Genomic DNA, 71,848 nt, shown 5'->3' with positions numbered 1-71,848 from the left:
AGTTACTGTCACTGTCAAAAAGCTGATATAAACACAGTCCACTATGAGCCCTGTGCGGGCGCCATCCTTCTCTCCCTTTAGATTCAGCACCATTTTAGCTTAGTTTTTTTGATAGTTCCAGAAGCCATGGGAGAAAGTTCTAGAAGTTAATGGAAATTCACCTCCCCCTTTCTTCCTGCGCTGTCACATTACAAATTTACAGTAAAACCTGCAAAGAGAGAAGAAAGGCACAGAGACTGAAGGGCTGAGCCGGCCCACCTCTCGGGTCAGGAGAAGGACAGGCGGTCACTTAGCCCCCACATCCCAGCTGGTGCACGGACGCCGTGTTCATTCAGAACCAAGAACTGTACCCAAACACCCAGTCATAACCTCCCCCCCTCACAGGTGTGTTGACGGTGTCCCCGCTAGTGGCCCTATTTCTGCACTTTCGTCTCTGTGGTGCCTGCTCCACCCTCAGCTCAAGAGGTCTTTGGACAATGCTGTTCCCCTGCTACATACATTCCAGCCACTGCCATGCTCCTCAAAAAATGTCTGAACCTGTTCCCCTGGTCCACCATACACAGGATTCAGCCCCGCTGGCCATGTGTCCTCCCGACAGCTCCCATTCCCCACCAGACACGGCCTGCTCTCTGCTCCTCCAGCCACCAAGCTCTCTGTCCCTGCTCCAGGCTCTGTTAGCCAGTCAATGAGCCTGGAAAATTCCTGCTCCGGGTGTGGGCTGGGCTGCTGCCTTCTTGTCCTTCCAGGAGCAGCTTAAAAGTGGCCGTTCAGAACAACCCCGAGCAACTTCCTCCCCTTCTCATTGCCTGTTTCATTTCTATCACAGCACTGGCCACTACCAGACAAGTTTTTGTTTATTTGTTCATTGTGTGTATCCTCAAAGCAGAATGTAAGCTCCTGTTTTTCCTATTCAACCCCATCCCCAGTACCTGGAACAGCATGTAGCACATGGCAGGCTGCCAATAAAGAAGGAACGAATTAATTAATCTATTGCAGAAACTTTCAAAGCTTTGTGGTATCACTAGGCATCTCCTCCTCGTGAAGACAGCATATGTGCAGCTAATAATAATCTCAGCAAACACTGACCGAGGCTGACTGCATGCCTACACGCCTCACATGCACGACTCTCTGAATGCTCACAGTAACTGTGGGAATTCTGTCATCTTATTGTCCCATTTTACAGATGTGGGCATGAAACCCAGATGGGAAAGGTAACCGGCTCGTGACCACACAAGGTGAGGGATGAAGTCAGGGTCTGCGCCCTAGCAGTCCAACTCCAAACTCTAAGTGAGCCCTGCTGCCAACCCTAAGCAGAGCCCAAATCCTGGCATATAAAGGGGAGGAGGTCCACACTGCTTTCCAGAAGGTATCACCTGTGAGGCCTTCGGTGGTTTATGTTGGTTTCTTTGATACCATTTGTTCAGTTGTGGTTGTATGTTCAGTGTCAGGAGGAAAGAAGACCAACTGTGACTTCACATGAATTAAGAGATAGGTGACAACAGAAGACCCAGGAAGGCAGTGAAGCCCTCCGTGGATTCTGTCTCCTGTGTGCACCTCCTGTCCTGGCGTCACTCGCTCAGCAGGCACTTAGTGAGCCCTGATGCCCTGCCCAGAGCCATTCTCAGCACGTCCATCAAGGGGGGTGGCAAGACAAGGTAGGGGACACGGAGTGGGAAGGACAGAAGGAGGAGGCGCTTTGCAGGAGGAGGTGGTAAGGCCTAGCTGAGAAGTTCCACGTCCCTGACCTGGAGGAGGGTGTTCCCAGCAGTGGGGACAGCAAGTGTAGAGACCCCAGTGCAGGAATGTGCCTGGATTGTCCGGAGGATGAGGTGGGAGTGGGCCTGAGGCAGGGGAGCGGAGGGAAGGGACATGGTCAGAGCAGAAAAGAGAGGTCCTGCAGGCACTGTGAGGTACCTGGGTTTACTGTGAGGTGACAAGAAGCCATGTTTTGACTTACACATGTAGAGCATGACTCTGGCTGGGAGGAGATTACACAGCCACGAGCCCGAATGTAGACCAGCAATGGTGGTGGTTCTGGCCCCTAGTGGGCATGTGGCAATGGCTGGATTTTGATTGTCTTGGTTCTGGGGTTCAGGGTGCCACTGACTTCTGGGGCCAGGGATGCTGCTGAGTGTCCCACAAGTGCACAGATAGGCCCCCAACAAAATATCAGTAGTGCTGAGGTTGAGAAACCTAGAGTTAGGATTTATCCAATCGTCCAGGCAAGAGATTCACTCACTAAACAGCTAACAAGCTCTAGGACCTGAGGATACAGCAACAGGCAGAAGAGGCAAAGGGCTCTTCCCTAGTGTGGCAATGATGGTGGACACTTGGCGCGGGTTTGGTGGCAGGGGTGGTGAGAATGTCAGGTTTTAAAATATATTCTGGAGGTAAAACTGACAGGATTTGCTGAGGATAGGGTGTGCAGTGTGAGAGAAGAGTGGTCACAGTCAACCCCAGGGCTTCATCTGCAGCCACTGGAAAAGCTACCATTCCCTGAGACGGGCCCACTGAGGGAGAAGGTGAGTGTGGAGGTGGAGAAGCGGGAGTTCTGTCTTGGGTGTGTGAAGGGGAAATGAAGACCATTGGATAGTACAGTCTGGAGGTCAAGAAAGAGGTCTCTCTTCACAGGAGGCCAAATTTTGGAAATTACCGCTGTGAAGATCACTAGGAGATCTGTAGAGGTGCAGGAGATCTATGCAATGAGCCTGAGTTCTCCATCTTTAGGAGGCTGGTAAGTGCCTTAGTCCTACAGATGTGGACCAGTAGTGGTCCATGGCCTGTGAGGAACTGCGCAGCACAGCAGGAGGTGAGTGTTGGGCGAGTGAGGGAAGCTTCATCTGTGTTTACAGCCACTCCCCATCCCTTGCATCACTGCCTGAGCTTCACCTCCTGTCAGACCAATGGGGGCATTAGATGCTCATAGCAGTGTGAACCCTAATATAAACCATGCATGCAAAGGATCTAGGTTGTGCGTTCCGTATGGGAATCTAATGCCTGAAGAGCTGAGGGAGAGCTGAGGGATAGCCGAGGGGTGTTGCTGACCCTGGGGAGTGGCTAGATATAGATAAGCGAGAGGTTCGACTGCACAGAGACGATAATAAATCAATGGCTTGCAGACGTATATGAAAGCCATCCTCCTCCCCAGTCCATGGAAAAATTGTCTTCCATGAAACTGGTCCCTGAAGCCAAAAATGTTGGGGACCACTGCCTTTGTCCATTTGGGGTTGCTGTAATAGAAAACCCAAGGCTGGGTAACTTTTAAAGAAAAGAGACTGGCTTATTTATCTTGTAGCTCTGCAAGCTGGGAAGTTCAGGAATCATGCCTCAAACATGTGCTGCTCATTACATGGCATGAGGTTAAAGGGGAATTAGACGTCCACAAAGAGGCAGGGCCTAGGGGCATCCCCACTTCATAAAGACTCTCTGTCTCTGAAACTAGTCTAGTTTGATTAGTGAGAGCTAATCCAGTCTTGCAAGAGTGAGAACTCATTCACTACCTCAGAAAGGTACTAGAGTTTGTGAGGGATCCGCCCTCATGACCCAGACACCTCCCAAAACAGCCACACTAGGGGTTACATTTCAACATGAGTGTTGGCAGGGACAAAACATATCCAAACCGTAGCATTCTGCTGCTAAGCCCCCAAAACTAACGTCCTTCTCACATGGCAAAACACAATCATCTCTTCCCCAAAGTCCCCAAAGCCTTAGCTTGTCCCAGCAGCAACTCAAACGTCCAAAGTCCAAAAGTATCATCTGAGACTCAAGGCAAGCTCCTTCCAGCAAGTAGCCTGAACATCAAAAACAAGTTATTTACTTCTAAAGTAAAGGAGGGAAGAAAATGGCCAAAAGAAAGGAATGACAAGTCCCACACAACCCAGCAGGACAGACAGTAAATCTTTTTTATTTAATAATAAGCCTTAAATGAATGTGTATTTTATTGAGAAAATAAAGTAGCTTTTGCCATTCTTCAGTTTTTTTTTAAAAGTGACGCGTCCTATTGGAAGCTAGATCACAGACTTGGTACTGTTTTATAATCCGACTCAAGCCTACCTTGCTGGTTTGCTGTACTGCCCCTATTCTCTGCCTCCATATCATACCTGAGGTCCACTTACAGTGATGGCCCAAGGAGTCCCTGAAGCTTCCTGACCTTCACTAAAGCATCCTCTTCTTGTGACATTTTCCTCTCTCTTTTGTCCTCCTGGTAAACAAATGCTCAAAATGCCTTTCCTTTGGGAAGCCCTCTCTGACTGTCCAGAATTCCCTGCCTCCTGGGCTCACTGGTTCGAGGGGTGGGCTCCACAAGCCTCAGGCAGCCCCATCCCCAGGGCTTTGTGGGCAGAGCCCACATGGAGTCGGGTATCAGCAGCTTTCCCAGGTGGTGATGCAGCTGTGGGTACCTCTACAGTTCTGGGGTCTTGAGGGCAGGTCTCCCATCGCTGCACCAGGCATTGCCCTGGTGGGGACTTTCTCTGACAGCTCTGCCCCTGTGGCAGGCTTCTGAAATCTATATGGTAACTGCCACACCGCCTGCCCTCTTGCATTCTATAGCCCTGCCATGCGGAAGGCACCAGGGCTCACAGCTTATACTTTCCAGAGGAGCGCCATAAGTCAGACCTGAAGCTGCTTGAGCTGTGGCAGTGGCCAGGATGCAGGGAGCAGCTTCCCTGGGGGTGCAAGGCAATGCCATCCCAGCCCTGTCACTCTAACCCTGTGGTGCCCAACCCCAACCTTCATCTGTGTTTACAGCCGATCCCCATTGTTCACATCACTGCCTGAGCTCTGCTTCCTGCCAGGTCAGTGGCGGCATTAAATTCGCACAGGAGTGTGACCCTCGCTGTAAACTGCACATGTGAAGGGTCTAGGTTGTGCCCTCCTTACGAGAACCTAATGCCTAGTGATCTGAGGTGGAGAAGGAATGCACTTGAACTATCTCAAAACCATTCCCCCAGTGCTGTGGAAAAATTGTCTTCCATGAAATCAGTCCCTGCTGCCAAAAAGGTAACGACTACTGTTCTTAACCATCCTGTCCAGGTGCTCCTGCTTAATGGGGACAATGAAGGAGTGTATGGCACGCCTCTTGGGTGAGGAACACAACTACAAGAGGGATTCCACCTAACAAATGCAAATACTGTGACGTGATTGTACCCTCATATTAACCTAAAATTTAAAAAATAAATAAACCATCTTGTCCTCCTAGACCTCTGAGCCTGCGATGGGAGGGCAGACATGAAGATCTTTGAAAAGCCTTTGGGCCATTGTTCTCTGGGCACCTGGCTCCTTTTGGCTGTGGGAATCCGTCCAGCAAACAGTCTCACTGCATGCTTGGGCTCTCTCATTCTCTACCCAATGGCCAGGCTGCAAATTCTCCATATTTTTCTGCTCTGTTTCCCTTTATCTACCAATTCGCTGGAAGCAGTTAGAAGTGAGCACGCAGCAGCCTGAGCGCTTTGCTGCTTAGAAATGTCTTCTGCCAGATAGGCTATCCATCACTGTTAAGCTCGGCCTTCCACAGAGCCCCAGGGTGTGTGGGGCTTTCCCGCTGTGTGACAAGGATGCCTTTCACTCCCGTTCCCAGTAAGTTCCTCGTTTCCATCTGAGACCTTATCAGAATGGTCTTTGCTGTCAGCATTCTGGCCATGACCTCGTAACCAATCTCTAAGAACTCCCAAACTTTCCTTCATCATTTTGTCTTCTTCTGAGCCCTCACAGGAATCGCCCTAATGCTTTGCTCCTAGTCAACTCCCCAAACTCTTCCAGCCTCTGCCCATGACCCTATTCTAAAGCTGCTTCCACATTTTTGGGTATCTGTACAGCACAACCCACTCCTCAGTACCAGTTTTCTGTTTGAGTCCATTTCATGTTGCTATAACAGAGGTTGGGGGATTTGTTTTAAAAAGAGGTGTACTTGGCTGAAGCTTCTACAGGTTGGAAAGTACAAGAAGCATGGCTCTGGTCCCCGGTCAGCTTCTGACCAAAGGGGGAGGCAAAATCCAGGGGTGTCCTTGCTTTGTAACAATCCACTCTCACGGGAACAAATCCAGGCTAGGCAGACTGAGAACTTGCTCACTACGTAGCCATTCAGGAGTGATCTGCCTCCAGGACTCAGACACCTCCCGCCAGGTCCTACCTCCCTGCACCACCACACTAGGGACCAAATTTCAGCATGAGTCTTGGTGGGGACATACCTATTCCTCTCATAGTTGAAGGGAGCTGGCAAAGGAGGAGGGCATAGAAAGAAAGCTAGAAGCCAAAGGAAGAAAGTGTTTGGAGGAGAAAAGTGATCAAACCATGCCAGGTAAATTCTCCCATGCCAGGAAGAAAACCTAAACGCCACCCCTCCCCCATTTTCAAACATTATAAATTATTCCAGTGAGGTTTTCACACAATTTGATCCACTCATTGATATCACCAGGGATAATTCGAATTCTCTAGGGGTAATTCAGTCTCTCCAGGAACAATTATTAAGTGTTTACTCTGCTGAATGATAAATTAAAACAGATGCTGAGTGAGATGCAAAACTGATGAATACGACCTGGCTTATTGTACCCTCAATGAATCCCCAACAATAAAAAAAAAAAAAAAGATAAAAAAAAAACTGATGAATACGTAGTTCCTGTCTTCATGTAGCTTTCTAACTACTAGGAAAAAAATAACAGCATGCGGAAAACCTTCTGCAACATAAGAAGGAATTAACTTGGACACTCATCCTCTACCCTGCTGTTGGTGAAAATATACAACAGAAATGTAAGACAAACTCTTTTCTCATGGAACTTACAGGTTAGCTAGGGAGCCTAGAATAAATTCAAAAGAAATATTTAGAGTAGAAATAAAGACAAATAGTCATAGCAGAATATAAATGCACCAGGTTGAGAGAAGAAGCTATTCATGTTAAAAGTGCCTCTTGCTGAACAGTATCAATTCTTTGGCCTGGAGCACTTCCATTGCTGTGGTTCACACATGTGGGACCTGGAGGTCCCCAAGGAAGAGATTCACCATGGATCTCCAAGGAAGTTAGAGATCAGGCAAGAGAATGCAAAAGAATCAGTACGTGAGCATGGCGACTCCAAGGAAGGTTCCCCCAGAGCACACTGGCACCCCGCTGACCCTAAGAGGAGGCTTTTCCTAGATACCCAACTTCGAGATCAAGCATCTACCAGGATTGGTGGTAGAAATGGCTGAGGACCACCACGGAGCTGGTTCATCTGGGTATCGCTTCCCAGTCATTAGCTCCCAACTGTTATTTCCCCAGAAGGAACCAGATGAGAGGAGTTTTGCACTGAAATGTAAAGGCTTTGGAAAAATCTATATCCACACCAATTTCTTCCTTGATTCTGATATAGGCACCCAAAATGCTTCTCAGTTCTACACACCCAACATTGTAGTGAGAAGCTCATGAATTTTTACAGGAGTTAGCCAGATCTTCAAATAACATTGAGCAAAGCCTTGGTACTCACAGGAACTCTTTGTATGTCTGTAAGGGGCGGATGATTCTCAAAGGGCAAACAGGCATTTGCTTGTTTTAGCCTAATTTTAAAGTACAGACTGAGCAGTAAAGAGGTGGATATCTCAGCATGTGTAGGTGAAATTTGTTTCAATTTATTGCAAAATTTAGATGCACTTTTCCATAGAAATTTCAAGGAATTTTAAAGTTAAATGTGTATAACTTGAGTAGAGAAGAGAAACCATATAATTTATTTTTGTACTAATTCTTGAAATACCATTCCATTCAAATTCAAGATGCCTCAGAAGATAGAAAGATAGAAGAACAAGTATTTCAAAAAAATTTCCACTTCTTCATTTCACCTAATCTTCTTTTTCAAGTCAGCTTGCTTTAGCACCAGTAAGATATCTCAATTACCTTTTCTGTCAACACCATGCCAAAGCCAAAGAAAACATGATCGTTTTTGCTTTGGTGCAAACCGTGTGGGAGTAGTTTATTTTTTCCAAAAGTAAAGGACCATAGCGTTTGAAATTACCTACATATCTTAGAGGCTTATAAGAGCATTTATGTTTATTTTTCATAGTTTGGAGCCATCCTGTTCTCTTTGGGCCCAATTCTAAATTAGAAAATTCAGAGAAATAAATGAAAAATACACAGGATCAATTGACTTCTTATGAATGTGATTTTTCTTACCTGACATGTTTTCCATAAATTAGGACCATGTTGCTGTGTTTTCTAGATTTAAATACCCAGTTCAGTAAGTCTGTCTTCGGAAGAGGAAATAAAACATCCTGCTTTGGCCCCCATTTGGAGGGTGACTTATGACAGGCAGCTATCAGGAAAGGCGACTGGATTCTCAGCAAGCTGGTTAGACAGTGGAGCTGAAAGCCCTCAAGAATCTGATGACTGTCATAGGAACACTATCATAGCCCTCACATCCCGCTCCGGTGGAAACCACATGAACAGCCTGGATGTCCACCCATACTTGATTGTGAGAGTAATTTCAAGGTTTTTGAGCTTCCTCATCCCTGAGGTCCAGAACCCATTAATTGTCAGCAGCTAGCAATGTGACTTGGAATGAACTGCTCTCTCTGAGGCCGTTTCCACCTCTGTAAAATGGGTGTGTGATCATGGTACCTGGCTCATTAGGTTTGTTTTAAAGATTAAATAAACAAATTTATCTAACGCTCAATACCTGGCCTATAGTGAAGGCTGGTCATTCTGAGCTATTTTTTGTTTTCTGCTTAGGCTATGAGTTTAAAATTCCCTTGTCAAAAAACATATTATGTGTATTTTATAGCTTGTCTGTATCAATTAAAAGGAACAATATGTACTATAGATTTTATGGAGTAATAGTTAAGAGTATGGATTTACTTTACAGTGTCCACAATTTACTTCAAAATAGTTCGACGTTGAGAATTGAATCACCAGTTTGTAGCCACTGCAGTAAGTTCTAATGAAAACTTCACCCTCTAGGACTGGTCAGAACAGAACAACTTGAGTCCTTTTTTTTATTTTCTTCTTTGGCGATAAGAGTCTCACTCTGTGGCCCTCATACAGTGCCATTGGCATCACAGCTAACAGCAACTTCAAACTCTTGGCCTCAAGTAATCAATCCTTTTGCCTCAGCCTCCCAAGTAGCTTGAACCACAGGTGTGCACTAGTTTTCTACTTTTTTAGTAAAGACTAGGTCTCACTCTTGCTCAAATTGGTCTCGAACTCCCGAGGAGTAGGAGACTAGGATTATAGGCGTGAGCTACTGTGCCTGGCCAAAACTTTAGTTGTTCAGATCTCACTCATCACCCCAGGCTTCGAAAATTAGCACAGAGAATGTCAGAAATGGGTTTTGATTGGTAATACGAGAGATTTGCTAGTAAGTATGATGAATGCCCAAAATTAGGTTCTCTGTGGTAAAATTAAGCTATTCAAGTTTGGACTACTGAGTAAAATATTGTTAAAGTCTCCCCCTGGTCCCCAGCAACCTGTGTGCATAAACAGGCTGCAGGAATCGACTAAGGGCCATGGCCCTGCTCATAGGAACAGCAGGATGGCACCATCCACAGCCAACCCTGTGACCAGCCACTGATTAGGAAGAGTTCTGGTTGTCTATGCTGAGTCTAAGTTATCAGCGTTCTACCTGGAATATTATCATTTTTCTTTCAAGGGGTGGAATTCATCAAGCCCACAGATGCATCAACTCTCCAGGAAGTGCTTTCTAAGGGAATGTTTGTTTTTAAAAAGGTCTGTATTTGTGGCAGAATTTTGTTTGAGAATTTCATTCTTTTTTTTTTTTTTTTAAATCATAGCTGTGTACAATAATGCAGTCATGAGGTACCATGTGCTGGTTCCATATACAGTCTGAAATATTTTCACCGAACTGGTTAACACAGCCTTCATGGCATTTTCTTAATTATTGTGTTCAAACCCTTATACTCTACACTTAGTAAACAAGTCTAAGGACACAGCTAACTCTTGTTCGAGGACCTGCCTCCTACCTCTCAGTGCCATCATATACCCAAAGGAATGCAAGAGCCATGCATGGACCGATTTGCTAAGTCAGTTCACACAGCATTGAGATAAGATAAACTTGAATTAGGATCCCAGACATGCTACTTCCTAGCTCCTTGATTTTGGGCAAATGTCCTCAGCTGTAAAACAAAAGAATTTAATATTATTCGCTTAATGGGATTATTAGAGAATTAAATGAGATAAGGCATATGTGATGGTTAATTTTATGTGTCAACTTGATTGGGCTAAGGAATGCCCAGATAGTTGGTAAAGCATTACTTGTATTTCTTAGTATGTTTTTGAGCATGTATCCAGAATACATGAGAATTCAAATCAGTAGACTGAGTAAAGAAGCTCTGTTCTCCCCAGTGTAGGTGAACATCATCTAATGCATTGAGGACCTGGAGAGAACAAAATGTGAAGGAAAGGATAATTCACTCATTCTCCCTCTGAGCCAGGATATCCATCTTCTCCTACCTTTGGACATGGAGCTCCTGGTTTTCAAGGCTTTGTATCCATCTAGCCCTTTGCAGCCATGCTACCACCCTCACACCCTATGTCTCGGGCTTTCAGACCCACACTGAATCACACCACCAGCTTTCCTGGTTCTCCAGCTTACAGACAGGAGATCTTAAGACTTCTTAGCCTCTGTAATTATATAAGCCAGTGCCCATAATCAATCAATTCTATCCTTTCTGTTCCTCTGGAGAACCTGGACTAATACAACATACAAAGCACATGGTGCACTTCCTGGCATCCAGTAAGAGAGTGACAAGTGCATGGTCACAGTTATTACCAAGTGCTTAGGGATTCTTATTTCTTCTTCTTATAAGTGATTTTCCAATGTCTTCTAATTTTAATTTTCCATGATGATTTATACATAACTATACACCAAAAGTGTTCATTTTTGACCTTCTTTGCACTGGCATTTCTTCTGCCTCTCCGATTGCTTCATGTCCTCCATCCCCAGCAATGCTCTGCGAGGGAGGGACCTTGCATCTTGTGGTCCCTGTGATGCCCAGCACCTAGCCCTGTGCCACAGTTGGATTTATTTGTACTGTGATTCTCCTCAGCACCCAGGCTCAAAATCTGTCACTCTCCTTTGCTCTCCCCCACCCTCCTGTCCAACCACTTCCTGTTTGCTGCTCCCTCATAATGTTACATCTTCCTGGCCCCTCAGCCACCTGCTTCATCTGCACTTGGACCATCCAGATTGCCACCTACCACTTGTCTCCAGCTGGTTTTTTCTGTCTCCAGTCTGGCTGGTTTGGGTCTTTAAACTATCCTCTACAAAGCTGCCAAATTACTTCTATTAAAACCCTGTTTTGCACAAGTTGCTTTTCTCTCTCGCATGCTATGCAGACACACACACAATACTTCCAACAACACTCCAGTGAAAGCATCCAACAACCTAGCCTTCCCTTCAGGAAATCCTTCACTCCAGTCAAAATGCTTCACTCCTTACCCTACTGTCCCCGGGCACTTGCCTTGTACACAACCCAGCATCTCTTGGACCTTTCCAGTGACGTCTACCTCCATGACAGGGGAGGGCGCGTGTAGCACGCCACAGGAGAAACTGCTTTCAAGGGTCATGTTTTATATCAAGAACCCACATGTACTTGGCGTTTATACTCATGGTTGTTCTTTTAAACGTTTAAAATTACAGTCACCCTGTAAAATTAAACGAGTCCAATCCCCGGGGTTAGGCAGGCTTAAGCCCATGGCTTTGTGGACCCTCTAGGTCACCGCAGAGCACAATACCCCCGACTCCACTGGTCCTGCCCTCACCCCCATCACACCCTCCACCATCTTCCTCCTGGCCTCAGTGAAGCCCTCCTCCCTAGCCCTGACCATTTGGGGCAGCAATCACAGCCCATTGTAGGTCTTACAGCCTATTCTGCTGGTCCTACCCACTGTAGCTTGAATTATTAGCCATCTTTTCATAAACAATTCTGTTCCCCCAAATAAAAGATACTCTCGTTGAGACAAGGACCCTCTGTCACACAAGTGTTTATCCCTCTGGGTGTAGCACAGTGCTTTGGACGCAAACAGCTGTCAACAGTGAATTCTGCATTTTTCATATGGTTTAAAGTGGCTCTTTTAACATTTTCATTTCGTATTGATTTTTTTTCATTTTCTACTCTTTGTTTCCTGCCTCTTTTCAATGGCATTCCCTTTCCCTTCCTCTGATCTGCATGAACTCAAACACGGAGCTGTCTCTCAAAGATAGGAGCTTTTCTGATACCATGCATTAAAATGCTTCAGACAGAACAATAAAGAGTAGAAAAGAATACTAAGCACGTGGGTGGGAGAAGAGTAATAAATAACGGCTCTTTGGCTCCTTTCCTTCCTTCCTTTCTTTTTTTTTTTTCTTTTGCATTTCCTCAAGGCCAGGCCTTACACCCAGCACTCTATTTGCTTTGTTTCCTGACTGGGAATTCTCACTGATTTAACATGGAACATTCTAGAAAAGTACACAAGCAACTCTCAACATCCTGGTAACTCCCTTTCTTTCTCTGCCTAATGGCTCCCATTTAATTTCCCAATACTAGTCCCACCACAGTAGAAGACTGAAGGCAGGGATCTCAGGGAAGGAGAAACTTTGAAACAATGAGGTGAGGTTCAGGCAATAGCGTGGTCTCCACTAACCCAGGTGCTTAAAACAGGGAGATGGAAAGGATGAATCACAATTGTTGCTGTATCTCTTTTTCGCTCAGCAGGCACCCTCAGCAGTCACCCACAGCCCCATTCTCCTGACCCCTTTTCCAGCCTTCTTCTGGAACTGGAAATTACAAGACTCATCAGCGTCGTGGCACCAATCACAGCCGCCAGCACTTTTTAAATACATCACTGACCAATGCTCTGGTAAGTTTAAACATAATTGGGGAGTGTTTTAGTCCATTCAGGCCGCTGTAACAGAATACCATAGATTGTGTGGCTTGAAAACAACCTGCATTTATTTCTCACAGTTGTAGAGGCTGGAAGTGCAAGATTAGGGCACTGGTACGTTAAGTGTCTGGCATGGGCCTGCATCCTGGGGCCTGGATGGCACTGCCTCACTGTGTCCTCACTTGGTGGAAGGAGTGAGTGAGTTTCCCTGGGGCCTGTTTCTTAGGGACACTAATCTCCTTCATGGTGACTCAGTCTTCATGACTTAATTACCTCTCAAAAGTCCCTAGCTCCTAATACCATCACCTTGGGGACTGGGACTTCCACATATTAATATTGGAAGGGCACAAACATTGGGCCATAGCAAAGAGGGAGATTATGTGATTGGTAGGACACGGCCTTCTGGCTCCAGGTAAGAGTAGACATTTCCAGACATTTGCTGTGGCCACATTCTGGTTGCCATAGCACTGATGTTAAAGACTCAGACGTACAGCAATAAACTAAATCAAGTACCAAATGTTCATTCTTTTGCCCTCTTTTTATTTTATTTTTTCTGTGAGACAGAGTCTCACTCTGTCACCCTGGGTAGAGTGTTGTGATATCATAGCTCACAACACCTCAAACTCCTGGGCTCAAGCAGTCCTCCTGCCTCAGCCTCCCAAGTAGCTGGGACTATAGGTGCTTGCCACAGCCCTAGCTAATTTTTTCTATTTTTAGTGAAGATGGAGTCTTGCTCTTGGTCAAGCTGGTCTCAAACTCCTGAGCTCAAGGGATCCACCCGCCTTTACCTCCCAGGATGCTAGAATTACATGCACGACCACCATGACCAGCCTCTTTTGCCCTCTTGTTGATTGGCTGAGTGACTGTTTATTAGTTTAAATTTGGATAAGACTTATATTTCATTATATTATGCAGTGGGTTGCAGTCTATTAAAGCAAATCCATTTTTGCAGCAGCTTTTCCAATTTATTAAGGTCAATTTCCATTAAAATTTGTTTCCAAAAATTATCAAAAGAGAGAAAGAGTTATTGCTTTTCTTTAGATAGACCAACTACCTGATTTTCTTAAAGCCTGCCCTAATTTCTTTTAGGCCAAGTAAGAGTGTGCCAATTTGCAGAGCTGGAGTCAATTTTAACACATATGCTTTGTACAGACAATATCTGCTACCTATCAGCACAGCATCTAAATGCTTAGCAAGGATAACAAGCAGAAAGGAGGCTAAGCTTCTCCTGGGAATGTCATCTATTAGTGTGTCAAGCCAAATTTTTAATTTGGAGAGCAATTCTGCAGAAATGAACAGAAACTCCTCTCTAAACATTTTAATAAAAATAACCCCTCAAGCCAATATGCAGTTGAGTGCATTGCTTTCTAGTAATTTCATTTGTACAATAGCTCCACAAGCTGTTTCTCTCTCCATATTCAGATAACCCTGGACTCTTGGGGGACTGTAAAATGATATTTTAATAATGTGCCTCATCTGTGATCAGAAATACTTGATGAAACGTTCTCGTGATCATATGGCAGCAAGCTTCAGAGAACTGTTTTCCAGATTTAGGCAGGATCAATTTATTGCTTGTGGGAACTTTCACTGGCACATTTTGCAATATTATCTGTCAGAAATCATACCTAAAGATGAGTGCTTAGAAAGAGGTCCAGCCTTTATTTTGGCTTTGAAGCCTTGCCAGCTAGCTCCCTTGGAACTTAGAGATCAGTGCTGCCCAACAGGAACATAATGCAAGCTGCATATGTCATTTAAATTTTTCTGGCAGCCACGTTAAAAGTTCAAAGACACACATGAAATTAATTCAAATAATGCATGTTATTTAACACACTGTATCCACAGTGATTATCATTTTATGTGTAATCAATATTAAAAACATTATTAATGAGTTTTTCATTCCCTCTTTTTTTTTGTATTAAGTCTTCAAAATCAGTAAACATTTTACATTTATAGCACATCTCAGTTCAAAGGAGCCACATTTCACAGGCTTCGGAGTCACTGTATTAGGTGGTACAGCCCTAAAGCAAAAGTCTCCTGAAAGGGTGGTTTGCAACTTTCTGCATTTAGAAAAACCTGAGAGTCTTAATAATAAGAATGAATTCTCAGGCCCTATTCCTGATGTACCTGTAGGGATAGTGCTAAAGAATTTGCATTCTTTGAAAACAAGTTCCATTGCTGATGTTTTGCTTACCAAAATTCAAGAACATTTTTTCAGGCTTCCTGTCTCCAATTTGCTTATAGCTCGATAGCCAGCACCATCGCAACCACCATAAGCCCCACCTTGTGGTCCTACAGACAAGGAGACACAATCATATTGCCCGCTCCCTTCTTTCACACATTCCTCAGCACCTGACGGTGTGCTGAGCCAAAAATATAGGCAAAGCCTCTGGCCCAGGGGAGCTTACTCTCTAATAGAGGAGGCAGACAATGAATAAGCAAAAGAGTGAACAAGTGACCTAATTTTTCCCATGGTGACAACTACAGAGAAGAAAAGTCAAACAAGGGTAGGAGATAGATGGCAAGGGGGTGTGGGTGTGGAGTGGTAGACAGAGTGGGGGGCTCCGGAAGGAGGTGCAGACACTGAGGAAAAGGAGTTCTGAGGAGAGCAGTGCAGGGAAGCTCTGTGGTGGGAACAGCAGGGAGGGCAGAGCCTGCCAGCAAGGGGGAGGGAGAGGACGGCCAGATCTGATGGCTCTGGGTCTGCATAGCCATGCCAAGGTGTGTGGGAGTTCCTGGGAGGTTGGGGGTGGGGGTGGGGGTCTAAGCAAGGGCAGGTGGCCTAACATCCGATGGAGGTGGCTATGGAAAATGTTCAGGAGAGCACGAATGTTGGCCCAGGCAACAGTGAAAACTGTGGGGAAAGTGAGATGCGGGGGAGACAGTGGAGAGGAGAAAATGGCTGTAGATTGTAGGGATGAAGGAGCTTGGGGATGATCACATGTGGTGGGAGGGAGAGGGAGGAGCAGAGCCCCTAGGTGTTGGGCTTGAGCAGCCAGATGTCCGTGGGACATCTCCTGAGATGGTGCTCTGGTCTGAATGTTGGTGTCCTCCCAGAATTCATGCTGAAATCTCAGCCCCAATGTAACGGGATTAAGAGGTGAGGCCTTTGGGGTTAGTGCCTACTATAGTTTGGATGTCTGTTCCCTCCAAACTTCATGTTGAAATTGAATCCCCAGTGTGGGAGATGGGACCCACTTGGAGGTATTTTGTGTCATAGATAGATTACGGCCTGCCTTGGGGCTGAGTGTGTTCTCTGTTAGTTCCCTCCAGACGGAGGTGTCAGTGTGTAAAGAGCAGGGCCCCTCCCCGCTTGCTCTCTCTTGTTTTTGCACTTGCCACCTGATCTCTGCACACACTGCTCTCCTTCCCCTCCGACCATGAGTGGAAATAGCCTGAGGCCCTCAGCAGACACAGATGCCCAATCTTCAACTTCCCAGCCAACCAGAATAGTGAGTCAATTATACGTCTTTGAAATAAATTACCCAGCTTCAGATATTCCTTCATAGCATCACAGAAAGGATGGAGACACTGCCTCTTATAACAGAGGCCCAAGGGAGCTCATTCTCCCCTTCCACCACCCCAGGATACAACAAGAAGGCGCTGGCCATGAACCAGAAATCAGGCCCTCACCAGACACTGAATCTGCCAGAAGCCACCAGAAATGTGAGGTATAAATTTCTGTTGTTTTAAAAGCCACCAAGATTGTGGTGTTTTGTTAGAGAAGCCCTAGCTGGCAAAGAATGATGAGAAAGGCGTGAGGTGGGGTGTAATTATCTCTCTGCAACCATGGAGATTCTCATTATGAAATAATCCTATTCTAGTCAAAATGAAGGCAAGAAAGGAGTTCACTTATTTTATGTCTCTCTTCATCTGCTCTCTCACCATGCCCTCTTCCACAGGGATAGAGAAAAGGTTAAGATGGTTCCCTGCCTGCCAGGAGGTGAAGGAAACCCCAGCCTACTTTCTTCATGAAATTCCGTAGCAGGTGTTCATGTGTAGAAATTTGCTCGAACACACCTACATTCTACCCTGCTTCTGCCCCAAGAACTCCCAACATCACATCCATTTAGCTCCTTTTGGTTCTTTGGAGACAGGAGGACCAGTGAGGCAGGGATAATCCTGAAATGGCTCTCCATACCCCTGTAAGATGCCCTCCTCTGGGGTGTGAGCAGCACCTGGAACATGATGTTTCTCCTTTCATCAGCTTATGGTGTGAGGCAAAGGTGAAGGAATGTAACAGATGTAATTAAAGCCCTAATCAGTTGACTTTGAGCTCACTGTGGGTGGGCCTGGCCTCCTTGGGTGAGACTTACAAGGGAGTCTACAGGTCACACACACACACAAAAAGAACCAGTGATGCTCCTCTGCTGGCCTTAAAGACATAAATGGCTGTGTTGTGGAGAAGGCTGTATCAGCAAAAATGCTTCTAGGAGCTGCAGGCTGTGGGCTTTAGTCCTACAACTGCAAAGTACTGAATTCTGGCAACAACCGATGAGCCTGAAAGAGAATCCTGAGCTACAGCTGAGATTGCTGCTCTGGCTGATACCTGGTTACAAACTGGTGTGACCATGAGCGGAGGACCCTGCTAGGCTGCGAGCATCTCTGACTCATGAAAGCTGTCAGATAACAAATTGTATATTGTTTTGGGCCCCTGAGTTTGCAGGAATTTGTTATGCCATAGAAGAAAACTAGTACATTAAGATAATAATTATAGCTGACTTTTATTCAGTGCTCATGTGTTAGATATTTTCAATGGCCTTATCTCATTATTCCTCACAAGGACCCCATGAGCTTGGCATTATTATTATCCAAATTTAATACATGCAAAAACAGAGGGTCCGAGAGAAATCTCAGAACTGGGGGAGGCTGCAGCAGGGATTCAGCCCCATGTCTGGAACTCCAAAGACAGGGAGTTTGACCATTACACAGTGCTGCCTCCAATTGGCAGGGACCAAGGAGCTCCACACCTGAAACCCTCCTCTTTATAATTAAGACATCTGCTCTACCCTGCCTCCTTAGTGCCCTCAGCCACCCACTCTTTCCACCCCTGCATCCCACCAAACAATGGGCCATCTCATCTCTTCCTTTCTTTGCCCTGTGGAGTTAGGGTGCCCATGGTCAGTTTGGACAGCTGAGGAGCAAAAGTGTCCCAGGCTCCACTGAGCATTTTGTGGCCTAGCCCATTCCTGGGGTGACTGATTCATCCTGGTTTCCCCAGTTTCAAAACTGAAAGCCCTGGGTAGTGCCTATGGCTCAGTGAGTAGGGTGCTGGCCCCATATACTGAGGGTGGTGAGTTCAAACCCAACCCTGGCCAAACTGCAACAATAAAAAACAAAACAAAAAAAAAAACTGAAAGCCCATATCCCAGGAAACCTCTCAGGCCCAGGCAAATTGGAATGACTGATCACCCTACCACTTCCAAACCAAGCCCAGATGTATGAGCCCTGGAGGACCCCTCGATCCTGTACTTGCCATGCTTTCTTTATCACCATGAAGAAAAAGAAATACTCGGCTTGCTCTGCTCTCTAGAGAGAGTTCAGAGAGAGACAACTGTCCTGAAGTCAAGGAGCTCTGCTGGATGGGGTTTGGCAGCACAAGCCCAGAAGGGGCTTCAGCCTGGACCATCAGAAGGCCTGGGAAGCCTGGTCCATTCGGAGCCTTTCCCTTGACTTAAGCAATCCTTCTGCCTAAAGATCACATGAGGTACACTGACCCGGATCTCAGATGGTGCTCCATCAGCTCTGCTCCCAAGGGGGGCAACTCAGGGAGAGCTGGAGGAGGTTTTACATCCTTCCTAATGTTGTGATCATAAAGGGGACCCACCTCCTGCTGGTGGTCTCCCTTGAGAGCTCAGTCCTGATGATGGTGACTCCCCTGTGAGAGGAGTCTGGCTTCTCTGTTGGGTGTCCTGGATACGCTGGACTATACCCTGCCATCTTCCAAATTGTGCTCTTTGTGCCAAGTGGCACCCAGTCTGATGGTAGTTAAATCACTGCAAATCTGTCCACAATATCAGACAGGGTTCAAATCACTTAATTAAATGTAGCCAAGGGTGACTCATGAACTCATTCATTCATTGATTTAATCAGCATTTGGGAACAGCTACATAGGCCTGGTAGTATCTTAGGCTTTCACAGAGAATTGCAGCACATTTTAAACCGTGGGATATGGTAAGTGCTAGGCATGATGATAACATATAAAGATACCAACTAATCCACGTGGGTGTAGCTGGTGTGGGGGGTGGGGAGCAGTGCAGGTCAGTAACAGATCTCTAAGGAATTTGTCCATAAGAAAGACAGTATATTTTTATTATCATCATTTATGTTGAGGAAAACAAACTACAGTTGCCTGTGACTATCAGATACGCCCACAATAACCTCAAAACCCACAAAACACTCAGCCTAAAACATGTCTTTGCATTTTATTTTAGGAAAACATAAATCTGATCACAAAATATCTTCAGAGAGCAGGATAAGCCAGGAAACATACAGAACAGATCTGAATAACAAGTCTGGGGCCACGGCTGTGTTCAGGGGGCGGAGTTGACACGAAATTATCTTCTTCCCGGACAAGCAAGGTTAACTGAGCTGCACAGCCCAGATGGTCATGAGATTTACAGCTATCTAAAGGGGTGCAGAATCCTTTCAAGGGTTGAGTTATGATGACTTCTAGGTATTGATTAAATGAGAAACCAACCCGGTATTCAGCTGAGTGTTAGGGGATGAGGAGCAGAGGGGAGATGGTGGTGGTGATCGCCTTTATGTAGTTTTCAAAGTCGCTTCCAAAAAGAAGGATGAGGTAATAGTTGAATATCCCAGCCAGGGACATGAGGAACAGGAACAGTATGATGCGTTTCCCAAATATGTAGCCAGGGGTGCTGGAAAAGAAGGAAATAGAAAACTGTAGATCAGCACAAAGGACACCCATTTCACACACACAAAAGTGAAATTTTAGACACATGGGGTTTAAATTATGGCTTCTTCTACTCGACAATGCTCCATTTACCATTTACTTCATATGAAGGATGAAAGTGTCTTAGCTATTATTAGTCATCGAACATATTTCAAAACCAAGCTAAAAAGCCTGGACCTCGAAACCCATCACCATTCGGGCTCTGCTGTACCAGTTTCTCTGCACTCTTCGATTTCCTCACTCCAATTTCCCCGTGATGGCCTGAGAGTGGCAGGTTCTGCTGGTCACCAGGCATTCTGACTAAGGGTTAGGCCGCTCCCCCGGCTGCCCCTCCAAAGGAGTGCTCACAGGGCCTACGCTGGTGGCATCTAAAAGGTGCTTAAGCATCTGAGACTTTAACCTGCTGAGACTGCCGGGAATAGCTCATGTTTGTATCCATGAGACCTGAGTAGCCAGCTGTGGAAGACAGGCCTCTACACTTTTGAGCGGAGGGAAAGAGACTTTTAAAATAAATTTATATCCTTCTCTCAAAGGCTCTAAATCCTGAGCTGCTGAAGCAGACCACCAGCTGGGGGGAGGAGGCGATTCCCTGGTTAGATGGGGCCACATATTTGCACGCAGAGGCTGCCCTGGCTTTTACCTCTCCTTCGCAGAACACTCTTCCCACTATGCAGCTGGGCCTGTCTCAGTGGTACTGAAAGTCAAATGACTATTCAGCTGCTGAATGCTGAATCCTGTTTCTTTTTCTTCCCTCGCCCCCTTAGAGACAGAGTCTCACTCTTTTGCCCCAAGCTAGAGTGAATTTCATTCTTAATAACAAGGTCTAAGGACACAGCTAACTCTTGTTTAAGGACCTACCTCCTACCTCTCAGTGCCATCATATACCCAAAGGAATGCAAGAGCCATGCATGGACCGATTTGCTAAGTCAGTTCACACAGCGTTGATTAAGATAAACTTGAATTAGGATCCCAAACATGCTATTTCCTAGCTCCTTGACTTTGGGCGAATGTCCTCAGCTGTAAAACAAAGAATTTGATATCATTCACTTAACTGGGTTATTAGAGAATTAATTGAGATAAGACATATGTGATGCATCAGCCTAGCTCACCGCAACCTCAAACTCCTGGGTGCAAGTGATCCTCCTACCTCCCAAGTAGCTAGGACTATAGGACCACCACCCCTTGCTAAGTTTTCTGTTTTGAGTAGAAATGGGGTCTCACTCTTGCTCAGGCTGGTCTGAACTCCTGGGCTTAAGGGATCCTCCAGCCTTGGCCTCCCAGCGTGCTAAGATTATAGGCGTGACCACACCAATCCCTATTTCTTATTATAATCAGAGAGGGCAGCATTTGGCATCCACAGGTTTAATGGTAGAAATTTATCCATTCGAAAGGCACCCCAAATGTTCATAATGTAACTTGTAATTTTCCTACAGCAAAGTTTGAAGGTCATTCAGCTGTTAAGTATCAAGCTCCTTGCTACTCAAAGTGTGGTCTATGGACCAGCAGCAGCAGCAGCTTCTGCTGGGAGCTTGTCAAACATGGGAAATCTCAGGCCCTTCTTGGACCTAGTGAATCAGAATCTGAATTTTGACAAGCTCCCTGTGGGATGCAGTCAAGTCTGAAAAGCTCTGCTAGTTGACGCCAGCCCTGCCCCATGACCAGCTTTGTCCTTCTCTTCTCAGTTTCATGATCACAGTCATGTTCACGGAGTAAGGCATTCTATCTCTTTGTTGGGGGAAATAATGGGTTGCCAAAAAAATGTTATGAGCTGAGTTGTGTCCCCCCAAATTCATATGTTGAAGTCCTAATGCCCAGTACCTCCAAATGGGACTGTGTTTAGAGATGGGGTCTTTAAAGAGGTAAGTAAGGAAAATGAAGTCACAGGAGTGGACCCTAACTCAGTAAGACTGGTGTTTTATAAGAAGGGGTAAGATTAGCACACAAACACAGTCAGAAGAGCATGGGAAAAGGAGGCCATCTACAAATGAAGGAGAAATACCTGCCAACACCTTGATCTTGGACTTCTAGTTTCTAGATCTAAGAGAAAATAAATTTCGGTCATTGAAGCCACCTTGTGGCACCTTGTTATGGCAGTCCCAGCAGACTGATGCAGAGAGTCACCTGCTAGTGCCAGTAAAGGGAGTGAAGGAGTCCAAGTAAGGGATATTTTTTAGCCAGAAAATAGAAGCTTCAGACAAATTTTAATAAATTGTGAAAAGTCAAATATCGTGGTGGCTCAGATCTGTCACATGAATGAGGCTACCATATGCTCATTACGGAAACAAGAAAAAGTGATTTGCAAAGCTGTTTTACACTGAAGATAAAACTGTAGTGAACAATGAAATGGCCATGCCTTCTGATCAAAGAGTGGTGTTCTTGGATTTAGGTAGCATTTTTCAAAGGTCTCTAGGCATATCATCCCCACACAAGACAGGACTATGGTTCCCTAACTCTTCCCAGGCAATGCATGAGGCATGGAGCGTGGAAGGCAAGAACTCAGTCTTAGACTCCATCACCCGCAGGGCTGAGTGTGAATGGGGCCCCCAGCTGGTCACTTGTTAAACGGATACTTAAGTCTCTCAAACCTGGAGATGGGGCCACTGGAAGGTGGGCATAGTGTACAGGGAGGGGACCTGCCCTGAGCTCAGGCCGTCACAACCTGAAATGAGGCGGAAGGACAAGCTGAGGCACAGACAGTGCACCTGGATCATGAGTCCCTGAACCATACAGACATCTCTTTTATTGTTTCTTTCTTTTTTTTTTTTTGAGACAGAGTCTCACTATGTTGCCCTTGGTAGAGTGCCGTGGCGTCACAGCTGACACCAACCTCAAACTCTTGGGCTTAAGCGATTCTCTCGCCTCAGCCTCCCAGGTAGCTGGGACTACAGGCACTCACCATAATGCCGGCTATTTTTTGGTTGTAGTTGGCCTGGGCTGGATTCATACCTGCCAGCTCCCGTATACGTGGCTGGTGCCCTAGCCACTGAGCTACAGGCGCAGACCCTCTTTTATTGTTTCTAAAAGTGAATCCGTAATTCTCTCTAGATGGATGGGGAAGGTCAGAATTAACTTGTTAAGCATCTGTTGGGGTCAGGTGTTTTAAATCGATGACTTCATCTAATTCTCAGAGCCACTCTGTGAGGGCATATTATTAACCTATTTTCCAGCTGGAGAAACTGAGAGCAGAGAGGGTACATGACTGGCCTAAGGTCGCACAGCCAGGAAGCAGCAGAGGGAGAATGCAGGCCTCCCCGTAAGTGGAGGGAATTCTGCTCTTTGTACCTGGCTGAGTTCTTGAGGTCCCCTTCAGACTTATAGACTAGGAGTTGGTTATTAGTTTTAAAACAACTGCACCCTCCACAGACAGCATAGAACTTACAGGAAAATAGAAAAGTGGCATTAGGCTAACCAGTTCCCATCTCGAATGTGCCGAAAACATCTGGGATGAGGTGCTGTGGGGATGGGACACCTGGGCACTCAGAGACCTGGGTGCCAGTCCCCACTCAACACTCTGTGACCTTGGGCCAGGAAGTGCCCCTCCCCTACCTCCCACGCCAGTTCTTAAATGTGCACATTAAAATATGAACTAGAAATAGAAGACATTTAAGTCCCTTCTGGTTTTAAAATTCTTTTCAACAGGAAAATGATGCTTTCAACCTGGGACTTCTAAAGGAAATAAAAATTGTTAGTTCTGTGAGGGTACAATGCTAGCTCCTCTGTTCACCCATGTGTCTCCAAAAAATGGGAACTTCCATAAACATCTGCCAAACCAATCTCAGAAAAGAGGTAAGACCAGCCTTCAGTGGTTCTCACATTCTAGCATGCATAAGAATCACCTGGCGAATGTGTTAAAATGCAGATTCCTGGGCCTCCTAGGCAGAGATTATGATTCCATAAGTCCAGGTGGGGCCCAGGAATCTGTATTTCCAGTAAGCACTCCAGAGGATTCTAATACAGTTGTTTGAGCAGGGGAGATACACTAAAGAATGTCTTACCTACCCTCTGGACCAAGAATGACACCAGAACTCTGAAGTGGACAGGGCCAAAGCAACTTCTAGGAAGGACCAAGAGATGATCTGTAGCCCGCCAGAGATATTCCGAGGAGGAAGATTTCATTGAGCTGTATCCTTTTCCCTTAGTGAGGTCAAGAACAAAAGCAGGTTCCTAAGCCATTAGGTGTCTGCAGGGTCTAGGTGTGACACAGCCCAGGGACAGAGAGGAGACCTGAGGAGGGCGTGGGTCTCCAACTGAAGAGGATATTATCAAATAGTGCCTAGAAGGCAGAGTTGAAAATCCCCTTGCACTTGACCAGAGGTCCCCTCAGGCTTGACCTGTTAGACTGTATTGGCCAAAATTGGCTTAGGTATTTCTTCCAGCGTCTAGCATTTCTACTGATGACAAATGCTCAGAACTCTGTATTAAAAAGGATCCTGAGGCCAAGCTTGGTGTTGGCAAGAAAGCACTCCATGATCCATCAGTGACACCTACCAGGGCTACAGGGGAGGTGACAAGGGTCTAGAACCCACCCACTCAGTGGGTTAAAGGGCCAGTAGGATTTTCCTATTATCTAATAAAGGAGACCAGTGAAGGATTTAAGAGGTCAGGCCATTTACATTGCAATGAGATCCAAAGAAATCTAAGATTTCTAAGAGTTCTTCTAAGACTATATTCTTTTGTTTATTTTTTGCCACCTCTGTTATTCCCTAATAGGGATCAGTTAGTAAAACCTTCAAAATTAAAAGGGCCTGTGAGTAGTGTTGTACTCTGCAGCCTGTCTCAGAGTTAAAGCCACTGCAGGATCCCCAGCAGGTGGTGACAGATGAAGAGAAGAGCAGGGACTGAGCCAAACCCTGGGACTCTGCACAGGGAGCCTGCTGCGGAGACTGAAGACCCTCTTATGTCACTGCTAGACACTCCACCCCCTCCCCTCACCTCTTAACAACAAGTAATCACCTGGGGAAAGACATGATAGAGGTTTTCCAGGGTAAAAGAAAATAAAGAATATCATTTAGGACAGCGTTGATAAGAACAAGGGGGATAATAGAATTGTGGTTTTAGAGAATAAATAAGAACACCACTAGAGAGGAGCAAAGAAAGAGATGGCAAGGGACAGACTCGCCGTAAGAACAGTCATTCTTTTCCCAGCAGCAGCCCAGCTCACGATCTAAGCCCCTACAAGTCCTTGAGCTTCCCCAGATGTATCGCTGTCACCCGCTGACCTCCCCAAGATGTCACTGCCTTTGTCACCACAGAAGGACGTTACCCAATTAGAGAGCTCATTAGCCACCAGAGCGGGGTGCTATTATTAAAGGCAGGCACAGGGGGCAGCAGCCTCCTGGGCCACAGTTCTGGCCCGGAGCCTGGCACGCAGGCAGGGAATTCCCACCTCTAAGGAACTGGTGGCATGTTCGAACTCAAACATTTCTGCTATAAGCATCGTCCTTTATTTTACTGAAATCCAGCTTTCCCAGACCAGGTGTCAGGAAAGTACAACACTACTTCAGAGCTTTCTGTCTGGCAACATCTATCAACAATGCAATCCGTGGTGAGACGCACGGTCTCATGATCGCATCTTATTTTCTCGACATTCTTTTTTTTTTTTTTTTTATTGTTGGGGATTCATTGAGAGTACAATAAGCCAGGTGACACTGATTGCAATTGTTAGGTAAAGTCCCTCTTGCAATCATGTTTCTCAACATTCTTGCTGGATCCCTAGAAGATTCGTTACTCAAGAGAACTTACTGCAAGGGGCAAGCCTGAGGTCTCATTTCTCTAGACCAGGCATCCTCAAACTGCAGCCTGCGGGCCACATGAAGCGGGGTGAATTGTATTTGTTCCCGTTTTGTTTTTTACTTCAAAATAAGATATGTGCAGTGTGCATAGGAATCTGTTCATAGTTTTTTTTTTTTTTTAAACTATAGTCTGGCCCTCCAACGGTCTGAGGGACTATGAATCTGTTCATAGTTTGTTTGTTTTTTTAACTATAGTCTGGCCCTCCAACGGTCTTGAATTGGCCCCCTGTTTAAAAAGTTTGAGGATGCCTGCTCTAGACAATGAAATGTTTCTCTCACAGGAGGCCTAGAAAGCTACACATAAAGTCATTGCAGCCCTGGACTCTGAAGGGTGGGAGCAGACAGTGTGGGCTTTCAAAGAATATGAAGCATACTTTGAAAGTGAACATGATATGGAGGAATTTTTTTTTTTTTTTTTTTTGGTGACAGGATCTTGCTCTGTCTCCTAGGCTAATGCAGTGGTGTCACTGTAGCTCACAGCAACCTCAGACTCTTGGGCTCAAGGAATTCTCCTGCCTCAGCCTTCCGAGTAGCTGGGACTATAGATACCCACCACCACGCCTGGATAGTTTTTCTGTTTTTGGTAAAGATGGGGTCTTGCTCTTGCTCAGCTTGGTCTCAAACTCCTGAGCTCAAGTGATCCTCCTGCTTTGGCCTCCCAGAGTGCTAGGATTACAGGCACCATACTCGGTTAAGGAATCTTTTAATTAGAAAACTAAGCAAGTCCCCAAGCTATATATTCAGAACCCTAAAACTTCAGGGAGACAGGGATGAGGGCTCCTAGTCAATCTCCCCCTCCCACCCAAGGAATTCCTACAGAGCTGTAAATGCCAGTCAGAATATTGTTTTGAATTATGATATGTCCTGCTCCAAAAGTGTGAATCACTCCGTGGTTCTTCAGTAATCCCTGTTACCCACCTCTGAGTTCTCTCTCCCAAGTAGCCGACAAAATACTTTTGCCTCACAAACAAGTACATCAGTCCAGCAAAGGCAGCAGGAACTATGTGAGCAAATGAAAACACTCATGTTAGTTTCACAGACACCAAAACATGCTATGTTAGCACAATATTAATACAGTTGTTACGCAGTCATCGTTGGCTACAAACTCTAGCAGAGGACACAAGTTCTAATAGCTGATGCTGGCATGCACTTCAGATAAAACCCCCAAGACTGGAAGAAACCTAAGAACTTTAATAATAGTGATATTACCTTAAAGTGACATCACAGCAGAGTTTACAAAGTATTTGCTTATCCATCATCTCATACAAATCTTTTCAACATAACCAGAACCATTATTTCTACTTCCAGATGTGGAAACTTGGGCTCAGGTGATCAAAGGGGGGTTGTTTAAGGCTGGTAGCTGGTAAGGGGACACAGGACATGAACCCCAACCAGCTCTGAGGATGGTTCTCTCAAGTCAAACCGTTCACCACTGAACCTGCCTACAGCACAGTGCTCAGCCTTCCTGAACCCAGTTGCTACTGTTTAGCAAAGATTTCTAGGGAAGGAAATTTCCTTTGCATTCTAGGTCTTTGGGAAACCTCCAGCAGCAATGCCCCAATATCCCACGGAGTCCTGGATGCTTGGAGCTAGGAGTTAGAAAGCCCAGCTCCCCTCAGTCTTGTATCTAAACCTAGTACTTCAATTGTTCTGCATCTGGGCAAGGGGCTGATTACTGTTTTCCCATCATTAGGAATCAGTATGGGGATGAAACAGGGCTATAGCTGTAAAAAGCACTTTGAAAACTTTGAAGCATTTTTCAAATACCAAATTAAGTATTGGTAGAATAATTTACACCTTCCAGGCACCTCTCCTGGTATTTTGGAAACTTATGTCTCCAATCCTCCCAGCTACCTGGAAAGGATATGTAACTGTCACCATTTGACAAGTGAGGAAATTTAGGCTCAGGCCAAAAGATGTGTGAGGACAGCTGTCTTTTCCTAGATCATCTCCGTGCCTGATAACAATCCCTGGCACATGGGTGCTTTCAAAAATCGTTTGTTGAGTGAATGAAAAAAGTCAGCCCAGTGGAAAGGGAGATTTCAATCAGGTCTTCCTGATTTCAAAACTTCATCACCACCACCATCGGTAGTAACAATTGTTGAGCTTCCATTGTTAAGTGGACTACATAAAAGTGCCACTTTTGCGGGTCATAAACAGTCAGATATTGGCAGTTTTATTTGGTTCAATCTGATATATGCCAAGCACTGGGTCAGGGCCTTAAAGCGCAGTACCTCACTTAAGCAAATTAGGAACAGTGCTAGGTACTGTGGTCCTATTTTACAATGAGGAAACTGAGGCTTAGAAAAGGTGATCACAGCCTGGGTCACACACCAGCAGTGAGCACCCTTGGATTTGCCTTCAATTTATCACTCCCCAAAAGCCCATTTCCATCCACAACTCCATCTGCTTTCTAAAATATGATTCTTACATGAAAGATAAGAAAATTGAAGCACACAAGAAAAACATTCATAAGGTTCATCCTGTTCTCTGAAGTCACAAAATTGTCACAACTCTTGATTCTCCCTGGACAAAGATTTTCCTAGGCTGTCCCACCTGAATGAATCTGCTCCCTGGAGCTGGCTCATTTCTCTCTTGATGGAAATTCACCCAAACATGAGCTAATAGAGATCCTGGATGGAAAGTGGCTGAACTTGCTGCCCCTCTGGAGGTAGCAGCTCAGTGGGGGCCGGAGCTGCTGGGAACTCAGAAGGGTGCACATCCAGGCCCTAGAATTCTGAAGTTCGAGCAAGCCCCTCATTCCCCTGGAGTGTGGGACCCTTCTCTGTAAAGTGCTGGGCTGAGCTTCCTTTCAGCTAAAAAAAAAAAAAAAAAGACTTCCACAATCTACTACATTCATAAGAAATCACAATTATCAGCCAGGGTTTACTGATGTTTTTGTTCCCTAGCAATGCCAAAGCTTATTTTGACAAAGAATGTGTATTTCCAGGGCTCTGCAATACCTTCAAACTCCTTGTGTATTTATCTAGCTAGAGCAACTCTGCATTCATCTACATCAAATAGCACCCATGACATAAAAGGAATCATAACTTCTGTATGAGCTGAGTTTGACTTGATTTTTCAAGTAACGCCAGACATGTTTCTTATTTAACTCTGGATAGAAAATGGAAAATAAATGGTGAGCTTCCTGACAGCCTTCTACACACAGAAGGAGGCCACATGGTGTCCTCTAAGTGGCTTCCACCGCCCTCCCCCGGTTTTCTATCGCTGCACCTAATTCCTCTTCCTGTGGTGTTCCTCACTCCTAGCTATCAGGTCTCCATTCACTGACCACCCTGTGGTCTGGGTGCTTCACCACCATCTCTGCTTTATTTAACCCTATATATCCAGGCACAGGGCTTGGCTTGTAATCGTCGTTCAGTATCCTTTGTTATATGAATGAATAAAGTAAAAAAGATACTTGTGAAAACTTCAGAATTTAGAGTTGAAAGACCAGGGCTCTCATTTTGCCTCAATTACTCATCAGCCTGGAACGAGCTCTGTGCAAAGGGAAATAAGATCTACTCTATCTACTTTATAGAATGGGGAGAAAATGATAAGAATTAAAAGTTCATAAGCAGAGAGAGGGACGGAGGGAGGGGGGTGGGGCCTTGGTGTGTGTCACACTTTATGGGGGCAAGACATGATTGCAAGAGGGACTTTACCTAACAATTGCAATCAGTGTAACCTGGCTTATTGTACCCTCAGTGAATCCCCAACAATAAAAAAAAAAAAAAAGAAATTTCATAAAAGTTCATTACAGCATTGCTTGTGGCCTTTCCAGGTGCCCTACTGAGCCACAGAAACTGGCAAGTTCACGCTGAACCACCATCAGGCACAATGCCAGGTGTGGCCAAGCCTGTCAGGTGTTAAATTGCAAAAGGGGACCAAGAGTATGACTCTAGTTTCTATTTAAGTTTAAATCAATTCTAGGAGTTTATCTGTCCTTCTAACTTGCTGGAGTCAAGACTGTGGGCTGCCAATACCGCAGGGCAGGCTAAGAACCTGGGATCCAGCCTATGGCCCTGTGGACGTATCCCAAAGTAGGGCCACCAAGGTGGAAGCTTATTAGCAGAACAACCGAGGGACAGCAGTCCCAGAATAGATCCCTCAGGTGCTCTTGCTTATAATGCCGTTATATCTGAGCTAACTCTGCTTAAGAATTCTGAGTCGCATTTAGCCTTAAACCACCCTTGTCAGCTCAGCGCTCTCAACCGCCACCAGGGAGCAAGGATTAGCAATGCATTATCACTCCCGCTCTGCCCGGGGCACAGAGCACGCCTGGAACACAGCCTCCCCGGGGCTCTCACCTCTCCAGGGCTTCACAGATGTGAGCTAGAGGTCAAGCAAAGTCTTTTTAACAAAAAGCCTGCCCTTTGAACCTCCTTGAGATGCACATTATGGAGAGCGTATAAAAGGAAAGCTGAGTTACCTTGGCTGCAAAGCAGCCCGGCCGTCCAGAGCACGGCAAGGAACGTGGGGTATGCATCCACACAGTTCTGGCTGTGGAATAAATAAACAGGGAGGAAAGCAATCAGAGAACACGTTACTGCAATGTGGTCAGAAAATTTTCCAGAACCCCAGTTAATAATCATCATCATGTACGAGGAGTCCCATTCATACTTCCACTTACATCTACCCATTAAGACAGGGCAGTCAGCCGCCACATCGGAAACAGACAATAGCGTAAAGCAAGCACGTGTTCAGAATCCATTAGCTCTGTTCCCACGGTGAAGCATCACGGAGACTTGCTTTCTTGATGTTTTCTCTTTGGCAGGGTTCCTGCTCCTGGCTGTGCTGATGTGCTTCTTGGAACTGGAGAGTGCGATGCAGACAGAGGGTGTGGCCACAGTCGGTGGGGGGAGGGGGGGGAAGAGCCCCACTAAGGAAATCTTCATATCAGACACTCAAATCTGCCCAGGTCTGCAGGCCAGGCTAACGAAAGAAGTTGATCTTCAGGCATTAAGAAAACCAAGATTAGTTCAGCAAAGCTGATGCTCAGAGAGTTAGCTTGCTGATGGCACAATCACTGCGTGTAGAGCACAGTTCTCCCTCCCTAGAAGTCCTCACTCTATGCCAGGCACTACACTGATGTTTTACACCCATCGTTGCTATTAAACTCACCATGCTCCTGTGAGCACACACGACAGCTGTGTAAGTTTCCTCTTGCTGCTGTAACAAGTGGCCAGAGACTTAGTGGCTTAAAACAACACAAATGTATCATCTCATAGTTCTCTGGAGGCCTGAAGTCCAAAATGGGTCTAAATAGTCTAGTCACTATATTAATAGCATCACAGGCCTTCTGGAGTCTCTAACAGAAAATCCATTCTCTTGCCCTCTCCAGCTTCTAGAGGCCACCTGTACTCCTTAGCTCAGGTTCTCCTTCCAACCTCAACTCTGCCAAAGCCAATCAAGTTTTTTTTTTTTTTTCTTTGTAGACTAGTCAAGTGCAGTAGGGGGAAGAAAGGGAGACTGGAACAAGAGTCTGACCTGTGACTGTGAACAATCAATCAGGATAACTTACTACCTTTGGGCCAGCCACATCTTACCTATTTTCAATCATTTGAAAATGAGACATCTACCCTCCTGCCTCCACATTCCCAGGTTCCCCAGATTAGGATGTAAACATATTTTTTTTCTGGAGTGGGGGACATTAGGCTGCCTTCTACAAACACTTTCATGCTTCAGATGGGAATGGAAGCTTGAAGAAGCTGAATAGCCTTCCCAGGGTCACCCAGCAGGGAATGGCAAAGCCAGGATTCATCCCCTAGTCCAGGTGTCCTCAAACTGCAGCCTACAGGCCACATGAAGCGGTATGAATTATATTAGTTTCCGTTTTGTTTTTTACTTCAAAATAAGATATGTGCAGTGTGCATAGGAATTTGTTCATAGTTTTGTTTTTTTTTTTAAACTATAGTCCGGCCCTCCAACGGTCTGAGGGATGGTGAATTGGCCCACTGTTTAAAAAGTTTGAGGACGCCTGCCCTAGTCAGTCTGATTCCCAAGCCAGGGCTGTTAACTCTTCAATTTAAATCATTGGTATCCTCTTGAGGAGTTTACAATCCAGATCAGGACAATGATATTCCCATCCACGGAACAACAACATAACATGACTTGAGAGGCATTAAAGGGAAGAGACAATGCAATCCAGTGGAAAGGGCACCTAGCTAGGCTTTTGTCCCTGTCATCACTTTAACCAGCTGTTTGTCATTGCCAAAGCAAACTCTCTGGACCCAGTTTCCTTGTGTGTAAACCTAAGGGCCTGGTGATACCTCTGAAATCCTTTTGAGTTCTAAGAGCCAATGGCTACTGCAGCAGTGCTCGAGGTGTGCTCCCTGGACCAGCAAATGCTCATGCCCACCTCAGACCCACAAAATTAAAAACTTTGGGAAGGAGGCTCAGACAGCTGTGTTTTAACAAGCCTCAGGTGATTCTGATACATGCTGATGTCTAATGTGATTTGAACTATATAGGTAAAAGCAAAGATGCAATTTTCAAATAGTTCGTTCAAACTGCTAGGGTCTCACACCTCAGTGGTATGCTCTGGAATGGCCAACTCTTCACCTTTTCCCTGCAGAAAACCCAGAGAAGGACCTGTATGCCCCTCTGATGAGCAAAGACCCTTTAGAAAAGAAGTCTGTGAATGTGATAGAGGGAAAACCTGTGTGTTCCATCCTGGGAGACAGGCACAGCAAAAACCAGGCACGGGAGAGAGAGAGCAGACCCCTGCTCACCTGTTCAAGTGCTCTGGGTTCCCAAAATGTTCACTGGTCTACTGGACACAGTAAGAACTCCAAAGGGCAGGAGGCCCTTACGAATGACCATTTGGGGTAAAGTGCTCAGTGAACAAACCAGGCCTGCAGTTACAATCACACCAGTGGCCGAGCGCCAGCATCACAGCTATTCTTACACATTACTAGAGGTACAAAGCTGCAGCATCGGGTCTGGAAACATGACTCATCTAGTTCAAGAAAACTAGAGAAAAAAATTCCTTTTTTAGGTAGTTGAATAACATTCACTGCCTTATAGGATAGAATATCTGATGCTATTATAGTTTGAGAATCTATTAATACCAAAGATTTTCCCTGCTTCCTCCACATTCTCATGTTTATGGGGGATGTTGTTTTGTTTTGTCTTGTTTTTAAGAGTGACTTTATTTGAGTAATGCAAAAGGAAAGAAAGTCCTTAATTGCCAAGGGACTTGCTCATTATAGTCAACTGTCCAGTGAGTTGACATCGAATAAGTCTTTTTATCATTCTTGCCTTTTATGTCAAGTCATCTTGGTTCCTATCTGGAACCTATCTTGGTTCCTGTCTGGAGTTGGATGATACTCTCCCAGCTGTAAGAGAATGGGTTCTTCCTCTGGATTTCCAGATTATTCCCAGAGCCTGGGAGTTTGAGGTTGCTGTGAGCTATGATGCCATGGCACTCTACACAGGGTGACAGAGTGAGATTCTGTCGCAAAATTTAAAAAATTTTTTAAAAATTGTTTTAAGAAGAAGAAAATGAATTACTTCTCTAGACTGTTGTGAGAATAAAATGAAATAAAGTTCTGCCTGGCTTACATCAAGCATTCAATAAACAATGGCTATGATTATTCCAGTGTTTCCCCTCTTAACACCTAGTAGACATGCCTTTCCCACCTGACAAATTATTATTATTATTGTGGATTTTCTTTTATTTATTTATTAATGTGTTTATTTATTTATGAGACAGAATCTCACTCTATTGCTCCAGACTAAAGTGCCATGGCATTAGCCTAGCTCACAGCAACCTCAAACTCCCAAGTACAAGTGATCTTTTTGCCTGAGCTTACTGAGTTGCCCAGTGCCTGCCACACCTGGCTAATTTTTCTATTTTTAGTAGAGATGGGGTCTTACTCTAGCTCAGGCCATTCTCGAAGTCCTGAGCTCAAGTGATCCTCCTATTTCAGCCTCCCAGAGTGCTAGGATTACAGGTGTGAGCCACCGCACCCAGTTGGATTTTCTTTTGAGTTTTGTGCCATTTTTTTCTGCAAAACAGAACTGACAAACCCATTTTGATTCATATTTCTTGAGGTCTAACTAGAAGCTTCTCAGTAGATCTTGTGACAGAAACGAGACCAGGAAAAACCACACTTAGACCAATGCTGCTCTAGCTGTGCTCATTGGCTGAGGACAGGGAATTGAACTACATATTATACACGTGAACAGAAAGAAAAGGTCCAATTCCAAAATATATATATATATATATATAAAAAGAAAGAAAAGAAAAGAAAGAAATGGTCCAATTCCCTGTAGCTCTCAAACCCTGACTTGGCTCTACCCTCATGAGAGATGAGCGGTGGACAGATCATTGATCAAGGTCAAGTCTGAGCTGATGGACACGCTGGCTGGGAGGTCTGTTCATCAACCGCCCCAGAATCTGGAGCTATATTCATCAGCAGTCAGACTTTATGCCGAAAAATACATATGTATGCATCAGACCTTTCAATCCACCAATGATATTTGTTCTTTATTGGCACAGTCACTACCCCACCCCATCGACCAGTAGTTTTGAGCATGGAACCCTATGATGGATATATTTATGAAAAAATTCTATACATGTACTACTGTCAGTCTGTAAATTAAAAATGAATACAACTTCATTTCTTATTTTTTTAGATGGCAAGAGTAAATACCCATTCTTTTCTTCCTGCACCTCCACAGATCATCTTGCAACCCTTTTGGCACTTTTGGAGGCTCCTAGAGAAGCTGCCATTGGGGAACTTTCTGCTAGAATAACACACAGCCCCTGCCCCGTCGTTTCCTGACAGAGGCAGGCACGCGAGCTGCCCTGGCTTCTGCCAGCATGCAGTCACCTGCTTCATTGATCTTTGAACGCTTTTTACAATTCAGACAGACGCATACATGTGGTTGGGCCAGGAAAGAGGAAGTGGTCTTTGTAAGAGAACCACAGCAGTGTCTGAGTAATTTTCATCTTACAGAAATGCTCCTCCCTGCCCTCTTCATTCCTACGTCTCTGAGGCTCTCTCTCCCCTCCCACTTTCCACTTCTTCCGCCCTCAGGTAGGGTAAGTGGTAAAAACCAGTGAGTTTTGAGAGCTGGGCTGCAGAGCCTATACTAACAGACACATCCAGGCAGCAGCCATCGCCCTCCACTCTCCTCTTGTGCCTTCTTACCTCTTGGTCCTCACATGATTCCAGAACTTCCGAACCACCCAACCAAATGACATGGCACAATCACCAATCAAAGGAAACTTCAGCAATTTGGAGGCTGGCAGCCACGGAGGCCAGGTAGAAGCACAAAGGGGGAAGTGGCAGAAACTTAGACAGCCTTGCTTGTTCCATTTCTTCTTTATTGCCAGCAAAATGGGAACTTCTAACCAGATATGGAGAAATTCCACTGTAGCGTCTCCAAAATGGATCCACTGAGGAGTGGACAGAATCACAATGGAGCCAGTGAGAACGTAGCCATCTGGGGAGAAGCAGCTTCTCTTTCCAAACTGGTAGCCCAGTAGTAACATTTTCTTTGGCTTCTGTCTTGGGAAAAGTTGTGACCTTGCCTCTGATGGAAGACACCTTCTTGTATTTCATGCACATGGATGGCAAAGAGGTTGACGGCAACTGACACATTTTCCCTGCCCTCTTTCAAGTGGATCTAAAATATCTTAAATCATATCTTTATACTTCTTAAAATGATTCTGAGAATTAATACACCAAAGTCCAGATGTTAAAAGAGAAATATTCCTCTAAGGAGTTCAGCAAAGAGTTTCCTTGAGATCAGACTGTGGAAATAACCCTGGACAGATATGCTTGGCATGAGGGGTAGGGCAGAGCAGGCAGCGGACAAAGGAAAAAGGGTGTCTGGGGCACCCTCTGCAGTGGCACTGTGAGCACTCAGGAATAACCAGGGAAGTTAAAGGGCCCAGAGAGCTTTAGGGGCCAGGCAATCATCCTGTGACCACCCTGCCAATGTGTCGTGAATAGTCCAGACAGTGTATGCAGCCACGTAGAAGCTGAGGGAGCAAGGGGCCAAGGATGAGAAACAGCAGTGGAGAAGATGTCCCTCCACTCCCCCAGGAGGCCACCATGCCAGGACTCCCTCTAGGCCCCTCAGTGTGAATCGCTACCCCTGAATTTGCTTGTGTTGTTCTTGCCATTCTGAACATACTTGTCCTGGGTGGCCATGACTTCCTCTTTGGAAAGATCTCTGGGGACATCAAAGTCCCCTCTGGGCTGGAACCAAAAGTCAGCTCCTCCACAGGTGCCACAGCATGAAGCCTTCCTGGGTGCCCCACCTCCTGTCCCTGTGCAGAGAAGCCGGCCTACACGCCCGTACTTCTCAGACAACCCCTCCATCGAAATGCATTCTGCATCAAGGAGATCCCAAATAGATCATACTCATCTTCACTGAGCTGCTCCGATGCTTTCAATGGCCTTTTTGTTCAAAGTAAAGAATGCGCTAACGGAACACAGTTGGGGTAGGGTGTGATAGCTCAGGCCCGTAATCCCAGCACTCTGGGAGGCCACTGAAGGTGGATAATTTGAGCTCAGGAATTTGAGACCAACCTGAGCAAGAATGAGACCCTCTTTCTACTAAAAATAGAAAAATTAGCTGGGTGATGTAGCAACCACCTATAGTCCCAGCTACTTGGGAGGCTGAAACAAGAGGATCAGTGGAGTCTAAGAGTTTGAAGTTGCTGTGAGCTATCGCACCACACTACTCTACAATGCCTCCAAAAAGAAAAAGGGAACACAATTGTGTGCAATGTCCTCACTCTTTCTGTTCTTGCTCTGGTTGCTCAAGGAGACCCCATGTTAGGAAATGTGCTGGTGTCTCCTCCAGACTCCCACCTGAGGGAAGTGAGGGACGGGTGAGTTGAAGCCTGTCAACAAAGCATCCCGCCTGCTGCCTCCGAAGCTGGCTGATGAGTCATGGCTGGTGTTCGCCATAGCATCTCTGGTCTACCCCATAGGAAATGGGTCAATTCCACTGGCCAAATGACATGATTAGATGTTTCTAGAGCTATGAAGATCACAGCTCTAATACCTCTACTTTCTTTTAACACAGCACAGGCTGGGATGATGAAGGGTGTCCCCAAAGCCTCCCACATAAAGTTTAGGCTTCCTAGCACCCTGTCTCCCTGGCACTGGCACTCAGAGGTTTGGCCCAGACAGACACACGGCCTCAAGGGAGGCATTTGCTCCTATAAAGAGGCCCTCTGCCCATGCCCCACCCTGTCAGTCCACAGCACCTGAGTTTGGACTCACTTGGCAGTGTAGACCCTCTCAAAGGCAAGCGTCCCTGTCCTCTGGAAGCTCCGTCCATTCTGGGTCTTGCTTTCGCGTTCCACCTTGTGGGCAAAGAATCCTGCCAGGGAAGAAAGGTTTGGATTTGGTTCATAACCTGAGTGTTCAGGGGCCCTATTATTTCACTATCTTACTAGAATGTTAAATGCTGCCTGACTCGACCTCAGAACAGCCCTGAATGTCCTTCATCAACTGTCACTTAGCAGAAATGTTCTCAGCAGCTGCTCTCCTAACCACTGTGTTTGGTGTTGGAAATGCAGTAGAGGGTGAGGCGCCCCCCCCCCCAATCCGGGATCTCACAGCCTAAACCAGTGCTTTTCAATCTTTTTCTATCTCACAGCACACTTAAACCCATAGTTAAACTTACAGGGCACACTTAAATTATGTTGATCAAAAAATGAGTAAAAAAAAAACAAAAAGAGCATACTTACTGGGCTTTGAACTTCTTTTGGAAATAATTTAATTAATGATCGTTTAAAGCATTTGCAGCACACAGGTTGAAAACCACTAGTCTAAAGAAACAGACAAACAGTTATAGCAGAAATGACACAACAGAGTGATTTGTGCCAAGATGAGACTGAGGGAGTGCACAGTGACATCAAGGTCAAAGGAGGCAGCTCGATTCAGTGCTTGGGTCACAGAACGATTCCTACAGGAAGTTCCATGTAAGATAAACTCTGAAGAGCAAGCAGGAACCAGCCCAGCAGATGGAGGGAGCGGGGACAGCAGGGAGATGGTGCTGCTTCAGTGGAACAGCCTTCCTGCAAAGGTCCAGCAGCAAGAGCTGTCTGCGGGTCAGGATGTTCAGCTCAGGGTGGGGAATGGGGGCCTGGGGAATGGGTAGGACCCCGCAGAACCTCGAATGAGGCCATAGAGGTAGATGATGACGCCCTCTTTTAATGGCCCGTCACTTGCCATGAGCCAGACTCAGATGCTCTTAGCTTGCATCCAAGAACAGACAGACAAAGAGCTTTGGACAAGGACAGCAGAGAAGCTAGAGCACACAGTAAGCAAAATATATAAATTATATGGGTGGTGCCTGTGGCTCAGTGAGTAGGGCACCAGCCCCATATACCCAGGGTGGCAGGTTCGAACCTGGCCCTGGGCAAACTGCAACAAAAAACAAAAGGTTGTGGCGGGCGCCTGTAGTCCCAGCTACTCAGGAGGCTGAGGCAAGAGAATCAGCTAAGCCCAAGAGCTGGAGGTTGCTGTAAGCTGTGACACCACAGCACTCTACCTGAGGGTGACAAAGTGAGACTCTGTCTCAAAAAAAAAAGTATATAGAGTATACAGTAAGTTGAGCAATAGACAAAAGAAAAAGTAGAGTGTGGTAAGGGGCCATTTGAAGTCCTCAAGAGGGTGGCAGAGTGAGCCTCAGTGAGCAGGCCAGGGCCCAGCCCAGGCTAGAAGATGATCCCTGAGAAGTGCCCTTGGGGGTAGCAGTTTGACTGTGACCCTGGGAGCTGTGTGGAGAACTTCTGAGCTTCGGTCCAAGTGAGAGCAAAAGGAGTTATCGACAAGTTTGAGGAGAGAAAGTGCACAATCAGAGAGCCCCTCTGTCCCTAGTTAGCAGGTGCTGAGCAGGTGAGAACCAGGATCAAGGGACAAGACAGCAGCTGAGAAGGGTGACGGTCTCAGGACGCATGAGATGAGACAACGTGGAGACAACGTGGACGTGTGACCAGAGGTTGGACGGTGGGGGACGGAACACCCACCCCCTCTCCTCTCCCATCTTATTTTTTTATTGGTTTTTCAAGACCAATAGAAAGGGGATACATGTGATTGTCAAGGACCCAACCACTGGGCTCCTTTTCATCGACTTCCCATTAGCCTCGTCAAAAAGACATGCAAAGGTGCCTGATCGGTTGTGTATATGAATAAAATCATTTCGTGTTTTCCTTGTTGGCAAAAATACTCTTCTTCTAGTCGGCGCCTGTGGCTCAAAGGAGTAGGGCGCTGGCCCATATGCCAGAGGTGGTGGGTTCAAACCCAGCCCTGGCCAAAAAACTGCAAAAAAAAAATACTCTTCCTCTGTGGGAACATGCCCATTGTGCCTATATCTCCAGGGCTAGCTTGTGCAAAGGAGGCATTTGCCATATTCCAGGCGCCATGGCAGGCAACGGGCATACGTTCCCTTAGTGGTCTTTGCACCCACTCTGTGCAGGGGGTGGCACTGTCCCCACGCTGCAGATAAGGATCCTATCGCTCAGGAAGAGTCACCTCGCCTCTGGGGAGTGTGAAACTGGGAATTAAAATTCAGCTGGGCATCCGAGGATGTGTTTTCCTCTTGCTGTCACTTTGAAGCTCCTTGAAGGAGTCCATCAGCTACACGGGCTTTAATACATCTGTCCATTCGGAAGGTCTCTTCTTACCACAGAGCATGATAGAACATTCTGACCCTTCTCTTTGCAGAGCCCAAGAGGGCATCCTCTGCCTCAGAACACGTGAACAGAGTCATCCCTCGTAGAGTCATCCCTCCTTATCCATGGGTCTGCACGCATGGAGTCAACCAACCAACTAAATATTCTGATCAAAATATTCAGAAAAGTTTTTCATCTATACTGAACATGTACAGACTTTTTATTCTTGCCCTTGTTCCCTAAAAGGTGCAATATAACAACTATGTACATAGCATTTACATCATACTAGGTATTATAAGTAATCTAGAGATGATGATTTCAAGTATACGGGAAGATGTGTGCAGGATACAAGCAAATTCTATGCCATTTTATGTCAGGGACTTGAGCACCTACAGAATTTGGTACCCTCGAGTCTTCTCCATGGATACAGAGGGACCGCTGTATTAAGAAAGTCAGAGGTTATTTCTGCAATCAGCAGCACAAGGTGACTGTCCCTCTCTGCCTCTGCCTCCATCCTTCCCCTCCTTGCTAATAAAAACAAACCCCTCCTTCTTTCCCAAGGTGAGCCTCTACCCGGGTCTGGATCCCATCCCTGCCACTCACTGCAGGCCTTTACTTCATCACTGCTTCTCCCACTTCTGGAAACCTTAGCCTCTTACCTCCTCCTCCTTCTCCTCCCCACCTCCCACCCCCTCCCCGTAGAACATACACAGATCTTTCCTACCCTCAAACAAAGAAAGAGAGAGAGAGAGAGAGCTGCAACCATGGCAAGCCTGCAGCATGCTGGACACGGCTGACTGCTTGACTGGTGTCATCTCATCAAGACCTGCAGCAACCACAGATGGATGTTCTTAATAACTCTACTTCTCGGTTGAGGAAAATGAGGATCAGAGAAGTTTCTCAAGGTCACATAAAAAGATATTGAGATTTTAGTTAACCACAAAGTCAGTGTGAGTCAGCAGTATAACCCAAGTCCTCAGAAGAGTAACTCCTATGGAGATTATTTTAATAGAATTGGTATCTGGATCTCAGGATTGGTTTCCCCGCATTTTTGGTTTTCCTGCACAAAAGATACATAATCTGCATTTTTATAAGAGCAAGAGAAGAGGAGAGGTGATCCAATGGCAGGGGACTCTGGAAACTGAGTCATAAGAGAAGCAATGTATTGACAAAGGGACCTGACAGCTGACACTGTAAACATAGAAGCAGCAGGCACCATCTAGGCTTTTCTAACAGTCCCACAACTGCCAGATAGAAGGTATAAGGCAGCAGGTTTTAGCCCATCAGAAGAAAGAACTTCTTCAGTAGTGAGTGCTTGAATTAATGAATTCAAGGCAATATACAGTCTCTAGCAGTGATTTTCAATTGGTGTGCCATGAAAGGATCTTAGATGTACCTTGAAACTTTTTAAAGATCATTAATTAAATTATTTTTAAAAGAGGTTCCAAGTATAGTATGTTCTTTTTTTTTTTTTTACTCTTTTCTTTTTGATCAACATAATTTAAATGTGCCATGAAAGTTTAGCCGTAGGTCCAAGTGTGCTGTGAAACTAAAAAAAAAAGTTGAGGGCGGTGCCTCTGGCTCAGTGAGTAGGGCACCAGCCCCATACTGAGGGTGGTGGTTCAAACCCAGCCCCAGCCAAACTGCAACAACAACAACAAAACAGCCGGGCTTTGTGGCAGGCGCCTATACTCCCAGCTACTTGGGAGGCTGAGGCAAGAGAATCACCTAAGCCCAGGAGTTGGAGGTTGCTGTGAGCTGTGACACCACAGCACTCTACTGAGGGCAACAAAGTGAAACTCTGTCTCTAAAAAAAAAAAAAAAGTTGAAAAACACTGCTCTAGAATCATGCATTTGGGTTTGAATCCCAGTTTCATCACTCCTGACTCTGAGACTTTCAACCAATGTTCTAACCTTCCTATTCCTCACTTTGCTTATCCATAAAATAAGAATAAGTAAGAGTATCTATTTCTTAGGGTGCACGGACTAAATGAGATAAAACTGCAGACAGCAGGAAGCACTGTGCTTGGCACAGGGAAGCTCTAAGTCAGCCTCCAGATGAAAAAGACAAGCCGGGTGGGCTGAGTGCTCCCCACCATGGCAGGTAGTATGGAGAAGATTTCCGCACTAGGGGACTACATGACTCTACGACCCCATCTCTGGAGCCCATCAAAGCCCAGGCTGGATTGCAAGGTCTTCCAGCCTGGTGCCCCATGAGGTTCCTTAGGTGTGTGTGTTGGGGTGAGAACAGCTGGGACAACAGCTCCATTTCCCTCCTTAGCACAGTCTCACAAGCCATGACTACTGTCTTCCTTTATTTTTTTTGAGCCAGACTCTCACTCTGGGTAGAGTTTAGCACCTCAAACTCCTGGGCTCAAGCTATCCTTCTTGCCTCAGCCTCCTGAGTAGCTGGGACTACAGGTGCCTGCCACAACACCCAGCTAGTTTTTCTATTTTTAATAGAAATGGAGTCTTGCTCTTTGCTCAGGCTGGTCTCGAACTCCTGAGCTCAAGCCATCCAATTGCCTAGGGCCTTCCAGAGTGCTAGGATTACAGGCATGTAGCACCATGCCTGTAGCACCATGCCCAGAGTTTGACTCTTTTCTTGACATGTTGACATCCCAAAAAGAAACCTGGAGAAGGTCTCCTCCCCTGGTGGAGAGAGGATGATGCTGACACCTGCCACCTTCCCCTACAGCCAGAGTGGACACCCCTCCTCTGCCATCACTACCTGGGCTCAGCTTCCTGAGCCCCTCCCGGAGGCTCTTGTCTCCTCCCAATCTTTTTAGTATGGTTTTCTGTGAAAACCACTTTCTCGAAGTACAGGGTGTTCCCCAACTTTGCACCTTCTCAGCAAGAGGAGGCACTCTGCCCACTACTCATAGGCAATACATCTCTCTGTGCTCTGGGGCAAACTGGCCTTGATAGCTTTGGTCCAGGTTTCTTAAAATCATTATTTTATTTTATTTATTTATTTGGTTTTTTGAGACAGAGTCTCACTATGTTGCCCTCAGTAGAGTGCTGTGGTATCACAGCTCACAGCAACCTCAAATTCTCAGGCTTAAGCAATTCTCTTGTTTCAACCTCCCAAGTAGCTGGGACTACAGGCACCTGCCAAAATGCCCAGGTATTTTTTTGTTGCAGTTGTCGTTGTTTAGCTAGCCCAGGCCAGGTGCGAACCCGGCACCCTTGGTGTATGTGGCTGGCTCCATAACCACTGTGCTACAGGAGCCGAGCCTAAAACCATGTATTTTAAACTTGTGTTCTGTTTTTCCAAATCTGCATTCTGCTGGATCGAGCTGGAAGAGAGCCACATGTTCAAAGATCTTGATGACTGACAAGTGTTTGAAAGGCCAAAAAGGAAGTTGAACCAGGCAGATCAACTCTGCCCACTCCCAGGGAATTGGGCTCATGCCATTTACCAAGCGTGCGGAGCCCAACCCCATGCTGGCCGTGTGTGGAACTTAACCTCATTGTCTTGGGATACAGTATGCAGTGCCTGGTAACCACATGGAAATATTTTTCAAAACTAACAGGAAGGGTTCAGAATGGCACTTTGAGGTGTGAGGGAAGAAAGGTACAGATTTTGCATATAAACTCTGTAAGGTAGATCAATGGTGGCAACACTGAGGTTAATTAGAATTGCAAATGTGGATCTTTGAGCTTGCCCAGAAACTCACCCTTGAAAACAAGTAGGGCGTTAGCTCCCAACTCTTTCCAAGGTTTTTTAGCTCCTCCACCCCCACAGTCACATTTAACAGTGACACAAAGGCCTTATAGATGATCAGGTCTCTCCCTAAGCCACTAAGAGGTAGGCAAGGGGCTCTTCTGTGGCTTCAAAGGAGCAGCAGAAACTCCCCTTCCCAAGCACAAACATGGGTGAGACAGCCATGTGCAAAGTCACCCTGACCACATACCCCTGTGGGCTCACAGGGCACTAGGGAGGGACAGAAGCCATGACATCCAGGCTATGCTGCAGCTCTGCTCACACCGCAGTCATCTGTCTGCCCAAAGTGAAAGAGTCTTCTGCCCCAAAAGTAGCTCCCTGGTGGTCCATTCTGGCTTCCCCTGGGCCAAGAAGCCTGCATCACAGTCACCACTTCCAAGAATTTAGGCCACCACGTCCTTTCATCAGGAGTTTGGGAAAGGTCTCGAATCTAGACCTTTCATTGCTACTTCATATAGTAGCAACGAAAATAATTTTATGGTTGGGGGTCACCGCATCATGAGGAACTGTATTAAAGGGTTGCGGCATTAGGAAGGTTAAGAACCACTGGTCTAGATCTTCAGATTGTGATTGTCAAGACTCAGACATTTGGCCATCTTTAATCCCACCTCTTCTGCCCACTTGTACCACAGAAGACTTGGTCCTGTCCAAAAATAATCAGAAACTTTACCACCCACCTTAATTCTGGTCAGGGGGTGTGCTAGACCACTGTGGGAAAGCCCAGGGTTCTCTGGAGATACCAAGGCCAGGCCTCTGGGGCATCTCAGTTAACAGAAGTGAAGAGACTCTGTCCTCACAACAGAGAGCTCTGTGGCTGTCTATCTTGGCTCTGTGCTGAGAGGGGGCTGGAGAGAGTAGATTCCAGCCCCCAGCTGAGCTCAGTCCCATTGCGTAAGTCGGTGAGAGGGCATGAGGACCCCCGTCCACTAGGCTATATTAAGTTAAAATATAGGAGTATGGAGGGAAGGCCCCACCCAGAGCTGCACAAGTGCTACCCACCCACCCATGCAACTGCCTCTGCAGAGATGGGCCGGGTCAATCAGGCTGAGCTTTCCTCTCCTTGAAGGCAGAAACCAAGGCTGTCTTGTACACTTTTCTATCCCCATGGGCTCAGGATCCTGCCCGGCACAGCACAGGGACTCTGTAGGGGTGTGCAGGTTGGAATCCCTTGCCAGTTTGCAGAGCCAAGGGAGCTCAGTATAAAATAACAAGAGTGTGAAGAAATGATGGCTGAAAGAAGCTATTTGTTCCCTCTCTGAGCTGCAACTCCGTGGTGTTTGGTCTGGTAAAGAGAAGTTTGGGTCAGAAGCCCACAGACTGTTGCGCTTCATGTGCACAAAGTTGGGCCTCCCTGGAAGGCCCCGGGGAAGCCCAATTCTGTGCCCTGAAGGCTAAATTCCCAGCATCCATCCTCGCGCAAGATGAAAGGAAATATCAGGGCATCCCAAAGTGATTAAATACTCAAAGTTCCAAAGTGTAACAGAGGCAATGTTCAGTAATCACCACCAAGTGATGGCAACTGCCCTGGGTAATTCTTTCCTCTCCTTGCCCCCCCCATCTTAATAAACTGTCACGTCAAGCCATTGGAGAGACTTATAAAAACAGTCTGAGGCAGTCCTAACTCAGAATTTTAAGGAGGTAGTTCTGCACATTTCTGCCTTTATCAGATCTGCAGATACCCAGATTTCCTGTACTGGAAATGCAAAGCCCTAAAAAGATTTCCCTTTCTCTGTCTCTCTTAGTAAGAATATCAATGAATTAAAAATCCTCCCAAAAGGGCAGCGCCTGTGGCTCAGTGAGTGGGGCACCAGCCCCATATACCGAGGGTGGCAGGTTCAAGCCTGGCCCCGGCCAAACTGCAACAAAAAATAGCCAGGCATTGTGGCAGGCACCTGTGGTCCCAGCTACTTTGGAGGCTGAGGCAAGAGAACGCCTAAGCCCAAGAGCTGGAGGTGCTGTGATGCCACGGCACTCTACCAAGGGCGATAAAATGAAACCCTGTCTCAAAAAAAAAAAAAAAAAAGAAGCTTCCAAAAATTACACATTGCTAGAGAAAAAGAAGTTATTACAAAAACCATTTTTCTCCAAAAGAAAGAAAAAAGCAATACAGAGGGAAAATAAGGTGATTTATCCTTCACATCTCACAAATTCTTTTTTTTTTTTTTTTAAGCATGCAGATGAGCAGCTGGCAACCTCATCTGCCCTGCAGATAAGTGTCTGAACATGTATCTCATGTCCTCCTTCCAGGCTCCTTGCCTGCCCCTCCTTCCCTGGCCGCATTAATTAATAGTTAAAATGTTGGTTGTGGCTAAGCACAGTGGCTCAGCACTTTGGGAGGCCAAGGCAGGAGGAATCATTTGAGGCCAGGGGTTTGAGATATTAAAAAATTAGCCAATGTGGTCATGGACACCTGTAGTCCCAACTACCCGGTAGGCTGAGGCAGGAGAATTGCTAGACCCCAGGAGTTCAAGTCTGCAATGAGCTGAGATGGTCCCACTGCACTCCAGCCTGGGTGATAGAGTAAGATCCTTTCTAAAAATAAAAACAACAAAATAGTAAATTTAAAATGCTGACTGTAGACACTTCAGTGTTTTTGCAAAACTCAACTTGCCTCCCTGACTCTGCAAATGGGACTAGTCGTCAGCTCTAAAGTGAAAGACCAGGAGGAAGAAAAGCCCAAATTCATACAGAAATACACACACCTGTATACATTCAAATAAAAAAAACTAGAGACAAGGCAAAAGTGTTCATATGTGTATGTACAGACACACACACACACACACCCCTAAGCCTGACCTCCAAACAATCATCAGACAAAATCTATCCTTCTGTTGCCTCCGAAGTGAGGGGCTTCCCTTACCGTTCTGGACCACACTGATGAGGGTGACCATGGCCAACAGGACAACATTGCCCACAGTTTCTTGATCCATGTCAGCTTCAGGCTCTCCAGGGAGGACAGCTATGGCTCTGGCACGGCAGCCTGCCCTGAGCAGGAAGGGGAAGTGAGAGTCTGCACTCTGCCTTTCATCAGTAGAATGTCCTAAGCTCCCCAGCACAATTACCCAGGGCCGCCTTCGTCGTCCTCTCCTTTTTTTAACCAGACACAAAGTGCCCTGTCTGTTGATCAGCGTGACCCGCCAGCAGAAGCAGGGCTTGGGGGAGGAGCTGCCCTGTCACGGAAGGCTGTCCTGAGAGCCTCCAGAATGAATCCTGGACCCAAGACCCTGCCCAGCACGAAGCTGGGAGGGAGCCGCTGTCATCTCTGACATGAGCAAAGAGGAAGAAGGGAAAGAAAAACGAAACTTTTGTTTTATTTATAGAGCAGCAAAATGATCTATGTCCTTAGCACTATCCTTTTTTCCTTGAATTCTAAGACAGAAATGAGCATTTAACATACAGTAGGGCCAAGAGTGGCAGCCACGTATGGCAGGAAGGAAAGAAGGAAGGAAGGAAAGAAGGAAGGAAGGAAGGAAGGAAGGAAGGAAGGAAGGAAGGAAGGAAGGAAGGAAGGCAGGCAGGCAGGCAGGCAGGCAGGAAGGAAGGAAGGAAGGAAGGAAGGAAGGAAGGAAGGAAGGAAGGATGATGAGAAGGGGATGTCTCCATTTCTGCAGGAAAATAGGAATGAAAGGAATAAATGGATTAAACCAAAGAATTAAAATGAAACCAAAAGGTTTAGGTAAGGAGCAGCCAGGAGTTACAGACGACCCGAGGAAAACTTTCAAACAGAGAGTGTTAAATGCACAACTAGCTTTTCTGTGGGAATTACAGAAACACTGTCCCAGAAATTCCTTTCAACTTACAACTTAATAAGAAGAGTAAAAGGGCTGTGCTGTCTGAGCGTAACCTGCTCTCTGAACAAATTCCAATGATTCCTGTGTTTTTTAATAATTTTCTCCCTTAACTATTTGACCTTCTGAGTTGTTTCCCAGAAATGGTGGATGTTCCATAGGACAAAGGAGCTGAGATTCTGAAGGCCCCTGGGCAGACTTACAGACCCCAAAATTCACCATCCCCCACAACCTGCCCCAAGGAGGCCCCTCTTTTAAAAGCCCGTGATCTCCATTAGGAGATCAGGGGAGACAAATTTGAGGCCTCCTCTCCCCTTCTCCCAACAAAGTGTCTGTTCCTAAAACATTCCTTTCTTCCTTGGCAACTCTGGGTGTCTCAATAATTGGATCTTTGTGAGAGGAGCAACTGGACCTCAGCTGAAACCATTTTGCAGTTTTGAAAACATAAGCAAATGTAAGAGCGGGCCTGCTGGGTGGGCTAGATGGTCACCTGATGTTCTGGTGTTCTACTGCAGTGGTCCCCAACCTTTTGGCACCAGGGTCTGGTTTCATGGAAGATAATTTTTCCATGGACAACGGGTAGGGGGATTAGACTCTCATAAGGAGCGTGCAACCTAGATCCCTCACATGCACAGTTTACAGTAGGGTCGGAGCTCCCGTGAGAATCTAATGCCCTCGCTGATGTGACAGGAGGCAGAGCCCAGGCAGTGATGAGAGCAGTGGAGAGTAGCTGTGGACACAGATGAAGCTTCACTAGCTGGTCCTGCTGCTCAGGTTCTGCTGTGCAGCCCTGTTCCTAACAGGCCACAGACCAGTACCAGTCCATGGCCCAGGTTTGGGGACCACATTTCTACAAGACAGTTTTCTCAGTGTGTATAGCAGTCCCTCAGAGATTCCTGTAATCTCTGTCCTGTCCTCAACTATTTGGCCTTGATTAAGAGGTGCTTTTTATCAAAACTTCACTTTGAAAGAGAATGTGGGCTGCTGTAATTGGTGACAACAGAAAGAGGCATCTCAGCATGGGAGAGGCCAGAAGACGTCACACCCTCATGTGCAAGGTAGCAGAGGCCAGCTTGGGTGTCCAGGATACAACTTGAAGAGAGAGGTTGATGGAGGCAATGTGCAGAGTTGGAGGTGCTGGAGCCAAGAGCTAGGGCAGGCGGTGCTCTCTGAGTACCTGAGGGAGTCTGCAGAGCCTAGGATTTATATTAGCCACGGCTCTCCAGAGAAACAGAATTAATATCTAGATATACAAGGTCTGGCAATTAAGTTTATAAACTGGTCTTAGAAAAAGTGCTACATGCATAGTACCTCACTGCTGAATATCACAGCAGTCACCTTCCAAGTCCTCCCCTTGGGAAGCTCTGCACTGACATCCATGCCTAGTCCAAACTTCAAAGCACTTGTGAAACTCTTTTTCTAGAATGGCCAGCAGAGCTATTGTGGTATTACCCTTGATGTCCTGAATGTCATAAAAAATGGTTTCCTTTTAACATTTCCTTTATTTTTAGGTAAAGGAAAAAAGTCACTGAGGGATCAGGTGAGTGAGGAGAATGTTCCAATACAGTTATTTGTTTACTGAGTAAAAACTCCCTCCCAGACAGTGTGAGCTGGTGCACTGTCATGATGGAAGAGCCAGGCAGGAGTTGTTGGTGAAAAGCTCAGGTCGTTTTCATCTTTTTCATGCAGCATTTTCAGCACTTCCAAATAATAAACTTCATTAACTGTTTGTCCAGTTGGTACAAATTCATAATGAAAAATCCCTCTGATATCAAAAAAGGTTAGCAATATCATTTTAACTCTTGATTTGGACTGAAGGAACTGGTTTGGTTGTGGAGAATTACCTGCCTTCCATTGTGCCTTGATACTTTGTTTCAGGGTCGTATTGGTACACCCATGTTTCATCTCTAGTGATAGCACAGTCCAAAATGTCTTCTTGCATCTCCAAAAGCTCTTGATAAGCTTCAACTCTCCTTTGCTTTTGTTCATCAGTGAGCTCCTTTGGGACCATTTTTGCACCTTCTTTCTCATTCCAAGATTATCAGTTAAAATTTTCCTGTTTTTCTATCAATGTTTACTTGATCTGCTATGCTTCTCACAATCAACAGACAATTTTGACACACATTTTGACAAATTTTTGTAATATTTTCATCAGTTCTGTTTATTACTGGTCGCCCTGACCTCTTATCATCAGTGATGCTTTCTCTCACCTCAGAAAAACGTTTAATTCATTTGCACACTGCTATATTCTTCATGGCATTATCCCCACAAAGTTGTACTAAAATGTCCCTGATTTCACTTCCACTCTGGCCAAGTTTAACAAGAAATGTAATGCTTGATTTTTGCTCTAACGCAAGCTCAGCAAGACACCGCCATACATCAACACAAACACAGCTGTGAGACACTGATATACCAAGGTTATGAAACCTTTCTGAGTTGTTTGTACAGTGCTGCCAACATAAGCACACTCATACATAAGAGGAGCTTCATAGAAGAATTGACCCACACAGGGAGACCACAAAGTCCCATGATTTGCCATCTGCAAGCTGAAGACCAAGGAAAGCTGGTAGCATAGAGCAGGCTGGGTTCTAAGGCCTGATAATCAGGGAGCACATGGTACAAGGCCCATTCTGAGTGCAAAAGCTGGACAAGCAGGAGCTCCAATGTCCAAGGGAAGGAGAAGATGGATGGATATCCCAGCTCAGGAAGAGGTGTGAATGCACCCTTCTGCCCCCTTTTTCTTCTATGGGCCTCAACAGATGGGATGGTGCCCATCCATAGCGGTAAGAGTGGATCTTTACTCAAAATACTGATTCAAATGCTAATCTGTTCTGAAAACACCCTCACAGACACACCCAGAAATAAAGTTTGACCAGCTATCCGGGCATTCTTTAGCCCCCAGCCAAACTGACACAAAATTAACCACCACAAAGTTATTACAGGATTGGTTACAGGATTAGTGCTAGCAAGATTTGTATACTTAGTGAGATCTCATCTCATCTTATCTCATGCAGTTTGGTACATTTTAGGGGCTATTTAGGTTTTGGTAGCCAAGAATTTTGAATACCCATAAAGAGTTGACTTATTTATTTATTTATTTATTTTTGAGACAGGATCTTGCTCTATCGCCTACGCTGGAACACAGCAGCACAGTCGTAGCTCACAGCAGCTGCAAACTCTAGGGTTCAAATGATACTCTCACCTCAGCCTCCTATGTAGCTGGGACTATGGGCATGTACCATCACAATTGGCTAATTGTTTCATCTTTTGTAGAGATTGAAGTCTTGCTATGTTCTCCAGGCTGGTATTGAAATCTTGGACTCAAGCAGTCCTCCTGCCTTGGACTCCCAAAGTGCTAGGATTACGGGTATGAGCCACGGCACCCAACTAAGAGTTACCCCTCTAATACTCACGGTGTATTAGTGGCAATACCTGAGAAATGAAGGCCAATTCCTTCAAAAGTAGTACATGGGCTGGGTGCGCTGGCTTATGCCTGTAATCCCAGCACTTTGAGAGGCTGAGGCAGGAGGATCACTTAAGCTCAGGAGTTGAAAGGCTTCAGTGAGCTATGATCACACCACAGTCCTCCAGCCTGGGTGACAGAGCAAGACTTCGCCATTAAAAAAAAAAGGTAGTCTAGCTCTAACCAGCGATAAGCAACAGACATTTAGCTCAAAGTAAGTTAGACAAAAAGGAAAATATATTGGCTCAAAGAATCCAAAAAAACTAAGAAATAAAAAAATAAAAAATTGAAAAGAGGAAAGATGTGGCTGGGACTTGGAAGCGGGCAGTTTTCTCTCTCTCTTTGCTTTCTCTACTGTTCCTCTCTTTCCCTCTCTCTCCACACCTCTTTCTACCCCTCTCTCTCTGCAGCTTCTCTTAACATGTCAGACTTAATCTCTCTGTGAAGTTCTCTGTTCTCCAGACGGTAGAATATAGCTCCACCTACAACTCTGAAATTTCACACCTTACAGCTTCTGCCATCGGTCCTGGACTGACTTCTATCATCTAAACACCTAGGACAGCCTCGCTGGCCCGGGCTGGCCAGGGGCCCATTCCTGGGAGGTCAACCAGTGGCAGGAGAATGAAGAACCTGGTAGTTCCCACAGTCAGCACGTGGTTGAGGGGGCCTGATCCCTAAAGAAATTTAAGGGTGTTAAGTATCTACTAGTGTCTATCACCTAAATCTCATATTAAAATTGCCGGTTTTTAAAGAAGTTTCCCTATCTTACACCCTGCTGCCTTCCAAGCTCAGCCCCCATCTCCTTCCTAAGCTAGTGTTCATGTTTATGGTGTGCAAATACGTGCCAATGTGTCGGCACACGGAAAACAGCATCCACAGGACACACCAAGGGAGAAAAAGGTCCAGTTGTTTGCATGTTAGAATCCCCAGAAGGAGCCTGTGGGGGGTTCAAGGGCACTCCCTCTGAGCTCCTGGGAGTCACCCCACTAGGCAGCATCATGGTGAGCCTGTGCAGGGGCCCATCTGGTGCTGCGAGCCCACTTCACCTGAGAGAAGCTGTTAATAGTCAGCCGAGATGGCCGTTAGATTACAGAGAGCACATTAAGATTCTGGCTGCGTGCAGAGGAACACTTATCAGAGGTGAAACCTGGAAATGCCATTCATCTCAATAGAGAGCTGCTGAGACAGGACAAAAAAGACGAGGGGCATAGGGAGGGGTGAGTGGGGGGACACAGCCAGCCTGCAGATTCCCACACAAGGTGGCCTGCAGCCGCCCTGGGTGAGCCAAACACAGCCAGCGTCCCGAGGCAGCAAGCGGCTGGGGATCTAACTTGTGCCGGATGGTGCCCAGGGCTTCACATTTGCTCCTCAGTGCAAGCCCTGGGGGGACAAATTATTCCCCCATTGCCCAAAAGGTGAAACTGAGGTTCAGAGAAGTTTAAAAATGTGGCCCAGAACACACAAGTAGCGAGGAACAGAAGAAGGGTTTAAACCCAGGCCAGTGCAGCCTCAAAGTCGGGGGTTTAAGCACCCTAAGTGCTGCTACTGGAATCCTCTCTCGAAGTTGGATTTCCCTGGCGCTTCTGCACCTGTTCTTGGCAGTGCCCCCATCGGCTAGCCAATTGAGCAATGGTCCTATAGCCCCGAAGAGAGGTTTTTAAAAAGGAAAGAAAGGAAAACATATATGCTTGGTGGGAAACAGCATATGTCCAAGACACCTGACCATTTGTAAAGGTAATCTAAGTAGAGACTCCCACAGGCACAAGGCTGTGAGCAGGCCCCTCCCGGCCTACCCTGCTCCCATTGCCCTCAGTAATAAGGCATATGCTGCACTGATCAGTGTGTGACGGGTTAGTTAGACAAATGTACTGGGAGGAGGAAAGGATAATTAGCACATTCATTAATTAGAGTACTGTTGGTCGTTTCACTGTGAAGGACAACCATTTGTCAATAGAGATCAGGACAGCTGGGGCCAAGTAGCAACACAAGGGGGCAACAATTCAGGATGGTGGTGGCACTGACCAGCTGCTATTAAAAAGCGTGGGAGCTGCCCATATATTTGGCATAAACACGCCTCCATCACCATGGCAACATGAGGCCACCATGCCTGGCTGTCAGGCAATGACATTCGTGTATCCTTCATCCTCACTTCGGGGCACGTGTTGCCATCTCACGCCATCACTTCCCATTCAAGGTTGCCTCCGTGCTCATCAGGACAAGGATTTGCCTAGACACAGGTGTGAGGGAGAGGGGACATGAGGTAGGGTCAATGGCAGGCGGGGCAAAGAGATGTAGCACAAATATCTGCAGTCTCTACAGGGTTAAAAACAATTCCTCTTCATTTCATTTAGCCTAAAGAATATTCAGACCAATACTGACCTGAAAGATAAGTGATATGAACAAAGATATCAGCCATGAGCTGTTCCAGATGTCTCACGCTGATAGTCTCTAAAAGAAGCAAATCAGCCTGCTTAAAGTGTTATTTCTCCTACCGTGGCCACAATCACATGGCCTTTCCTTTCATGAATAACCCCTCATTCTGAATTGAATCCAACTAAATTGAGATGAATCCTCATGCCATTCTGTAGATGAGGAAGAAAGAGTGAATTACTGTAACCTCAAACACTATTGATTAAATTCCACACATGTTCAGGACACTGAGTTAGGTGCTTTAAGGATTTGACCTCCGTTCTCTAGAATCTTAAGTTGTAAGTTGGTCATACCAGTGCAAAGCAAGCAAAGAAAAGAGAAAGTCCATGACCATTCACACACAGGCAGCAGAAAACCCATGTTGTATTCACAAAAGCTCTTCTCTTTCCCACAACAAATACACACAGCAAAGTATATTGTTTTTGAGTTTGTAGGAAAATGACGCAAGTGATTCCTAAGAATGAAAGACACCATGAAGTATGCTGTGTACGGAAATGAAGATTAGACCTGGATTCCCCACCCTGTAGGCCCTCTACAGAAAGGTCAGTGTTGGGCATGACCCAACTCAGAAACATTCATATTAGCAGGTGCTCATATATAGTCAGCTGATTTTTTACAAAGTAATTCAATGGGAAAAGGAAAGGCTTTTTAATGATGTTAGAACAATAGGATATTCATATGGGAAAGAAAGTGAACCTTGAGTCTTCCCAAAACATACATGCTATAACTAGAAATGAGTCTTAAACCTAAACAGAAAAGCTAAAAATGTAAAGCTTCTGAAAGAAAACATAGGAGAAAATCTTCACGACCATGAATAAGGCAAGTATTTTTTTAGATAACACAAAAAGCCTGAGCCATATAAGAAAAAAAAATCAATAAATTAGGCTTCATCAAAATATAAAACTTCTGGCTCAGTGCCCATTACACAGTAGTTATGGCACCAGCCACATACACCAAGGCTGGCGTGTTCAAACCCAGCCCAGGCCAGCTAAATAATGACAATTGCAACAACAACAACAAAATAGCCAGGTGTTGTGGCAGGCACCTATAGTCCCAGCTACTAGGGAGGCTGAAGTAAGAGAATCACTTAAGCCCAGGAGTTTGAGGTTGCTGTGACGCCACAGCACTCTACCCAGGGTGACATAGTGAGACTCTGTCTCAAAGAAAAAAAAATGTATATATAAATATATATATATATAAATTCTATCCTTCAAAAGACACCATTAGGAAAATAAAAGGCAAGCCACAACAGGAATAAAATATTTGCAATACAAATCTGACAAAGAACTTATATTCAGAATATACACGTATTTCCTATATTAGCATAGGTGGATGAAAAGATGTTAAACATCATTAGTCATCAGGGAAATACAAATTAAAACCACAATAAGGTCACACTATTCATCTATTAAACTGTTAGCAAGCGTCTGGGGCAACTGGAACTCTCGTCCATTACTGGTGGATGAGTATGTAAAATGGTAAACATAAAAATGGCCCCATGTTGGAAAGAGTTGGCCATCTCTTGAAAAACTTAACCTGTGGTGGCTCACACCTGTAAGCCACACCTGTAGCAACTCCACTGAGGTATTTCTTCAAAAGAAATAAAAACACATGTTCTAGATCAGTCATGATGTGACCAGAGAAGATAGAACCCCTGGAAGCTATTTGACACACTTTTAAGTATAGATGCACACAGTTCAAAGGGATTTGTTATAGGATTTGACCTTGTGGAATTGTAGGAGCCGGTTAAACAGTTGGAGTATATTTTGTTTCCTGGGGTGCTGTAACAAAGTACCACAAACTGAGTGTAGCTTAAAACAGCTGGACTATATTATCTCATAGTTTGGGAGGACAGAAGTTCAAAATCAAGGTGTCAGCAGGGGTGTGCTCCCTCTAAAATCTGTGGGGAGGGATTCTTCCTTGCCTTCTCCTGGCCTCTGATAATGATCCATGGTGTTCAGCCTCAGTCCTCATCACCACATGGTGTTCTCCCCGTGTCATCTCGTTTTTCACATGGCCATAGCATAAGGACAGCAGCTATATGGAAGTAGGGGTCTACACTACCCCAGTAGAACCTCATCTTAATTATGTTTGCGATGACCCTATTTCCAAATAATGCTGCATTCTGAAGCACTGCGGGTTAGGATTTCAACATCTTTCGAGGGTGGGTGCAATTCATCCCCGACCCGTAAGTCTGCCATTACCATGCCAGGGCTGACGGCTAACCTGCCCAGAGCGGCTACCAGGAAGAAGAGAGGGACACAAAGTGTAGGAATCCAGAACAACCCAAAATGTACAAGGCTGAGCTATTCCCAAAATCCATGAATAACACAGAACAGGCTGGACTTGTGCCTATCGCTGACATGAAGCCCCAACTTTAGTGAAGGGGACTTCCTACAGGAGACCCTGAGCCCCTCAGCACAGGGCAGTCAGAGGCATGGAAGGGGTTTCTGGAACTGTGGGTTGAGCCACTGCCCTAAGCCATCCAGTTAAGCTGTCAGATTATCGACAGTGTACGGCAGAGCCACGTGCCCTGCCTGGCCTGGTGAGCATAAAAAGAAGTTGCTTCTCCGTTTTCACCTTCCTAACCTCATATGAAATGTCTCCCATGGCCTGCACTAATCCAGAAATATGCAGGGAAGGGAATTTAGGGAAACATGGCTCCAGCCTAGGCAAGTTGATGTAACACATGTCTACCACACACCATGGTCCACCTCGTGTCGCCCCCAGCATTCATACACACTCCTTTAACCATACCAATGTCACTTTCCAAAAAGACAGTGGCAAAATCATGCTTCTGTCTTAACACAATGAAACACTCTTATCCAACAGAAAACACACAGACCCTCTCCCAAAAAGAAGATAACAAATCTCTGTATTCATCTTTGGGTGATGTTCATTTTGCTTGTAACTGAGTCACATTCTCTTTTTTGACATATTGTAACTTAAATATTGAGACATAAACTTAAGTACTATTAACATATGTCATAATATAGGAGAGAAATTGAATAGAGGAATAGAAAAAACTGGCGGATATATGTACAAATATGGGCAAGGTGTGGTGGCTCACATCTGTTAATCCTAGCACTCTGGAAGGCTGAGGCAGGAGGACTGCTTGAGATCAGGAGTTCAAGACCAGCCTGAGCAACAGCAAGACCCTATCTCTACTTAAAAATAGAAAAATTAGCCGGGGTGTTGTGGCAGGTGTCTGGAGTCCCAGCTATTTGGGAGGCTGAGGTAGGAGGGTTGCTTAAACCCAAGAGTTACAGGCTGCTGTGAGCTATGGTGACGCCATGGCACTCTAGCATGAGCAACAGAGTGAGACTCTATCTGCATGTATATATGTGTGTGTGTGTGTGCGTGTGTGTGTGTGTGTGCGTGCATACACAAGCATACATACGTACAAACATATCTATATCAAAATTTGAAAATTCAGCACCCTTTATAGTCCTCGTTTCCAAAACTGGTTATGTGGTTGTTAACTTATATTTATAGTTACTTGCCACTACTTATTCGACATTCACCTTGCCGTTTAACAAGCACCTGAGAGGGTCCACGCTCCCTGCCTGGTGAGATGACCCAAATCCTCATCCCTGTAGGGTCTGACCCATTGTCAGTCCTCTGTGTGCTAGGGTGTTGCCATTTGTCTTTGACACTCATCACAGGCCATGGGGTACATACTCCTAACCCCTGTTGTGTTGTGGCAGTCCAATTTCCCCTTAGTAATCAGGATCAACCATCCCAGATGGGAAATGAATCCTTTTCTTTGCCTATTGGTTCACTGGCATGAGGAGATGGCAAACTCATCTTTCAGTTTAACGGAACCATCATTGTGTTCCTTCATGGAGGCTAAGCTTAGTTTCCCATAGAAACTAAGATTTCTAGACTAGCAGAGCCAAAGGTTGCAGAGACAGGAAGAAGAAATTCACTGCTGGAACACCACGGGTATTAGTAGGAAAAGCCACTCTCATTTTCACCGCATGATTCCTGGACCCACAAATCCTGACTGTGGGAGCAATGGCATCACATATGGGTCACGGACGTAGAGTACACACCGAATCCTGGAGGACATGACCACTGGCTGGCAAGGGATTGTCATGAAGCTGGTGCTATAAGTGAGCCTTTAAAAACCCATTCCATACTGCTAATGTTCCACCTGCTTCACCACAAGGCCGATGAATTCCACGATCCCACTGCTGCATTCCTGTGCTGTACAATTTCTTCCTTGGTCAGAAGCAGTGGTGGATGGAGTTTCATGGCAAATAAAATTAAGTCCATGGATGGCAGGTTCAGCAGAAGCGTTGTAGTCAAGGAAGGCAGACCCATACCCAGAGTAAGCGGCTCAGTGTCATACCCAGGGACAAAGCACTGCTACCCCTTGCACGAAGGAAGAGTCCAGTGTAATCAACCTGCCACCAGGCAGCTTTGTCCTCCCTTAACCCAGGGAATGGCGCCATCTGGGCGTAGACTTCTGCTCGTGGCAGGTTGAGCACTCAGTAGTGGCTGGAGTGGAATAAAGATGAGAGGAAATCCACATTGCCATGTCCACCCATGGCCCTGTCCCATGGCTAGCACACTGGCAAGCCTAGTGGGCAAGAGACTAGGGCAGCTGGGAAAGCAGCTAAGTGATGCTGTCAGGACTGATCACCTTGTTTACATTATTATTAAAATTACTCTCTGCTCTGGCTGCTTCTGATAAGTATTCATAGCAGATACATATTCTCCCATTTTGCGGTATTCAGAGAATTTTCTCCATAAGCCTCTTCTCCAGACCTACTTGTCACTAGTTTTCCAATCATGTCTCTTTGAAGTTCCCAACCATCAGGTTAAGCCATTAGCCACTGTCTGAGATTTAGCATAAATCTGTACTCATGCCCAGCTTTTTTTCTAGGCAAAATGAACATCCTCCTATACTGCTCTGAATTCTGCCTCCCGAAGCATCCCCGAGTGGAGCGGCGCTGCAGCTAGCCACTTTGGGTAGCACCTCACACTGTCAGGCACCTGCAAGCCAAGCCCCAATTTTCCTCAGTCAGCTGGTCATGGGAAACTCCTCATGAGGCCATAGATGTAATTGAGAGGAAGAGTCACCTTGGCAATAGCACTGGCCAAGGGCATGTTCAACTTGTTCATGCAACTCATTTGAGCCTGCAGGGCCTACTTGAACTTAATCTCATATTGCATTTGATGAGGGAATGCTTCTGTATGCACCCAACTTCCTGGCTCAGATCTGATGACACTCATTCATGATGAACGGCTCCAGTCACTCGATAAATGGTGATTCATGTTGACTCAGTCAGTGTTTATTATCAACAACAGGCCAGAAGACATCTCTCATAAGGAGAACAGTTAGCCACAGAGGATGGCATAGCTTTGCTCCAAAACCCTTAGGTGCTATGCTGGGACTCACCAACAGAGACCTGCCCAAGGCTCAAACAAGCCTCTCTATCTGCCACTGACACATCATTACCACTGGGTCTCGAGGCTCAATGGAAGAGTAGCCTGCACACTTTATGGAGCCTCCACTGCTCTCGGGTCTTGTTCAAGACTCGTATCTTTTTAGGTTATTCAATAGATGGATTAAAGTAGTATGTCTCCAAAATCCCAATAGGTCTACTAAGCATTGTACCTCTTTCTTTGTGACAGGAGGGACGAGATGTGAGAATTTGTCCTTCAACTTGGAAGGGATAATTCACTATGCCAGACTACTGAGAAATTACACAGCAAAGACAGGACCCAGAATTTTTGTGGGGTATATATCCACCCTAGATCTGCACAAAAGTCTGTGTTATAATGTTTGTATTAATAGCAACTTTATTCAAAATAGCCCCAAACTGGACACACCTCAAATGTCCCTCAGCGGGTGCATGAATAAACAAATTGTGGTACAGTCTAAAAGTGGAATAATCCAGTAACAAAAAGGAACAAAGTACCTATGCACACAACATCGATGAATCTCAGAGGACAACAAAAGAGCAATGCTGTCCAATTCCATTTGCGTGAAACTCTAGAAAAGAGAAGTATAATCCATAGTGACAGCAGATCAAGGGTGGCTTGGAGCTAGGGCTGGGGCTGGATGGGAACTGGAAAGGAGCACCAGGGAGCCTTTCTGGGGTGACAAAAATGTTCTATATTTTTATTATGGTGACAGTTACATGGATGTCCACATTTGTTAGAACTTGTCAAACTGTTCACTTGAAACAAGCACAGTTTATTTTATGTGAATTACGTCTCAGGAAAATTGATTTTAAAAAAGAATTTCAAGGGCAGCGCCTGTGGCTCAGTCTGTAAGGCACCGGCCCCATATACCGAGGGTGGCGGGTTCAAACCCGGCCCCGGCCAAACTGCAACCAAAAAATAGCCGGGCGTTGTGGCGGGCGCCTGTAGTCCCAGCTACTCGGGAGGCTGAGGCAAGAGAATCGCTTAAGCCCAGGAGTTGGAGGTTGCTGTGAGCTGTGTGATGCCACGGCACTCTACCGAGGGCCATAAAAAGTGAGACTCTGTCTCTACAAAAAAAAAAGAATTTCAAAAAAAATTTAGCCAGATACGGTGGCATGTCCCTGGAGTTCCAGCTACTCAAGAAGCTGAAGTGGAAGGATCACTTGAGCCCAGGAGTTTAAGGCCAGCCTGGGCAACATAATGAGACTGCATCTATAAAAAAATTTAAATGTTTTTTAAAATTTGATGACTACTCAACTTAGTAGTAAGTTTTAGAAGTTAAAGTGAGTTGCATGGAAATATAAATCACTCTATTAATAAGCATTTAAGGAAGGAATTTATGGGGCGGCACCTATGGCTCAATGAGTAGGGCACCGGCCCCCTATACCAAGGGTGGAGGGTTCGAACCCGGCCCTGGCCAAACTGCAACAAAAAATAGCCGGGCGTTGTGGCGGGCACCTGTGGTCCCAGCTACTGGGGAGGCTGAGGCAAGAGAATCGCCTAAGCCCAAGAGCTGAGAGGTTGCCATGAGCTGTGACGCCACAGCACTCTACCATGGGTGACAAAGTGAGACTCTGTCTCTAAATTAATAAATTAAAATTAAAATTAAAAAAGAAAGGAATTTATATTAATCAAACATGGAAATGTATGGACTAGAGGATCTTCTGGCTTTGGTGATAGAAGGCTTTATCACCCATTCTTTCTTCACAGGTCAGCAGTGCTGCCTTTAGGGCCAAACCATGCACCAAATATCTTAGTATATATCCCTCATCCTCTGTTTGCTTTAGCCTCTATTTTAAGTGGTAACATGGTATGATTATCCATATGTGATTCTTAGATAAGACGACCAGATGTCCTGGTCTAGTCCAAATAATAAATAGATGTTGCTTCTATAGAAAAGAATTGAGTGCTTGCTTTGCAACACATGTACTAAAATTGGAACAATATAGAGAAGATTAGCATGGCCCCTGCACAAGGATGACATGCAAATTTGTGAAACATTCTATAGTTTTCAAGTATCCAATGTACACAATACTAATATGAAACCAGTAGATGAACAAATACATGCCCACACAAGAGAAAAACACAATTAAACTCAAGTGGGGGTTAGGAGGAGGAAGGAGGGGGAAAAGGAGAGAAGGGAGAAGGATTGAGGTGCTCCTGCCTAATAGGCACAATGTAAGGGTATATGGCACACCCCCTGGGTGAATGATACAACTACAACTTGGACTCTACCTAACAAACCCAAACAATGTAACCTAATCATCTGTACCCTCATATTAATCTAAAATTTAAGAAAAGAATCAATGAAATAACTGTAAGTCACCACTGCTCTCAGACAATCATTTATCTTTGGCCACAGCCACCCAACTATGAGGTTGGATTACCTGCTCCATCCCATAAGAAGAAAGGTGAGCATGAAAAAGGGCATTTGAAGGAAGGCATTAAACACAAATTTGCTCAAAAATGGAGACAATCAGTTAAAAGATAGAAAGGGTTTCATGAAATGAGGTCATTGTGTAACTAACTCCAAGCAAAAGTCCTAGGCACCAACTATTCTAAACCAAGAAAGAGTGAAATGGACCCAAACCTGGGTCCTAGCGCACTGGAGCAGCACACAAATGGGATAGGAGTCTCACCCAAGAATGAGTGACTACAGCTGACATTTACTGAGTGCTCACCTTTTGCCCAGAACCGTGCCACGCATTCTACATGCATTATCTCATACAGTCCATTTTTCAAAGATGGAAATTGAGGTTCATAGTAACTTGCTCAAGATTACCAGCCAGCAAATGGTAGAGGGGCACAGAGAAACAGTCATTTTTCTGCTCCAACTTTCACCTTTTGTAGGCTCTGCTACCAGCTCTGATTTTCTCATAAATTCTCAATTGGTTGATATGAAATATGGACACGCTTAATTATTAAGTTCTCAGTGAACTAAGAATAGAAGGAAGCCTTCTCAGCTTGATAAAGAACAACCACAAAATACCTACAATGAACATTATACTTAATGATGAGAAACTAGAAACTTTCCTGCAAAATAAGGAACAAGGAAGGATGTCTCCTTTCATCATTCTTTTTCAACATTGTATGAGAGTTCAAGCTAATGCAATAATACAAGAAAAGGAAAGATATGTGTATATAAACTGGGAAGGAAAAAATAAAACTGTTTTTTTTCCTCTGATGACATGATTATGCAGAAAATCTGAATCAACAAAAAAACTCTTAAAACTAGTAAGGATTACAGCAAGTTTGCAGGATACAAGGTTAACGTACAAAACTTAATCATTTTACTATATACTAGTAATAGGCAAGTGACATTTGAAAAAAAAAATTTTTTTGAGACAGATTCTCACCCTGTCACCCTGGGTACAGTACCGTGGCATCCTAGCTCACAGCAGCCTCAAATTCCTGGGCTCAAGCAACCCTCATGACTCAGCCTCCGAAGTAGCTGGGACTATAGGTGTCCACCACAATGCCCATCTATCTCTAGTAGAGATGGTGTCTCGCTCTTGTTCAGGCTGGTCTTGAACTCCTGAGCTCAGGCTATCTACCCGCCTTGGTCTCCCAGAGTGCTAGGCTTACAGGCATGAGCCATCGCACCCAGCCTTGTGACATTTAAAATTCAAAACACAATTCAATTTATATTAGCACCCCAAGAAATGAAGTACTTAGGTATAGATATAACAAAATATGTACAAGATCTACATGAGGAAAACCACAAAACTCTAATAAAGGAAATGGAAGAAAAGCTAAATAAATGGAGAACTAGTCTGTGTTCAATGGACAGGAAGACTCAATATTGTCAGGATGTCAATTCTTCCCAACTGGATCTATAGATTTGACATGACACCAATTAAATCCCAGGAAGTATTTTGTAAGTATTAACAAATTCATTCTAAAGCTTATATGGAGAGGCAAAAGACCCAGAATAGCCAACACAACATTGAAAGAGAAGAGCAAAGTCAGAGAATACTGATCCTACCTCAAGACTTATTAGAAAGCTGCAGTAATTAAGACAGTGTGGTATTAGCAAAAGATTCGGTAAATAAATTAATGGCATAAAACAGAGAGCCCAGAAATGAACCCACATAAATACAGTCAACTGATCTATGACAAAGCAGCAAAAGCCACACAATGAAGCAAGTATCATCTATTCAACAAATGGTGCTAGAACAACTGGACATGCATGAGCAAAACTCTTAATCAGACACAGACCTTCCATCCTTCACAGAAATTATCAACACATCAATTTCTCTGTGTTTTCCACTTCCTATATCTCTTTAACAATGAGTCACTGAATCTGAAATAAATCATGATCTTCAACATGGCAACTATTTTTAGATACTTGTATGTGTGGTAAGAAGAGTCCCAAGTAATTTGTTAGAAGAGTGAGCCAAGGTCTTCCAATAACCTATTAAAGGAATTGTGGAATTAGATACAGTTCCACAGACTCAGATCCTCAAGAGGATCAGGTGACATCTGAGCTGGAGGACTAAATTTTATATTGGTACATCCTCTGTATTATTTCATTCATTCATTCATTCATTCAACAAATGCTTATGCAGTATATATACCAGGTGCCATGCAATGTTGGTCCTAAGCAATAGACCCAGTGAGTGTTAATATTGATTAAAACTCAGTTCATTTGCATTTACACCAAAAAAAATGGCTCAAACACATAAGCAATCATTTTTCTCTCATATAGAGGAATTCCAGAGGTAGGCATGCCAGGGCTTGTGTGGCCCAAGGTCACCAGGTTGCTGGATACAAGTTTGGCTGCCCATCACCTGAGAAGCAAACACCAGAGGTGAGTGTTGGTGAAGGAAAAGTGGTTTATTCCATTGCCAGCAGTCAGGAGATGGCTGACTATTGTCTCAAAGACCATCTCATCTTTCTCTGTTTACTTAGCAACTTATAAAGGAAAGGGGTAAGCGGAGCTGGTGGCAGAAAGCAAGCCTTGTGCAAGTTCTCATGACTTTGCTTGAAGGTTATCAGCAAACAGTCGTCTGGTGGATCTTGTCCTCACCTGTCTGTGGAAGGTTGGCCTATTCCGGACTCTTGATCTATTTTTCCTCGCAATCATTGTCTAATCTTGTGCCTGGCAGCTGTGCAAGCAAGCAACAGGTCAATTCTAGACTTTTAAGACAGAACAAGCCAAAAGCATACTGGAACAAAATGGCTTCCCTTTAGAAGACTAGTGATATGGTCTGAATGGCACTTGGAGTATGCTTACAATCATGGACAGAAGAGCTCTATCTCTCTATCTCACCACCACCACCATCACCATCGTAAAGTGTGCTTCCACCTTAATGTCACCAGATTGTTTAAGATGGCTTCTGAAGCGTCTGCCAGCTGTTCTGCATTTTAAAAAGCAGGAAGGAGAAAGAGTAAGAAGTGAAAAGAGGAATTACCCCTTCAAAGAGCTTTCCTGGAAATCCCACCCTTCAACTTCTACATTATGTCATTGTCCAGGAGGCTGTTGCTAGCCACTGCCAGCGTCAGGGAACACTGAGGAAAACAGTCTCTCAGCCGGGCGCCTGATGGCCTTGCACGGAGCACAGCATGAATGGGAAATGGATATTGGGTTGGCCACTATCTCAGTCTGTTTCATGGAGGACATCAGGAAAATCTTCCCAGAGGAAGTGGTATCTTGGCAAAGATGTGAGGAAAGAGGAAATGATGTGTTCAAAGATCCTGAGCAAGAGAAAGTCACCGTGCAGTTGAGAAAGTGAAAAAAATCCCATTTAGTTGAAAACAGATCAAAAAGATGATGTGGGAGGGGCTTAAAGAACCACATCCCAAAAGGCCTTGCCACTCTGTCAAAGAATTTCAGAATGATCCTAAAGGCAAAGAGAAGCCTCTTAAAGTTTCTAAGTGGAGATGTCTCACAATTGGATTTGCTTTTTTTTTTTTTTTTTTTTTTGAGACATAGTCTCACTTTGTCACCCTGGGTAGAGTGCTGGGGCATCATCATAGTTCATAGCAACCTCAACCTCTTAGGCTAAAGCTATCCTCTCGCCTCAGCCTCCTGGGTAGCTGGTACTACAGGCTCCTTCCACAACACCTGACTAGTTTTTCTATTTTTAGTAGAAATGGAGTCTCGCTCTTGCTCAGACTGGTCTTGAACTCCTGAGCTCAAGCAATCCACGCTCCTCAGCCTCCCAGAGTGCTAGGATTACGGGCATAAGCCACCATGCCTAGCCTGGATTTGCATTTTAGAAGAACACTCTGGCTGCAGCATGGAGCATTGATTGTAGGGAAAAGCATAGAGACAGGGAGAACAGATGGAGTCTGTTTCTGAGGTCTATGGAAATTAAAGTGAATGAGACTGGTGTGGTGGCCATGACCTTATTCAGAAGTTAGTGGATTTGAGGGCTGCTTGCCAAATCAAATAGTAGCTCTGAAGCTTAGTGAGGAGTAGGGGCTAAGGAGTCCAGAACAGCCCTGTGCGGTGGCTCACACCTATAATCCTATCACTCGGAGAGGCTAAGGCAGGTGGATCACAGTTTCAGCTCATAAGTTCAAAACCAGCCTGGGCTAGAGAGCAATACCCACCTCTACTAAAAATAGAAAAACTATAGCCAGGGGTTGTGGCAGGTGCCTGTAGTCCTGGATACTCAGGAGGCTAAGGCAAGAAGGACTGCTTGAGCCCAAGAGTTTGAGGTTGCTGTGGGTTATGACAACTCCTTGGCACTCTACCAATGCAGGGTGACAGAGTGAAACTCTGTCTCAAAAAGAAAAATAGAAAAGTATAAAAAACGGTCCTATCGAAGCATGGCAAAATTACACTGCAAATACATACATGAGTGTTAAAAATGATGCTCATCTCCTATGGCCTTGTTCAGGAGAAGAGGGATGTGTGTTCAGCTGGCAGACAGAAGGTAGGAGTCCACGAACCCTGTACAGTGATTGGAGAACTGGTCACAAAGGTCATTTCCCCCAACTGCTGGGTTCTCAGCCCTAGATTAGGGGCACAGCATCCACTCCTCATCTTGGGACTGAATGACAACCTCTACAACCAGAGAGAAGTGGAGAGAAAAGTCAGAAAAGTGGTCCTGCTCCCTGTGTGGGGATTGCACGCAGGGACAAGAAGAGAGGAGAGTAAAGGCCCTGTGCTTCTTGTTCTATCTTTCTTGTAGTGACAGAAATGGTGCAACAAGCAAGAAAGTGGAATACTGATAGAGGGATTAAAGATGGCGGCTGAGTAACAGCTTCCCTGCAACTGGGAACAGCGAGTCTGGGGAGACAAGACTCCAGGCATCTCTGGCTGGTGGGATCTGCCTATAATCATCCCTTTGAGGATACAGGGAGCCAGCAAGGGACTTCTGGACCCCAAGAGGAGGACAAAAACAGTGGAAAACTGGCAAGTGGTTGTGTGTGTTCAATCGACCTAATCACGCCAGCAACCATAAGTACAAGCAGCAGTGAGACTGCAAACCGGAAAGGCCTTACCTGTGAACTGTTTTGGTGTTCCTGGACTCGGCACTCAGTTGAACTGCCTTGGGGAGAGCTTGAGCAGGAGTGTGGAGAACTTTGGGCATTGTCTGGGGCCCCAGACTGAGCCACTGAGCTGGGCGCAGGGAGCCATTGCGAAAGAACTGCCCTGGGAAGCTCCGCCCTCAGGGTCTCAGAGCAAGGATCGGGTGGGTCAAAGTAACCTACTGATTGAGCAGCCTAAAGGCGGGAACTGAGCTGCCTTACAGCCTTAATCCTTAGGGGCAGAGTGAGATGGTTTTGGCACACGGGAGCCTTGGGCTATTGCCCTGGGTAGAGTGCCGTGACGCCATAGCTCAAAGCAACCTCAAACTCCTGGGCTTGGTGCCACCCAGACCTCCATAAGAGCTGTGCAGCGACCCCTGACAGGTGACCCGCACCCACCGGGCCTCCACATTCCCTGACCAGGAACTGCGGGAGCCATGCAACCCTGCGTCCTCCCTCCTGTGTCCTCCCAGCTTCCACACTAGCCCGTTCATCTGGACAGGGACTCTGGTAGCTGCGTGACCTTTGGAGCCCTCCCTGCCTCTGCGCAGAGCTCTTCTACTGGCCAGAGACTGCTGGAGTCTTGGGCTGTCTGTGCCAAAGTCACAGGGCACCTGGCACTCCCAGAACCGGGCGCACCACCCCCAGCCCTGTTGCTGGATCCGGGTGTGTCACAAACCGGAGCTGCTTCCACAACCAGAACTCCCTAGCTAGAGCAGCCCAAGAGGAACTACACAGGGTCACTCCCTACAAAGATGCAGCAACAATAGAGTAATCCCACTGGGGTCTAATCTTGGAGAGAAACTTCCCCAAATCTGAGGACAGTCAGAGGCAATGGTGAAAAACAATCATGAGGCGAAATCAACATAAAAACTCTGGCAATATGAAAAATCAGAGTAGATCAACTCCCCCAAGGATCACTGGGGCAGAAACAGCACAAGACCCCATGCACAAACAAATAGCTGAGATGTCAGAAATTCAATTCAGGATCTGGATAGCAAATAAGATCCAATTAGAATTCCAAAAGTTATCTCAAGAATTCAACGGATTCAAAGACCAAATGACCAAAGATTTCGACACATTGAGACAAGAAGTTGCATCCCTCGAAGAGCTGAGAAACACAGTAGAATCCCTCAGTTACAGAATGGAGCAAGCAGAAGAAAGGATTTCTGACATTGGAGACAAAGCTTTCGAATGCTCCCAAACCCTCAAAGAAGAAGAGAAATGGAGAGAGAAAACAGACCACTCTCTCAGAGAGCTCTCAGATAATTTGAAGAAAACCAATATTCGTCTTATCAGGATCCCCGAAAGTGACGAAGTGGCTTCACAAGGCACAGAGTCTCTTCTCCATGAGATTATGAAGAACTTTCCAGACATGCCAAGAGATTCCGAAATTCAGATAGCAGACAGTTTCAGAACTCCAGCACGACTCAACCCAAATAAGACATCCCCCAGACACATCATAATCAATTTCACTAAAGTTAACATAAAGGAGAAAATTCTGAAAGCTGCCAGACGAAAGAAAACCATTACCTACAAGGGGAAGAATATCAGAATAACTGCAGATCTCTCTGCTGAAACCTTTCAAGCTAGAAGAGGATGGTCATCAACTTTTAATCTCCTAAAACAAAATAACTTTCAACCCAGGATCCTGTACTCAGCTAAACTGAGCTTCATTTATGACAGAGAAATTAAATACTTCAACGACATTCACATGTTGAAGAAATTTGCCACAACTAAACCAGCTCTCCAGACATTCTTAGACCTATCCTCCATAAAGACTAGCGTAATTCTCCACCACAAAAGTAACCAACCCAAAAAAATTCTGATCAAATTCCAACTTCCATAGCCGCAAAAGGATTAAAAATGTCCACCGGTCTCTTGAAAGGCTTATCAATACTCTCAATTAATGTGAATGGTTTAAAGAGGCATAGGTTGGCGGACTGGATACAAAAACTCAAGCCAGATATCTGCTGCATCCGAGAATCGCATCTTACATTAAAAGACAGATATAGACTCAAGGTGAAGGGATGGTCATCTATATTCCAGGCAAATGGAAAGCAGAAAAAAGCAGGCGTTGCAATCCTGTTCACAGACGCAATAGGCTTCAAGCCAACCAAAATAATTAAGGATAAGGATGGACACTTCATATTTGTTAAAGGTAATACTCAATATGATGAGATCTCAATTATTAATATTTATGCACCCAACCACAACGCACCTCAATTTATAAGAGAAACTCTAACAGACATGAGCAACTCGATTTCCTCCACTTCCATAGTAGTTAGAGATTTTAACACCCCTTTAGCAGTCCTGGATAGATCCTCCAAAAAGAAGCTAAGGAAAGAAATTTTAGATTTAAACTCAACCATTCAACATCTGGACTTAACAGACATCTACAGAACATTTCATCCCAAAAAAACTGAATACACATTCTTCTCATCAGCCCATGGAACATACTCCAAAATCGACCACATCCTAGGCCACAAATCTAACGTCACCAAATTTAAAAAAATAGAAATTATTCCTTGCATCTTCTCAGACCATAATGGAATAAAAGTTGAACTCAATAACAACAGGAGCCTGCATACCCATACAAAAACATGGAAGCTAAACAACTTTATGCTGAAAGATAGATGGGTTATAGATGAGATTAAGAAGGAAATCACCATATTTCTGGAACAAAACAACAATCAAGACACGAATTACCAGAACCTCTGGGATACTGCAAAGGCAGTCCTAAGAGGGAAATTTATAGCACTGCAAGCCTTCCTCAAGAAAACGGAAAGAGAGGAAGTCAATAACTTAATGGAACATCTCAAGCAACTGGAGAAGGAAGAACACTTCAACCCCAAACGCAGCAGAAGAAAAGAAATAACCAAAATCAGAGCAGAATTAAATGAAATTGAAAACAAAAGAACTATACAACAGATCAATAAATCCAAAAGTTGGTTTTTTGAAATGATCAATAAAATAGATAAACCTTTGGCCAACCTAACCAGGAAAAAAAAAAGTGTAAAATCTCTAATTTCATCAATCAGAAATGGTAATGATGAAATAACAACAGACCCCTCATAAATTCAAAAATCCTTAACGAATACTACAAGAAACTCTACTCTCACAAATATGAAAATCTGAAAGAAATAGACCAATACCTGGAAGCACGCCACCTACCAAGACTTAGCCAGAACAAAGTGGAAATGTTGAACAGGCCCATATCAAGTTCTGAAATAGCATCAACTATACAAAATCTCCCTAAAAAGAAAAGCCCAGGACCAGATGGCTTTACGTCAGAATTCTACCAAACATTTAAAGAAGAACTAGTACCTATACAACTAAACCTCTTCCAAAATATAGAAATGAAGGAATATTACCCAGCACATTCTACGAAGCAAACATCACCTTGATCCCCAAACCAGGGAAAGACCCAACAAGAAAAGAAAATTATAGACCAATATCACTAATGAATATAGATGCTAAAATACTCAATAAGATCCTAACAAACAGAATCCAACAACACATCAAAAAAATTATTCACCATGACCAAGTGGGATTTATCCCAGGGTCTCAAGGCTGGTTCAATATACGTAAATCTATAAATGTAATTCAGCACATAAACAAACTTAAAAATAAAGACCATGTGATTCTTTCAATTGATGCAAAAAAAGCTTTTGATAATATCCAGCATCCCTTCATGATCAGAACACTTAAGAAAATTGGTATAGAAGGGACATTTCTTAAACTAATAGAGGCCATCTACAGCAAACCCACAGCCAATATCATATTGAACGGAGTTAAATTGAAATCATTTCCACTTAGATCAGGAGCCAGGAAAGGTTGCCCATTGTCTCCATTCCTCTTTAACATTGTAATGGAAGTTTTAGCCATTGCAATTAGGGAAGAAAAGGCGATCAAGGGTATCCACATAGGGTCAGAAGAGATCAAACTTTCACTCTTCGCAGATGATATGATCGTGTATCTGGAAAACACTAGGGATTCTACTACAAAACTTTTAGAAGTGATCAAGGAATATATCAATGTCTCAGGCTACAAAATCAACACCCATAAATCTGTAGCCTTTATATATACCAAGAATAACCAAGCCGAACAGTCAAGGACTCTATTCCTTTCACAGTAGTACCAAAGAAGATGAAATATTTGGGAGTATACCTAACAAAGGACGTGAAAGATCTCTACCAAGAGAACTATGAAACTTTAAGAAAAGAAATAGCCAAAGATGTTAACAGATGGAAAAACATACCATGCTCATGGCTGGGAAGAATCAACATTGTTAAAATGTCCATACTGCCCAAAGCAATATATAACTTTAATGCAATGCCTATTAAAGCTCCATTGTCATACTTTAAAGATCTTAAAAAATAATACTTCGTTTTATATGGAATCAGAAAAAACCTCGAATAGCCAAAACATTACTGAGCAATAAAAGCAAAGCAGGAGGAATCATGCTACCAGACCTGAGACTGTACTATAAATCCATAGTGATCAAAACAGCATGGTACTGGCACAAAAGCAGAGAAGTAGATGTCTGGAACAGAATAGAGAACCAAGAGATGGATCCAGCTACTTACCGTTATTTGATCTTTGGCAAGCCAATTAAAACATTCAGTGGGGAAAAGATTCCCTATTTAACAAATGGTGCTGGGTAAACTGGCTGGCAACCTGTAGAAGATTGAAACTGGACCCACACCTTTCACCATTAACTAAGATAGACTCTCACTGGATAAAAGATTTAAACTTAAGACATGAAACTATAAAAATACCTGAAGAAAGTGCAGGGAAAACTCTTGAAGGAATCAGCCTGGGTGAATATTTTATGAGGAGGACTCCCCAGGCAATTGAAGCAGTATCAAAAATACACTACTGAGACCTGATCAAACTAAAAAGCTTCTGCACAGACAAGAACATAGTGTACAAGCAAGCAGACAGCCCTCAGAATAGGAGAAAATATTTGCAGGTTATACCTCCGATAAAGGTCTAATAACCAGAATCCACAGAGAACTCAAACGTATTAACAAGAAAAGAACACGTGACCCCATCTCAGGGTGGGCAAGAGACTTGAAACTTCTCTGAAGAAGACCGACGCAAGATCTACAAACACATGAAAAAAAGCTCATCATCCTTAATCATCAGAGAAATGCAAATCAAAACTACTCTGAGATATCACCTAACCCCAGTAAGAGTAGCCCACATAACAAAATCCCAGAACCAGAAATGTTGGTGTGGATGTGGAGGAAAGGGCACACTTCTACACTGCTGGTGGGAATGCACACTAATATGTTCCTTCTGAAAGGATGTTTGGATAATACTTAGAGACCTAAAAATAGACATGCCATTCGATCCTATAATTCCTTTACTAGGTTTATACCCAGGAGACCAAAAGTCACAATATAACAAAGACATCTGTACCAGAATGTTTATTGTAGCCCAATTCATAATTGCTAAGTCATGGAAGAAGCCCAAGTGCCCTTCGACCCACGAATGGACTAGCAAATTGTGGTACATGTATACCATGGAATACTATGCAGCCTTAAAGAAAGATGTAGACTTTACCTCTTTCATGTTTACATGGATGGAGCTGGAACATATTCTTCTTAGCAAAGTATCTCAGGAATGGAAGAGAAAGTATCCAATGTATTCAGCCCTACTAGGAAGCTAAATTTTAGCTTTGACATGAAGACTATAACCCAACTATAGCACAAGACTGTGGGGAAAGGGCCAAGGAAGGGGAAGGGAGGGGGGAGGTTTTAGTGGAGGGAGGGTAATGGGTGGGGCCACGTCTCTGGTGCATCTTAGAATGGGTACAGGCAATTGCACTAATGTACACAGCTATGATTTAACATTAAAAAAATAAATTATAAAAAAAAAAAAGAAAGTGGAATACTCAGATTAAATGACTAGGCAGTCAAGTATTGAAAAGTTGGGTTTCTTGCCCCCTAGCAAAATTATCTCAACCACATGAACACAGGATTAAAGTGTTTTAGTTCCTGTTTTCCTTTAGAATAAACTAGCTGAAGACGTTATTGTTTGTGGTGTTAAGTGGATTTCATAACTAATACAGGAGGTGGCTAAATTCATATAACTGTGATACTTTTAATTGAATTTCCTGAGTCCTGCATGTTTAATTGTCAGCTTTAACACTGCATTAAACATAAGGTTCCAATGTTATTAATACAAAATGCTAGCATCCCTTTACAATTGTGATTATATTTTGTGAACCAATTGTGATGATATTTTGTGATCCTGGGAATGCTGTGTTAAGTCATTTAAAAGATATCCCAAGAGACCCTTCTATGTTTACTGCATT

General features: G+C 45.0%; 1 protein-coding gene and 1 non-coding gene across 8 annotated transcripts; one reads left to right on the top strand and one right to left on the bottom strand.

Annotated features, from left to right (window-relative positions):
* Positions 1 to 19,238: 19,238 nt before the first annotated feature.
* Positions 19,239 to 65,614, bottom strand: ALOX5AP (arachidonate 5-lipoxygenase activating protein). Of its 7 annotated transcripts, none has more exons than XM_053563910.1 (6): positions 65,497 to 65,614; positions 45,785 to 45,909; positions 36,799 to 36,898; positions 29,979 to 30,049; positions 26,465 to 26,546; positions 19,239 to 19,719 (listed from the first exon to the last, which is right to left on the bottom strand). In XM_053563910.1, the coding sequence occupies exons 1-6, from the start codon at positions 65,583 to 65,585 to the stop codon at positions 19,557 to 19,559; spliced, it is 630 nt and encodes a 209-aa protein (XP_053419885.1). In that variant the 5' UTR covers positions 65,586 to 65,614; the 3' UTR covers positions 19,239 to 19,556. The 7 variants fall into 7 exon arrangements, with proteins under 7 accessions (XP_053419885.1, XP_053419891.1, XP_053419890.1 ...); XM_053563916.1 differs by having other exon boundaries at positions 45,785 to 45,904; positions 65,497 to 65,513; XM_053563915.1 differs by lacking the exon at positions 65,497 to 65,614 and adding an exon at positions 62,260 to 62,294.
* Positions 59,948 to 60,053, top strand: LOC128567039 (U6 spliceosomal RNA). The gene has a single exon (XR_008374714.1). It is a non-coding gene; the product is annotated as a U6 spliceosomal RNA (small nuclear RNA).
* Positions 65,615 to 71,848: the final 6,234 nt, after the last annotated feature.

Source organism: Nycticebus coucang, chromosome 15 (genome assembly GCF_027406575.1).
Source record: "Nycticebus coucang isolate mNycCou1 chromosome 15, mNycCou1.pri, whole genome shotgun sequence".
Classification (NCBI taxonomy): Eukaryota; Metazoa; Chordata; class Mammalia; order Primates; family Lorisidae; genus Nycticebus; species Nycticebus coucang.
The sequence above is the reverse complement of the archived record's forward strand: the minus strand, read 5'-3'. Positions and strand labels throughout refer to the sequence as shown.

What these genes read in the sequence shown, in the direction of transcription:
- ALOX5AP (XM_053563910.1), bottom strand. Translation starts at nt 65,585, where the DNA reads ATGCCCAAAGTTCTCCACACTCCTGCTCAAGCTCTCCCCAAGGCAGTT. An exon ending in AACACCAAAACAGTTCACAG is followed by an intron (nt 45,910 to 65,496) that starts GTAAGGCCTTTC and finishes CTTCCTGCTCAG; the next exon opens with GGCAGGCTGCCGTGCCAGAG. An exon ending in TTGGGAGAGAGAACTCAGAG is followed by an intron (nt 19,720 to 26,464) that starts GTGGGTAACAGG and finishes CTTCTTTTCCAG; the next exon opens with CACCCCTGGCTACATATTTG.